The sequence below is a fragment of the Cryptomeria japonica genome, chromosome 1 (genome assembly GCF_030272615.1).
Source record: "Cryptomeria japonica chromosome 1, Sugi_1.0, whole genome shotgun sequence".
Taxonomy (NCBI): Eukaryota; Viridiplantae; Streptophyta; class Pinopsida; order Cupressales; family Cupressaceae; genus Cryptomeria; species Cryptomeria japonica.
Window position 1 is genome coordinate 247,949,490 of NC_081405.1, and position 72,089 is coordinate 248,021,578.

General features: G+C 35.3%; 1 protein-coding gene and 1 pseudogene across 1 annotated transcript; both read right to left on the reverse strand.

Moving 5' to 3' along the window:
* Window positions 1-19,088: 19,088 nt before the first annotated feature.
* Window positions 19,089-23,622, reverse strand: LOC131079743 (probable LRR receptor-like serine/threonine-protein kinase PAM74; annotated as a pseudogene).
* Window positions 23,623-27,962: 4,340 nt separating this feature from the next.
* Window positions 27,963-28,493, reverse strand: LOC131855827 (uncharacterized). The gene has a single exon (XM_059209500.1). It carries the CDS (start codon window positions 28,491-28,493, stop codon window positions 27,963-27,965), a length of 531 nt encoding a protein of 176 aa, XP_059065483.1.
* Between the last annotated feature and the right edge of the window lie 43,596 nt (window positions 28,494-72,089).

Below are 72,089 nucleotides of genomic sequence, written 5' to 3' on the forward strand. Positions count from 1 at the left end.
TAAATTCTTTATTATTTACTACTTTTTAAATATTTTAGTTCTTTTGGGAGCAAAATAATGAAAGATGGCTTTGTATGCAAAAGTTGTGAGTATTTAAAGTTTTAAAATTGAAGGATTAACTTCAAATGATTATAATCAATTTTTGGTTTATAATCCAATAAAATTACCTCATCCATTTTGTAGGTCTTTGAATCACCTTTCCAATGCCTATAAAAAAATAAAATTTTGATAAGAAACACATAAGTTATGCCCAATTTACTAAAGTATGATTTTTAGGCTAAACAAACAGATATTTGTTTTTGTTTCCAAAATGGATATATCCATTTTTTAAAACATGACATCACAACAATGACATTAGGAAATGGATATTGTTACTAACAGATACCTATTTTGGTTTGGTATTTACAAATCAGATTCAAATTTTGCTCGACCCATACAAAAAGTTTAAGTGGAATTTGGCATGTTTGACAAAGAAAAAAATGTGTTTTTTTTTTTTTTTTTTTTCTCATTGCCACTTTTTTTCCCCCAATGATCTTGCACTCACCAAACCTCTCTACACAATTGCATATTTGACAAAACAACTATCAACATCATCATCATGTAAGGACAACTATCAACACCAATTGTCTAATCCACACACACACATTTGACAGAGCAACCCTCAATCACTATTTTTGACATCTTATCATCAATCATGACATCATTACCAATTGAACATAGATATCAACACTAAGAGGGTGAGATTCAACCATGAATCATCTGCATTCTACATGCATGGCATCATACATATGATAGAACCACCAACCATTTGATCATATGCAATTCTTATCAATGACAACACATAATATTGAGTGTAGACATCAACACAAAGAAGGTGGACATCCACAAAATAGAAACACTTTCAACCATCAACCATCTACAAATTCATTTGAATCAATAATCACCTTCTTAGTATCTAAGATATCAATCTACACCATATCAACAACATGTATTTCCATCATTAGCATAACATCGATAACAACACCTAGTTATCAATAATAATAACCAACTATCTCCACCATAACTATGCACACAATTGAACCATGTGACAAGAGTGACAACAAATACCAACAATCAACAACTGCCAACACCAATAGACATAATAGAATACATCAACAATATATACTTCCATCACCAAAGGGTTGACACCAATAAATAATAGCATAATTGTACTGACAACAATCTCCAATATCCTCCTCAACACTTAGTCAACAACCTCTCCACAATCTGACAATCACAAAATACACAAGTTGAGGGTTGACATCAATGACAACACCAAGTCAACAATGACAACGACTGCCAACATGAAGGTCACTCCAATGCTTATTTAAACTAAGCTACAGAGTAGTGATGGCATCCAAATTTTATGGAATTATTCCCTCAAATAGATTAGACATCATTTTCATTTGTTATGAGAAATTTAAGGATGGAAACACCTCGATTACTACAATTAGATTGTGAATGAAAACCCTTGTCAAGCATTGAGCAATTGCACATAGGGATTATGCTTGAGGTTTGATTACCTACTATTTGACAAATTCTGCAACACATGTTTCTCTTAGTTTTAGGAGGCTCACTTTGTGCCTAGGGTTTGTAAGCACATGGTTTCTTATAATAATAATAACAAGCTTAGCCATTCCAACAAATATGTTAAAGCTAAATTCATTGCAAATTAAAATCACTATTGAAATTAATAAAGAGTAGTTGGGTTGTGGTTTTGTGTTAATTTTTAGCATTTAGATGACATTCTCATCCATTTCTGCATATTCTTTTGAGAATAATATTATTGTATTAGATTCGATCTTGTAATAAATCTGGACATTGTGTTGATTGACATTAAATCACGTAGAAATATCCTCTTAGGAATATTACAATAATATCCCAAATGAGAATACTAATATTGTAGGTGGTGTTACTTTTAATAATCTAGATCGAAGTGTTCTTAAAGTGAATGTTCCTTCAAGTGTTAGGATCATAAATAATTATGTGAAGATCAAATGACTCCTTGATGTATTTAAATGCGTAAGTAATTTCTTTAAATAATACTTTGCTAATGAATTGTTGCACAAACATGTAAAAAGTTATCACCTAATGGTTAATAGAAAAATGGAGAGGTTTTTGGTTAGATTGAATTCATACAAGATTTCTCAGACACATTACATAAATGACCTAGGACAAAGAAATCTAGATTTGGTGTATACGAGCTTGAGTATGGGGTGGGCATGATAATGGACGAGGATAATGGTATAGAGGATTTAAGGTGCATAGGGATACAAGAAGCATGAGATGTAGTAGTAGATGTGGAAGTATGTGCAGGGTTATAATGTAAATAAATGATTAACCTAGATTTATTATGAATGAGGCTACTAACAATTGATATTCCAACATTAAATGCTAAGACAAAAAATGTAAATAAAGAAAAAAGGGTACTTAGCTCTATAAACAAAAGATGATTGCCATTTTATGAAAATTATAAAATATGCTCTATCTCTACCTTTAAAATGTCTTAAATTATGTTATAAGCATATACTTTATCAAAGGTCAAGTCTAATCTTCTTTAAAATTAATAATTTTTCTTCAAATAAAAACATTTTATAATTTTGATCAATACTATTATTGGTACTTGACATATCATATACTATAGCATTTAAAATATAACTTGTTCAAAAAATTGATAAAGTATGAATTTATCATTTGTCTAATTTTTTAATCAATATAACATATAAATTTTAAAAGTATATGATGAATGTTGAATTTAGAATGTTATTCTAGTGCACATTATCAATCAACAATAAATAATAATATTTATTATGTATCAATTGAAAATGAACATAATATAGGATAAATCTGCAAAAATCTTCCAAGGTTAATGTTCCAGCCGTTTGAACTGCGCTCCTTCAACGGAAATGTTTTTTTCAAGGAAAAAAGCAGTACAAAACGGTTAAACAAATGATATGCCAATATAAGATATGATATTCAGTTGTTTTTAAAGCATTTATTGTTGTTCATTTTCTGACTGCTCGCAGAAGTATTTTGCATTTGTTGTTTTTCATATTTGCGGAAGAATTGTGCAAAGATTTGTATGAGAAGTGCTCGAAAAGTCTGAAATAAGGGATAAGGGATAGCAGAGGCCTCTTCATTCTGCCCGACAGATTTAAGCAAATGTGGGCGGCATAGTTTATACATTTGCCAGCACCTTTTTGGCATGGGTATGTAATTTAACGGGCATTGTATTGCATTTTTCTTGTCGAACTTTGCAATAAGCATTGCGTTTGGATTATTGACTGTGTCATTTACTTTTTTTATGTGAATTAAGACTCTGTTAGTAATTTTTTTGTGTGGATTTTTCATTTCTGCATTTCTTTGTTTGAATCCTTGAAGCTTTAATAGTAGTTGTCTGCTTTGTTAGTTTTTGATTGTTGCAGACGCCATAAAAAATAATAAAAGAGTGCTTTATTTTGCTAGTTGAACAAGATTGTTAAATGCTCTGTTTCTGTAGGGACAATGTTATCAAAACAATGTTATCGAATTAGTGTGCCCTAATTATCAAAACAATGTTATCTAATTAGCGTGCCCTGCTGTGAGGTCTACTTCTAGGGCTTTGTCACAGGCTTCCTCTAATTGTATCGTGTCCAGTTTTGTGGGGACTTATTTGTTCACACATACTTTTCTTCTTAATAAAGAAGAATTAGCAAGCCACAATGAGGTCGATCTCTGTCAAACAACCAGGAAAAGACAATAATATCTGTGAACTAACAGAAGGTCGTCCCTTGACACCCAAAAGAGCCATAATGTGTCACCGTCATATGGATGCTTACATATTATCTATAATGAGTTTAGAAAAGCAAGTAGAAGTGACTGCAATCTACTCTTGTCAACCACAGCCCATTTTCTAGTTCAGTTGTCATTACATGCATTGTTTTCCTTTCGAATTTATGGATTTATTTAAGTGATTAATTTTTATGACAAACTAGATTTAGAAAAACAAGTAGATGTGCCTTCCACAAGGCAGACTCTATAATCTAGTCTTGCCAATCACAGGGCCATTTGAAATGCCTCTTTAATTTATGGATTTAGTAAACTGATTAATTTTTATGACAAACCAGGCTTAGAAGAACAAGTAGATGTGCCTTCCACCAGGCAGGTTTTTATGACAAACCAGGCTTAGAAGAACAAGTAGATGTGCCTTCCACCAGGCAGGTTCTGCAATATAGTCTTGCCAACCACAGGGCCATTTTCCAGCTCAATAGTCCGTACAAAGCATTCTTTTTCTTTTTAATTTATGGATTTAATAAAGTAGTTAATTTTTATGATAAACTAGATTTTAAAAAATAAGTAGATGTGCCTTCCACCAAGCAAGCTATGCAATCTTCTCTTGTCAACCACGGGCCATTTGCAGCTCAATGTTAGTACAGGCATTCTTTCCTTTCTAATTTATGGATTTAATGAACTGGTTAATTTTTATGAAATTCTAGGCTTAAAAAACAAGTAGATGTACCTTCCACAATTAGGCTCTGCAATCTACTGCTGTTGTCAACCACAGGGCATTTTGTAGCTCGGTAGTCAGTACAAATATTCTTTTCCTTTCTAATTTATGGATTTAGTAAATTGGTTGATTTTTATGACAAATGGATTTAGTAAAGTAGTTAGTTTTTATGACAAAATAGCCTTAAAAAACAAGTAGATGTGCCTTCCACCAACTAGGCTCTGCAATCTACTCTTGTCAACCACGGGCCATTTTGCAGCTCAATAGTCAGTATAAGCATTCTTTTCCTTTCTAATTTATGGATTTAGTAAACTGGTTAATTTTTATGATGAACTAGGTTTGAAAAACAAGTAGATGTGCCTTCCACCAAGTAGGCTCTGCAATCTATTCTTGTCAACCACAGGCCATTTTGCAGCTCAGTACAAGCATTCTTTTCCTTTCTAATTTATGGATTTAGTAAACTAGTTAGTTTTTTATGAGAAACGAGGTTTAAAAAAAAGTAGATGTGCCTTCCATCAACTAGGCTCTGCAATCTACTCTTGTCAACCACAGGCCATTTTACAACTCAGTAGTCAGTACAAGCATTCTTTTTCTTTCTAATTTAAGGATTTAGTAAACTGGTTAATTTTAATGATTAACTAGGCTTAAAAAAACAATTAGATGTGTCTTCCACCAACTAGGCTCTGCAATCTACTCTTGTCAACTATAGGCCATTTTGCTGCTCAATAGTTAGTACAAGCATTCTTTTCCTTTCTAATTTATGGATTTATTAAACTAGTTTATTTTTATGACAAACTAGGCTTTGGAAAACAAGTAGATGTACCTTCCACCAACTAGGCTCTGCAATCTACTCTTGTCAACCACGGGCAATTTTCGAGCTCAATAGTCATTACAAGCAGTCTTTTCCTTTCTAATTTATGGTTTTAATAAACTGGTTAATTTTTATGACAAACTAGGCTTAAAAAAACAAGTAGATGTGCCTCCCCCAACTAGGCTCTGCAATCTGCTCTTGTCAGCCACAAGCCATTTTGCAGCTCAATAGTCAGTACAAGCATTCTTTTCCTTTCTAATTTATGGATTTAGGGAACTGATTGTTTTTTATGACAAACTAGACTTAGAACAACAAATAGATGTGCATTCCACCAAGCAACCTCTGCAATCTACTCTTGTCAACGATAGGCCATTTTCGAGCTCAATGGTCAGAACAGTCATTCTTTTCCTTTCTAATCTATAGATTTAGTAAACTGATTAATTTTTATGATGAACTAGGCTTAGAAAAACAAGTAGATGTGCCTTCCACCAAGTAGCCTCTGCAATCTACTCTTGTCAACTGCAGGCCATTTTCCAGGTCATAGTCAGTTCAGGCATTCTTTTTGTTTCTAATTTATGGATTTAGTGAACTGGTTGATTTTTATGACAAACTAGATGTAGAACAACAAATAGATGTGCCTTCCACCAACAACATCTTCAACCTGCAGATTAGGCATTTTCTCTTGCAGATCATGCAAACCCTTAGCCTATATTCACATATTTACAGAAAAAAGTGATAAGAAAAGCTACATCTAAATAGAAAAAACCAAAACACAATTACATTAAACCGCTATATAACGAAAGCAAGAACATTGAGGGAAAGGAGTATCCCCATTTACTAAAATAGATTGCATGAGGGAAATTCAGTCCATAGAATTGGAAGATGCAGATAAATAGATGTTTAGAAGTAAGTATCCCAAATGCTTGGGCCTCTTCCTTCTTCCCTTTCAGCTCCTTCATACTGATATGAATCCAGTGGGAAACCCACTTCTACTTAGTACTTTTTTTTCTTCTTGAGCCGATACAAGAACCACCCACCACATACACACCACTACAGAGGCTCTCCATGCCTTTGTGCTATTCATTATAGTAAACCATAGTAGAGTTTAAGATCCAATACAGAGAATGCAGTTATTGCATGAGGATCCCGTTAAGAATTTTTAGAGCACACACAAGTACATAGAGCAAAACATAAAATCAAGATTCAGAAACATTGTCGACAGATCAAAGCTGATTTTTGTATATATGACCATGATCACAAGAACCATCTCTTTTGTATAACCAATGCATTTAGAGAATACATAGATCTAAGCTGTATAAGAATCTTTAACTCAAAGGAGTTCTATAATGCATTCATTTTGACATGTTTATGGTTTACTGGATTTGGATTCATCCCTTTTGGTAGCTAGACTCTTTCATGCTTCTAATTTGATTTTGGGCCTTAGGCTTGTAGCCTCTTTTTGGAGCTTCATTTTTATACTGACTGCATATTCAAGTTGTATTTATCTATTTTAATCATTTGTTGGTACGAATATATATATTTTTTCCTTCTCTTTATCAATCCAAGGGAGGTCACTTGTCCTTTGCAAACATTTATTAGGAAAAAAAACATTTAGAATGGTTGGAATCACTTGCTCACCTGGAACAAAAACATTTCGTGTTTGTAATCCCCATAAGGCTCTACCAGACTTGACGGCTTCGTTTTTAGTGGAGAAGGCTCTCGCATGGTTGTCACACTAGCTCAAGGAGGAAACAATTCTAGCCAACTTGTTTTGCTTCTCTTCATTAAAAGTTTTTGGATCAGATATGGTGTTGGTATTGCTTTCAAATTCTGCCTTAAGCTCATCCACTGTGGCATCGCCAGAGTTATCCTTTCTCTTGATTTGACAGCTGATGTCAGTGAATTCTATTATAATTTGGCCTATCATCTTATTAGCATATTTTAATAACTTATTCTGCTCTCGGACATTCTGTTGAAGGAGGGTGCATTTCCATTTGAGACTTTCTATCTAAACAACGCATTGATTATCCCGAGCATAGTGAATTATCTTCTCTGCAACAACAACATTCATGCTTAGGACTACAACTTCTTGGAGTTTTTTTATCGTTTGAAAGTGTGTAGCCTCTTCTTGCTTAGTAGTTTCAAACTCTGAATTGACACCATCTCTTGCTAGAATTAGATCATTGCGTGCTTTACACATATTGCTGATTAATGGGCCTCCTTTAACTTCAATCTTCTTGATCCACTCTTGGGTAACCCAGCCAAAATGGCTATTAGTTTGTACCTTTGTCACCAATTCTTTATTGGCATCCAATTTTGATGAGTTGGACGACTGTGAAGATGGGCCTAACAATGATCTCAAACAATTAAAAAGTACATTCACTATTGCCTTCAATTCCTCTTTATCAAATTTATCTTTCTTAGTCCTCTCTATTAATTTAGTGGCAGTGACCTGAAAGTTATGCAAATCTGCATCTCGGCTAGGAGGGCCCTTATCAATTTTGGTCATATTGAAATTGGCTACTATGGCCTGATTTGGGTCCTATGTGGTGGGATGAGGTGGTCTAAGTTTTCATCCTCTACTATCCTTGCAATAGTCTTGAGTGTTACATTATCTCTCCATAGCTTCTTAGCCAACTCAATCTTTATTTTCTTAGACAAGGATGTTTCAAGCCAAGACAGAGAAGACAATTTTTGCCACTTTGCATGGAGTCAAGAGTAAACAACAGGGTTCTTTTTACAGGTGGAGTCCTTTCTATATTTTGCAAATTGAAAGGGAAGGGTGTGTTTGACTCACCACCTTTGGGATATCCATCTAAATTGGCGTCTACTTGCTTGTGATTCCCAACTACCCTTTTTCCTTTTCCCTTATCTCCTTCCTGCTCATTATCTTTATCTTTTCTTTGTTTATCCTCTTTCTCCATCTTCGTGTCTGGTATTGAAACCTCTCCACAAGGTTTCTTTGGAGGCTTGTTCTTTTCAAGTGACTCTTCATCACCCCCACTTTCACTTGGTGCAGTTGTTGGTTTTGTTTGAACAGATGGGGTAGAAGAAGTAGCACTCACTAGGCTTGAGTTCTCTTGATTTCTAGTTTTTTGTGACTTCTTGGGAATAGCTTTTTAGGTCTCTGTCTTTTTCTTTGCAAGCCGTATTTTGTGTCCTTTTCAGGACTACGACAGTTCTTGTTTTCAGATCTCTTTGCTCTGGCAAACTCCAATATATAGGAACCAATGGTTGCGTTTGGATGTTGGTTATGTTGATGGAATCAACCAAATCAGATTCATTGTTTTCAGCGCATTCCACATCTCAACCTAATTGGCAATCTATTATTTGCTTCAAACTCAATCTCATCCAATTTCTTTTTTGATCCTCATGGTTGTCTACACAATCTGCCTAGTAATCCTCCAGATGAGAAACATGATTAAATGTAGGGCCTAAGTGCAAGTTGTTTTTAACAAAAAATTTGCTGTCAAAGTGTAGCTTGAGGTGATCATAAGTTGCAGCAGTGTATTTGACAATATCCCTTTCACTATTTAATGCATCTGATTGAGTTTTACAAAGATAATAACCAAAGCCAATAGGGAATTGCAAGTTGTTTTTAACAAACTTTTTGATCACTTTCACTATTTAATGCATCCAATTGAGTTTTTCAAAGGTAATAACCCAAGCCAATAGGGAATTGAATACCAATATTTCTTCTCTCAGCACAACTTTTGTTAACTTCACAAACCTGCCTACATACTTCAATTAGGACAAAGTCGTCTTCTGCATATTTGGGGAGTTTTTGAGGAAAACCATCATATCTGTCTACTCTGATGTAGGTGAATCTTTGAAATTGTATGAAGTAGCTTCTACACTTGGTGACTAAATTGGCTGGTTTTGATGAAATCCTTTTTCCCAAGTCACCTCGCAATTCTCTCACAAGTCTCATGGTGAACACATCGTTCACTCTTCTAAAATTGGAGTAGCTCTTTTCTAACTGCAAATTTGGATAAAAATCATAAATTTGAATGTTGTCATCAAATAACTCCACATGATTTAGACTATGCCAATATCTTGTGCAGGATAGGGCATAGAATAGCTAGGATGACATGTAGAAGAACTTATTAAGAGGAAAGAAAGCGATCATATAATGCAATCTGTCACTAATTAACTTTGCCCAGTCTAGGTATGATTCACCAACATATATAACTTGTATGAAAAAGAACATCCACTCATCCAAATTGAATGTATCAACATCTCCTTGCAGCCTGTGTAACAAAATAATTATGTCAGCTATCTCTCCTTTCATTACGCATTGGAACTTTCTTGTTTTATTATTTTGTTTGATATATGGCATGCCATATACTTTATCATGAAGCATTGAAGCTTTCTTGTTTTATTTTACTTGATCAGGCACTGAATTTTGCAAGATTTATTTCTACTGGTAGACTTTCATTATTTTGAGGTTTTCTCATGACATCATTCCATGCCCTCTAGATTTTTCTATAATAAAACTTCTATGCCATTCCTTTTGTGTCATGAATATTTAATCTCTCCTCAGTGTCATTTAGTGCCCTAAAACTCAAACACCATTTGTTAAGTATAATAAACATTTTTAATCATTTTAATATATCCTAGTTGTATTATATTTATGCTTATAGACATTTGTTTTTGTCTTGTGTTTAAATGTTATGGACTAAAGAAGAGCTAGCCAAATATAACAACACAAATGCTACTCATTCTTTGGGAATTTCAGGTTATCATTTATGCCAATTCCATTTTGTGTTGTTAATTAATTCCAATGCTCCTCATTAGCTACTCCATCATATCTCCCCTCCACCCCTGTTATTTGCTGAGTCAGGCTCTCACCTCAACTTGTCTACATGTAAAGCTAGTCTGGCCCGCTCTAAATCCCAAGCATTCGGGCTAAGCATAAACCATATATACTTTTTCCCTATCTTGATTGTTGTTGTTTTTAATGATTTTGAATTGTTTTTAGTGTTAAGAAAATTCATTTTGAATCACAAATTGTTGCACACATATTGTTTCCATAGTTCAAGACACTTCATCTCCTCCAATTGAGAACATTTAATCTCCTCAAATTGAGGACACTGTTGCTACTTCCAAGTTTAGTGATGCTTCTTTGACAACTTCCAGTGGTTCAATGCTACAAGATTTTCATCATCTTCCTAAGATGGCTCATTGGGACACATCTCTACCAGAATTGCATCTTATTTTTGCAGACTTGGAGAACACTATTAAGGACATTCATCTCCTCTTTCATGATTCCTATGGAGTTGCATCATCTTTTGATGTTATGGGCACATCTTCAGACCCTCTTATTCTCCCTTAGCCTCTTTTTACTAATATCGTGGCAATACCAAATTCTCATTAGTCTAGCTATCACCATACATCCATGGTCATTGTACCTGAATCTTTATGGTACCATATTCATCCTATAAGCATTTGTCACACTTTGACATTTGCTTAGAGATTCTTGACTAGCATCTGAAGGGCTCATCATTATCTTTGAGCTATGATCTGCATTGGTCTTCATCCGATTCTAGATTGCCATCTTCATTATTGTTGCCCTGAACACTTGATTTGACTATGGTACCTTTCAACATCGACATGGAGAAACTTGTGAAAAGTTTAGAGGCTTTCTTCATCTCGAGTTTTCTTTCCTCATATTCCTTTCAGAAGTGAGAAGATAACTTGCATACTTCTGCAATACTATTTCTTCCCAAGCAGAGGAATGTTGTTGGTCACGCTTGGATCAGTTTCAACATTCATTGTCAAGCATCTACCATTATTGTAGGAGATTCTACATCAAGGGGGGGCTGCATTTCGTCGCTCCTCTCATATGGGAATGATTTTTGTTGTTGCATATTGTACTTTTATACCTTATTAAGCTTTGATGTATGGAGCCACTTTTCTCCTCACTTGAGTTGCTTATTGGTGTGTGTTAAAGGTGGCTACTTAGGTGGCATGGTAGGTAGGGCATCTCACTTATATATGTTCCTCTCTCCTACACATTCATTATCCTCACTAATACATCAATCTTCCTTTTTGCTTTGCACTTTGTCTCTCATTTGTTGTTTCTAGTTGCCTAGTGTTCCCGACAATTCTCACAATAATTAGTGTATACAAGGCATATTTTAGTATGAAAGTTGGCAAATAACATAATCAAATTGAGTTTATGTACATACATTCCTAGGAATTGACCATTGTCCTATTGTAATGTTGGGAAATAGGATTTAACGAATTAAACCTAGCTCCACTGATTACATTTGGAAGGAGAATGGATCCACTTGGCTTAATCTCACATCTGAGCACAAGGTGAATTCAGTACTCCTTGGGTTGGGAGTTGAAAATGAGCCACCGAAAGATATAAATTGAATGCAAGATCTATAGGGGGATAAGGATGTGAAATTGATAGTAATCAGCATGCACATATAGTCTCAGATCAGATATGGACATAAAGTATAGATTAGGAAAGAGGAAACAAAAAAGAACCCGTGTCTAAACTATGGACTCGAGAATGTGAGACGATTTTGCTCGAAGCACCCTTGTCCATGAGCTCAAATGCGGACAACATATATCTTTCCAGGATTAGGATGTTGTTTTGAGTGTTTCCTTGAAGTTTTGTTAGAAAATTGCTGGACAAATTTGCCTGAGTGACCTTGTCCTCCAATTTATGCCTCTGCAAAAGCTAAATTTGTCTCTGTTTGCTCTTCCCAAATCTATAACTAATATCTTCTAAATTTGTCAACTGCACACAATAGAAGGAAAATTGTGTTGTTTAATACGCTTAAGTATTTGGTAAAAATTTGATGTATTTACTAATGATCGAGAAGATCATTAAATAGAATTACAAAGATCGATGTTTCTATTTAGAAACAACCGATAACTGAAGCAAGAAAGGAAACTCCTAATATTTACAATATTGTACATAATTAACCATTAAATAATAGAAATAAGGATATTCTAATACCCTCCCTTAATGGATAATTTGTCTACTACACCGAGTAGCCCCCTGAACTTAGCAAACTTATTTGGAAGTAGGGACTTGGTGAGGATATCTGCAGTTTGGTCCTTTGTAGGAACATACTGCAAATCCATCTTCAACCAGCTTGTGGATGAAGTGACAATGAAGCTCAACATGCTTGGTCTGCTCATGGAAGACTAGATTTTTTGCGAGTTTCAACACCCCTTGATTGTCACAAAAGAGGGGTGTAGGACCTGCTTGAGATAGCTGAAAGTTAGAAAGTATCCTTCGAAGCCAAATTGCCTCACAAGTTGCTTTGACTGTTCCTCGATATTCAGCTTCTTACGGCCTGTTGCTAACACCTGTGCCCAAATTGAAGACATATCCGGATGTAGACTTTTTGTCATCAACAGAGCCTGCCCAGTCCAAATCTGTGTAACCAATGCGTTTGGGATCTTTGGTCTGTCCATAGAAGATACCAAAGTCGGAAGTGCCCTTGACATAGTGCAAGATCTGCCTCGTTGAAACCCAATGTTCTGATGTAGGAGCTATCATGAAGCGGGATATGTAACTCACTGCATAGCTCAGATCAAGTCTAGTGGAGGTGGGATATATTAAATTGTCCACTAGTTGCCTGAAATCGGATTCATTCTCAACTGAAGAACCGGATTTGGACAACTTCAAGCCTTTCTCCATAGGTGTAGAGGTAGGTTCGCAATCCTACATTTGGAACTTGTCTACTAGAGCCTTGGCATATTTGGACTGAGAGATGAAGATGCCATGAGGCTATTGCCAAATCTCAACACCTAGGCAGTAGTGCAGAAGCCCAAGGTCGGTCATGCCAAAGGACTGACATAAACTCTACTTGAATCCCTGAATCAAGGATGTCAAACTGCCTGTGATGATCAGATCATCAACATATATAACCAGAATAGTGATATCACTACCATTAGTCTTGACATACAAATTTGAGTTGGAAGGACTCCTCTGGAAACCCTAATCTGTCAGGTACTTATCAATTTTCATGTACCATGCCCAAGGAGCCTATTTTAGGCCATAGAGTGCTTTTACCAATTTGAGCACTTGGTGTTCTTTTCTGACAACCTTGAAACCAGGAGGTTGCGTCATGTAGACCTCTTCGTGTAACTCACCATTTAGGAAGGCACTCTTGACGTCCATCTGATGGACCTTCCAGCCACACTGAGTTGCCATGGCTAGGACTAATCTGATGGTGCTCATCTTTGCAATCAGAGCAAAGGTTTCCTCGTAATTAATGCCTTCACATTGAAAGAAGCCTTTGGCAAAAAGACGAGCCTTGTACTTATCTAAAGTACCATCAACATTGTATTTTACCTCATAGACCCATTTGCATCCAATGGGTTTCTTCCCTGGAGGAAGATCGAACAGAACCCAACTGTTTTTTTTCAGCAAGCTCTAGTGCTCAGTTGCCATAGCTTGTTCCCACTCAGGTATCCCTTTCACCTCTGTGTATGTTTGTGGTTCATACACATTGTGAATGTTGGCCATGAGAGCAAAATTGACATAATCAGGCTGCTTGCTTTTCTTTCGAGTAGTTCTACCCTCGATGAGCTCATCATCATGAAGATCAACAAGTGTCTTAGCCCACCATTTAGGCTGGAGAGTAGAAGTGCCAACATCAAATGCAGGAGGTGGAGTAGGATTGGATTCATCTAACAGAAGATCGGATGAATCCTGAGGAAAGTCAGGTGGTGCAATTGCATGTCTAGGTGATCCTGTAGGAGAAGGAACTGGTGTAGGTGCAGGAGTTGGAATAGCTGGTGCCCTCCCATCAGGTGGACCTAATGGAAGACGGACACCCAAGTTTTTAGCCTTCAAAGGCCGATCCTCGATATCCACAATTGGAGGAGAGCGCTGAAATGGTCCTCTACCCTTGTCAAAAACCACATCACGATTGAAGATGAGACGATCTGTCTCGATGTCAATCAGTTGGTAGGCCTTGTGATTATTACTATAGCCGGTGAGCATGAGTTTTTGGCTCTTGGAATTCAACTTGGTGCACTTAGCGTCAAGGATCCAAACAAAAGTAGTGGAGCCAAAAACCTTCAGGTGACTGATTCTGGGCTTGCGGCTGGCCTGACCAAGCCTCTTCAGGAGTCTTCTTCTTCACAGCCACAATAGGAGATCGATTTAGAAGATAGACTGCAGTGTTAACTGCTTAAGCCCAAAACTTCTTCGAAACACTTGTGTTCAAGCATAGACCGGGCCATTTCGAAAATCGTGCGGTTTCTCTGCTCGACGACACCATTTTGCTAAGGGGTGTAGGGTGTGGTGAGTTGGTGCTTGATGCCATGTTGTTAACAGAAATGGGAGAAAGCAGAAGAACAAAATTCTCCCCCATTATCAAATCGAAGAGTATTTATATGATTACTAGACTCTTTTTCTACTAAAGCTTTGAACTTTTGAAATGCAACAAACACTTCTGATTTTTGATGAAAATACACCCACATTTTTCTACTAAAATCATCAACAAAAAGTAGAAAATACCTGGACCCTGTAACAAGAGTAGCCATAGGTCCACAAATATCAGCATGGACTGGTTGAATTACCTTAGAAGCTCTCCAGGAGTTGCCATCCGAAAAGGGAGTCCAATGCTATTTCGCAGCCTAACATGCTTCGCAAACTCTGAGGTTTTGGGTCTGGATCTCTGACAATCCGATGACAAGATCTTCTCGAACAAGCTGAGAAAGATAATGCACATTTAAGTGCCCATACTGCTGATGCCAGAGTGTACTAATAGAGGAGCGCTTGGCTGCCAGGGCAAGCTCCTGAGAATCACCTGAGTCAACTAGTCTGAAAAGACCATGATCCTCAAGACCCACAACAACAGTTGTCTGAGTCTCCCGATCAATGATACTGCATTGATGTGAGCTGAAGGTCACGTCGAGCTGAGGAGAATGTCTCAGAATTTGACTGACTGAGAGGAGGTTGAGTTCCATTCCTGGAACGTAGTACACATCGAGGAAAATTAATTTCCTCCCTCCAGACTGAATCTGCACATTGCTGTTTCCGACAAGTGTGTACTCTTCCCCGCCTCCAAAAATGATTGAATCTGAGTAAGGCTGAAAATCACTGAACCAATCCCGACAATGAGTGAAGTGGCGAGAGGCACCTGAATCAATATACCAGGCAAAAGATTTGACATGGTCTGTAGATCTTGTAGCCATGAAGGCGTAAAAGGCAGACTCGCTTTGCTCAGTGTGCTCCGCTACATTTGCCTTCGATTGTGAACCACTTTGCCTAGCCAGTCTACCCAAGCGTTTACCACACTCAACTTTCATATGACCATACTTATGGCAGTAATTGCACTGAACATTCTTTTTCTTCGAGCCTTTTGATGACGGAGCAGAGGGTTCCTGCTGAGAAGACTGAAAAGACTAAGATTTGCCTTTATCCTTCTAAAAGGATTTGGCAGCAAATGCTTGTTCTATAGAGGATGAGATGGTACTGTTGCCGAACTATTGCTTCCACCGGTTCTACTGCAGAAGTTTCATGCAGAGGTTAGCAAACTTTAGATCAACACCGGTTGAGGTGATGTTGAGAGTTTCGGCAAAATGCTTGTAGGACTTTGGTAAGCTCTTTAGAGTGATCACGACCATGTCCTCCATAGTTTGACCAATGGCCTCTAACTGATCATGGATGTCTCTGATTTGATTGAGCTGCGCTCATCCATGACAATAGAGAAGAGCATATATTTTTCAAAAAGATGTCTCATGCAGTGTCTTGAGATGCTCCGGTATCTCGGCAATTGTTTTGCCGGAAGGAATCTGAGGAAGCTGATCATCGGTCTCTGAAAGCTTGATGAGCATGACAACTTCACGATTTTGCTCATCCAACTTGGTTTGATCAGGACCATCTACAGAGGGACGTGAGACTTTTCCAAGAACCAATTGATCAATAAGGCAATACCCAAAAATTGTGAGCATCCACTGTTTCTAGGTGTTATAATTTCTACCATTGAATTTTTGACTTCCCTCGGGTAGAATATTTGTCAAAGATGCCATTGAATGATGTCATGAATATCGAGGTAGAAAACTCGTGAAATCGTGTAAACATGACATGTGCAAGAAAACGAAGGTAGAAAATGTGCACAGATTTCAAAGCAGAGTCGGGCACGATGGTGGAAGACCCAAAAATTCTGGCAGTGACCTAGTTGAGGTTTTGAAAAACCCACCAAGAATCTGTAATTGAAATAAAAGTTCAACTTGATCGGAGGGTTCAAAACACTTGTCGAAACTGACAGAGACCCTAAGCGGCAAAAATATGTTGTAGAAATGCAGAAAATTGGAAAGAGATTGGGCGCCAAAATACATAGAGCCAAAAAAAAAAGAAAATCCCATCGAAAATAGTTGCAGAGAGCCAAAACAGATCGCGAAATAAGCCACGACGTGATTTGGTGTAGAGGCACGAAAATGAATCATGCAGAGTCACAGAAGCAGTCGTGGCCAATGAACATAAGACAAAATTGCGAGTAAAGGGTTTGCAAGAAACACGACGACGAAGAAGAAAAAAAATGGGGACAAAAAAGGTCACGCTACACGTACACAACAACATACGACTCTCGATGGCGAATGGAAACAGAATCGCGCAAAAAAATGTGTGCAACGTCGTCGGGAGTCACAAACAAGTCGCATGAATTCAAACGCGAACACCTAGAACACTGGAAAAAACCGATTTCCGAAAGAGAAATTTTTCAAAACTTAAGAAAAATTCACACAAACTTTTTTTTGATAAGTTTTTCCGAAAGAATTTCGGGCTCTGATACCATAATACGCATAAATATTTGGTAAAAATTTGATGTATTTACTAATGATTGAGAAGATCATTAAATAGAATTACAAGATTGATGTTTCAAATTAGAAACAACTAATAACTGAAGCAAGAAAGGAAACTCCTAATATCTACAATATCGTACATAATTAACCATTAAATAATAGAAATAAGGATATTCTAATATTGTTGATAAGGGTTTGCCTAGGTCAAACACGGGGTTTGGAATTAACCCTATAATTGAATTGAAATTGAAATGGAAAACATGCCTTCAAAAGGTCAGAGGCTAGGTCTGGAATTGAAATGTTGAAATTGGAATCTTATGCCTTTATAAAGATGTTTGTCATGTAGAAATGTAAAGATGTGTTCATAATATCTTGATCATGGATGACATCTTAAATGTTTGAAGTCTGAATACTTGACCTCTCCTTCATTGCCTTGATAGTACATTGATCACTTGCGCACTGGAACATGAATATTAACTTGAGAGATAATGCAGATAGATGTAAGATGGATGTCTTAAATGAGTGGGTAAGGCTTGCTTTTATACCTCACCTCATGAAACATCCTTGAATTTTCGAAGCAGGCCGACATGGAGAAGGAATTCCTGCCTACATTTTTTGACCATTGAAAGGTCCAAATTGGGCCCTTTTAGGGTGGATATGGGTGCCTAGGGTGCCCTTGTCCAGCCTATTAGGGCTGAACAAAGAAATAGACAATGGAGTGAAAATGATGTTTGCAATTTGAAATTTGTGTGAGCCTAAGTGAGTACAAAATTGTTTAGGGATACAATTTATGATGCTTCACCTATGTTATTTTCATTATTGTAAGTAACTCCTAGATTTTCAAATTCAAATGTAAAATTGGGTTCTTGCAAAATCCCTCTTACTCAATGTGATGACTTCAATACTGAAGGGGAAAAAATGTTAGCTTGTGTGCCAGCATGTTGTATCTAAGGAAAAACACGAACTCATTTGAAATCTAGAAAGAGGGATATAAAATATAGAGATTAAGAGACTATTATTTATTGCATCATCACACGTACTTGACATCAACATGGTATCAACACAAGGAAATATTGGATGACTTATTCTTGTCCTTAATATTTGCTCCGATAATTGATTTCTTTTGTGCTAGCATGTTGTATCTAAGGAAAAACATGAACTCATTTGAAATCTAGAAAGAGGGATATAAAATATAGAGATTAGGAGACTATTATTTATTGCATCATCACAAGTACTTGACATCAACATGGTATCAACACAAGGAAATATTGGACTTATTCTTGTCTTTAATATTTGTTTTGATAATTGATTTGGCCTATCTATAAGTTTGACCACAGGATACCATATTTGATTAGAAAATTCCCCTAAAGCAATTATTATTTAGTTTTTGTAGGCTATGGATAGGAAGGTGAGTAGATTCTATGCAACTAAATTAACAAAGTTCACAATTCTAGAGCAAGGTCAATTTTGTACTTGTGGAGATTAATTTTGTAGTCACAAAAGTGGTCTAGAATTAAATAATTTAAAGTAATTATTTTTTCAAGCACCTTATAGGTCCTCATTTTTTGAAATATTGGAAAATCATTTTATAGTATCTTGAGAAGAAAATCAATTTCAAACCTAGTGGTAAGTACACATTAATAGTAGTTAAAAGACTGTTGATGAAAAGCTAAGAAATATCACAAACTATTTTTTGAAATGGTGAAGAACTATGTAGCTACAATGCAAGTGTAAGAACAAATGAGATCAATAAATATGTGGTATGTGGTAATAATTAAAACTATAACTTCTTTAAAAATTAAAACTTTTACATTTTTAATAGTCACAACTTGTGAATCATATAAAATGTTTGCAATAAAAAGGAGGGTGAGAAAATATTGATCCCATACTTCTATCAAAAGGCAAGCCATGGATGTCAAAAGTGGTCATAAATTTTCAGTTGGACAATAGATATTTTTGCAAAAAGTTAATTTTCTTTACAAAAAGTTATGATAGGCTATTGATGTGAATATAAATAAATAAGCCACAATAGAGGTAGGATTTCATTACTGCTATTTTGATTTCTTGTGAGTGTTCCCTTGTCCATTTTGTAATATCTTCATCTACTTCATCTACCAACTGAATATAATGACACATCTGAGTCCACATTATGAGAGCTTTGTAAAGAAGGATGATCATGAGAGGATGCAATTTCATGGAACTCCACATTTGAGTAGTGATGTGTTTGGAATCGACTTGCTTCCTTTAATTCTAACACTACCTCATTCATTGTAGGCCTATTCTTAGAATAAGGTGAAGTACAAATCATTGCCAAATTTGCCACTTTCAACATTGCATCTTTATCATAATTTTCAAGTAAATTAGGATCTGCAATGTTCTCTATGTCATCCTTTAATAGGGACGCCCTTACCTGACATAAATGACAACTTATAATTTAGTAGTAACAATCAAATTTTAAGATTAGATATTTTGAGTTTTCAAAGTCCATAACTATTTCAAAATATTAATGAAAACAAAATTCTTATTATTCTAAGTTTAATTTGAGATTTAAAAAATTGTCTTTATAATTACCCAATTAGTGATTTGTATGTGTTCACTGTTAGATATTGAATCCTCTACAAAGTGATGATGTTTTCCACTAATAATCTCCATCAAAACAACTCCAAAGCTATAAACATCACTCTTTTCTGTCAATCGATTTGTAGTATAATATCTGTAGAAAACCAACTAGTAAGTCTATTTTACCATTATATCGAAAAAAACAAAAAGATATCAACCATTCTAAAAGAAATTCTCAATCTTCTATTTCGATTGTTTAGATAATAGTTGATAACCTTGTAAGAAATCATCAAAATCCTCTCATAACGATTCAAAGCATAAATGGCATTGAAAAGAGCCTTTAACCTCTTCTTTGAAATGTCCAAGGCATAAGTGACTTGATCAAATTACTTTGGTATAAGATTTAGGGCATCTAGCAGCTCAACACCTCCTTATTTATGCACATCCTAAATGGAGAAGAAATACATATGTTATAAATAGACTCATATACTGTGATTATGCATTGCTCATGCAGCTATGTGAGACCTTTTCCTACACGAGTTTGTTCGTGGTTAATTCCGTTTTTCAAGGGCAACTGGGTGTGAGATAAACAGGGTAGGGGCAAGGTTCTCTACATCATACTTGAATTGATGGACTGTAAGAGTTGAAGGTTTAAAAACCCTTAAATAATCCACATATATAATTGAATTGAGTATCAATAAAGAAAAGAAAAGCATATTTACTCTGGATCTAGATATCCAGTGGTACCCTTTACAAGGGTAGATACGTGTGTAGCTCCATCCAGTGGTCCCATCCTTGACAACCCAAAATCTGCTAGTTTTACTTCCATTTGGTCATTCAACAAAATATTGGAGCTCTTTACATCTCTGTGAATAATGCTTGGCTTGCACCCTACATGTAGATATTCCAATCCTGGAAAAAGATAAGCACGAATTAGACCCCATGATCTCTTTCAAGATTAGCGCTAAGCTTTTTAATTTTCTTCCCATTCTAGAGTATTTCTTTTTAACCTTGGGCAGCATCTAATGCAATGCTGAGTCTTCTTTCCCAGTCTAGATAATTTCTTGAAGAAGTTTGACCTGAACCCAAGCAATGTATGACTTTGATTAAGTAACCAGAAAACATTCCTATAAATCATAAAATTGAGCAACATTGCAAAACATACCATCAAGAAAATGTCGCAAGTCTCCATTGGACATCTATTCATATCCAAGATCCAAATTTTGTTCCTCTTTGCAGTATCCCATAAGTTTTACGAGATTCTTATGGTGTAATTTGGAGAGAATTTCTACCTGCAGCAATTGTTCAAAGTTTCGATCATACTGATCAAAGATATTAAAGATTTTACTGTTGCTGTTTCTGGATTTGATTGTGTGAATTTTTTTACATCAATGTTTCAGATCACAGTCTGTGATCCATCATCGGTAAGTCAGAGATATCTAATATCCTGTAATGGATCACGGAGTGTGATAGGAAACGTTGACGCAAAAATTAATTCACGTAATCAAATTCGATAACAATAAAATCTCGTGAATTGTAGAAATCTACTAACATTAAAGATTCTAAATTTTAATAGTTCTAGTTTTTATTGGAGAGACTAAAGTTCTCAAGTTTTAAATAGAAAATGGGTATGAATGAGCCCTTGGTTATACCTCTGTGGAAAACTGTATGGCACCCTGATGTGATTTATCAGACAAGATTTTGACGGCCACATCCTTGTCTTGAAGACAACCAAGATAAACAGTTCCATATCCTCCTTTTCCAATCTCCGTCTGAAAGTTGCTAGTCAGAACTCTTACCTCTTCGAAACTGAACGATCGACATCCATCAAATTTGTCAAGATTCAAATGTCCTGTTTCAGTTTTCCCTGCATTTTGTCCCTTTCAGTACAAGACTATGTTCCATTTTATCAAAATGATAACCCATAAGTAAAGAGCAAATGTCAAAGAGGAATATGATTTAAGGTGACTTACCTTTTCGAATTTTTCTGCTTGATTTAATTTTGATAAAGATTAATATTGCAGTAAAGATTATAAGTATTGCAACCCCTGCTACTATTAACCAAACAACTAGTGTTTTGCTAGTCTTTCCTTTTCGGGCATCCTTGCAAATGCCTACTTGACAAAGCTTTTCATTGACATAAACACTGCAAAATTTAACAGAATTATTACATATGAATCCTATCATACGGACAACATAATTACTGATTGATTTACATTTTAAGAAAAGAAAAACTTGCCTTAGAATGAGTTTTCCACGTTGCTTTTGTCTAGAGAGACCAATTGGCACTGACCCGTTTAAGTCATTGTCTGCCAAATTCCTATATCTCAAAAATAAAAATTCTCACAATACTGTACATAATCTGAATAATATAGCATAAGTTAGAACTACCCAGATGCATATGTTTCAACTTTGAACTCACAGTTGTTTGAACCACTCAAATTATTTCTTGCCAAGTCCCTCCAATCACAATTGAACTTTGGTCTTCCATAATTGGCTTGTAATATGGAAGTTGTTCCTAAATAAAAGTGTCTTCTATGTAGTGACTCTCGATCTGAATGAAGTAAGGTCACAAGACCTGCCATCATAATAGAACATCAGAAGTGCCTGGTTCTCCTTATATTTAAGTGTTGATCCTATGCTTGGTATATTTATTTTCCAAGAAAAATAGTAAAAACCATAGAGAAAGAAACTACCTTACAGGGGCTTCTGACAATTTTCCATAATCCATGTGTACTGTGCTGATTAAAGAGAGATATTGTCCTACAACCTCATACATAGCTGGCATGAGCAGGCGAAATTCCAAGGTTGAAATGGAAGGAACATTATCCGTACTGCGAGCAAAACACACATTAATGGAGGGACCTCTTGCCATTGCATTTATTCCGTTGCAAAAGGTCTTGTTACTATTGTTTATTACAACAGTGGCCCAAAAATTAGCGACAACCAGCAATTCAATTTGTGGTTGTGACTCACGGCCATCATAGTTACCATATAAGAAACACGCGCGGATTAAGTATTTTCTTGTAGCAATTTCGCTTGCCTTGAGGAAAACAGCGAAGATGTTTCAATGGCTGGTCCACCTCTGACTGATCAGTCAAAATGCTTCTTTTTTCACCTGAATTAATGTATTGTTCATCTGAGGTCCAGCTAATGCCACGTGGATCATTATATCCACCATCTGCGCCACAGTCCAGGCTGATGAATCCTGCACATACAAAATCCTCACATCTAAATTCAGAAAGCTCATAGGAGATTTGAATATTTGAATATTTCACTTTGCTTGCCTAGTTGCAAACTAAATAAAAACCAGCAGTTTCAATATTTTTAAAACAAAATTTATAATATTTGAAAAAAAACCAGCAGTTTCAATATTTTTAAAACAAAGTTTATAATATTTGAAAACAAAGTTTTCAAATTAAGTGTGTAAAATAAAATTGTAAACAAAGTTTTCAAATTAAGTGTATGTAAGATAAAATATTATTTTAAATTTATCATATTGATGATATCAGAAAGTTCATAATGGATGAGGTTAGGATTATATTGTGGAAGATTTTATGGATATCTCAGTCCATAATTTATTGAGAGAATGTAAGTTATATAAGAGATCGCGGTTAAAAAAATTGCAAGAAAAAAATGATCAACAACAGAAGAAACTAAAAATTTGCTTTTAATCAAAGAAAACTTAATCGTAACTCAAATGCTGAATGATTCAAGATTTGATATAAAATCTCTAAAAAAAAAATTCGATATATATAAAATTCTAATAATACTTTCACAAACATATATGATAATCAAACAAAACAATAATAATTACAGTAAAAGGGGTTAGTTGTACAGAGATATAAATTCTTCTAATGTGAAGGGAAAACAATTGTAGTGAATATCTAACCTGGTTGTGCATACAGAACAAGGTAACTGTCTTTAAAATTGCTCTGTCCATTCCAATTACAATGGGATTGCTTTCCAACCCACCAATCTGTGATTGATCTTCAATGTTTGGTATTTGAGAAAAAAAATATGAGTGCAGATTATTGAATGTTAACATTTAACATCTGAGTTGGCTGTTTTTTTGCTCTTTTAATTTCTTTTCTAGGTTTGTTGTTTTGTTGATGTTTTAGGTTCTGTTTTTTGCTGTCTCGTTGTTCTTGGTATTTCACTGCACTTAATGCTATATCTTTCTCTTTCTCTTTGGAAAAGGTTCTGGGCCTTTCAAAACCCTACTTACCTTAATAAAAAATATTTAACATCAAAACACAAGTTAAAACAACTTTATCTATTTGAGAAGAAAAAGATCTACCTAAGAAATTATTTGTGGCTGGAAGTCTCCATAATATTTTAAATTATTAAACAAGGAACACAGACTTATCTTTGCAAGTGGGTCCACAATGGGTGTGAAATTTACATGGTGTATATCTAGAAGGGTGTAGATATATTAAAGGTCTCATTATTTGATAGAGATATGTTAAGAATATCATCCCATATGTTTTTTTCCGAGTGAAATATCATTAAATTCAATGACTTTCGAGACTCGATTATTTGATTTGTGTTGACTATTATTATATGTCCCTCTCAAGATAATTGACATAATTTTGATTATTAATTAATCAACCAATAGAATAAAAGTTATTTTTTATTTAAATTTTGAAAAATATGTTCTATTATCAATCCTTTGAAAGATAGTTATATGAACGATTTGTTTCATGTTTTGATTGGCCTAAATTACATAATGTCCTCTCCATAACTTTTTATTAATTTTTTATCATTTTCTTGTGATGACAATGAAATGCAAGAAATATTTTATTGCTTTTGTTTCACTATAAAATATTGTGTCTTCAAATGGAACATTTTTCATATCTTGATGTTATTGAAATGACATTTAGGTGGTAAGAGGGAGGATTCAACAATTGTAGAGAGATGTTTATTGATAGGTTAACATTAAATATATTAAAAAATAAAATAAAATCATTATCAATAATTTCTTATGTAAGAAAATTAGAACTATAGAAAGCAAGTACTCCACTACCATCCACAATTTCATGTAAACAAAACTTTATAACTACAATAGTTAGTACTTCACTATCAATCTCACTATCTTTTCTATTATTTTTTTGGTAATTGTAATTTTGAATGAATTAATATGTAATTATAATCCTACCATTGAATCTCTTGTATATTTTTCAAAACCTTTGACAATATTCATGGCTAGGATATTATAAATCCCATAAAACCTTCTAAGAGAGTTGTGTCAGATTTTGCTACGTAGATAAGACCATGTTATCGCTTCAAATTTGATGGAATTTGAATCTATAAGCTCTTTATGGATTTTTACTATAAAAGCATGCATAAAAAAATTCTCCTTTAAAAAGCCCAACAAACAATCACTTCAAAAAACAGAAAAAGCTTTTTTCCTTAATTTTTTGTGTACTCCATCACTTGTATATTGTAGACTAATTTCCTTATTTGAATAGAACTAGTGTTGCTATGTATTTATTTCGCATGGTTGTTATAGGTGTAAATTTATTTTTAATAAAAAAGGAAATGACATTTAGAAGCACTGGATACTATGAGATTGCTACTGTACAATTGAAGCTTGAAATTCTTCATGCGATGCGAGATTGTTACTGTACAATTGAAGCTTGAAATTCTTCATGCAATGCGAGATTGTTACTGTACAATTGAAGCTTGAAATTCTTCATGCAATGCAAGATTGCAATTGAAGCTTGAAATTCTTCATGTAAACGAGTATTCTAGAACTTTTAAATGCCAAAAGAAAAGACATTTAAAATAAAAGTGGGTTTACAATAGATCTAAAATTTACATGGTACTCATCTAGGAGGAAATATATAATAAAGTTTAAGTAATACAAAGGAACTATTATTTAATGCTTGATGGAGACCCTCATTCCATTCATTTTCTTCCTTGAAACATCACAAAATTTTATGAATTTAAAATATCAACTAATTAATAACTAATCAATAGAATTTTGAAATTAAGTTAATTGATCAATAGAATGAAAGTACTATATTTATTTTTTATTTTTTTATATATATTTTATTATTATTTTTTAAATATATTACTATTGTTTATTGCAATAGTGATCCAAGGAATGCCATCTCACAAGGGATGAGGTTAGATTAAAGGATTTATTTGTTATCAAATAGAAATTCAAAAAACATAAATAATAAAATTCAGACATAACAAAATGTACAAGACAAACTTACATAATTAATAAAAAATAAACAAGAAAGTTGAAAGATTTGTGACAATTGAACTTCATAGCTAAATATAAATGAAATAGATAATAAATTTGAACAAAAGAAAATGTTGGATCTACAATGATATTGAAATTTATAAGGTACACATTTAAAGAAAAAAGATAATAAAGTTTAATTAAAGAAAAGGTTGGATCTATAACAATATCAAAATTTACATGATACACATTAACATCACTATTTTTTTTTTGTTTGAAATGTTTTAAGTCATTTTATTTGAAAATCTGATATTTAACTAGTGTTGACTATTATTATTTGACTCTCTCAAATTAATCCATATAATTTTGAAATTAAGTTAATTGATTAATAAATTAAAAGTTTGTTTTTATTTAAAGTTTGAGAAATATATTTTATTATTAATTTTTTTTTTTAATAAGTAAATAGTTGCATAGGGGCAACACCCTTGTATTAAACAAAAAGGAGGATACAAGGCCTCATTCAAAATGAGTAGTAGGGGTAAAGAATCAGGAGGAAAACCCCCTACCATAGCTCAAGTCTAAGACAAGAAAGAACAACCCTGAGGGCTGGAAGATTGCAGACATAAACCAACCTCTTACAGAAACAGAGGTTTTCAGACAAAAACATACAAGCTCAAAAAAGCAAAGAGACCGGAGTGCCTAGTGACAACTGGAGTCAAAGAGAGTCTTCAAAAGCATCATCCGCTAGCGCATTAGCTGCATCCAGAACAATGGGACATTCTGTGCCACAATTCACATGGGCAGCTGATTTTGCCTTCTCCTGTGGGAGTCGGTAGTCATTTTGGATCCACTCTTCGCCCAACCCAAAACCCCAGTCATTTCCATCCACTAGATCTCTGTTCTCCAAAATCCCGAAGTCATCGATACCTGCAATATCTTCATCACAAAGAAAATTTGCCCGCCAATCTAAAGTGAAACCGCTATGAATGTCAGCCTCTTTAAACAAGAAATCAATGTTCCTGGAGATGCCAAGCCAGGTTGCTTGGAGAGACTCGAAATCTAGAGAAGTAACAATCACAAGCTTCTTAACCTCCACTCTATTGCCTAGCGACAAATAATAGTTTTGGGGTAGCGGAATTCTAAGATTGGCATCAATATTGTCCAATACAGTATCTATTTCCTCCAATAGGCGATGCTTAAACATCATTTGCATTAACAATTTTGCTTTCTGCTTACTAGTACCCATGTAAGTTATCATTGCAAGAAAAAAGGTTGGGATATCGATGTTGGCTCTAACCTATGATACGCCATGAGGAATTCCTTTCCTAGAATCCTCTTAACGTTGTGGAGAATGGGAGGATGTCAGGAGAAGAGGCCTTCTTGCAGACGTATGTCCATGATTTTGTCCATGATTTTGCCCAGGAAAGCCATCTGGCGACAAGTAGCTTCAAGGAGGATTGGGGTCTCCATAGCGAATCGCCAAAAAGAAAAGCAATTGTTTGATGGAAAGAAGGGTATACCATTGTTAAATAGTGCAGCATCAAACCAGAGAATATGACACCCTGCAAGCCATTCATACCCAATAAATATCCACACACGTGAGCTGCTAGTATCCACAAACCATCTACACCAAAGCTCCTCAACTTGGTGTCGATCAACTTTAGCATCAAGTGATTGAAAACAAATCATGAGAGAATCTAGTCGTGACTAGATTTTAAAGTACACTTATATTTAATTGCCCCAAGGCCAAAATCGGCACTAATCGATGATGCTGACAAGCATCACATCACGTTGGTGAGAAGAGACCATAACAGGTAACTAGGGCAAACAGTCGATCCCTCCACTGGAAACCATGACTGGGGGTAAAGCGACTACCTCCACCGGAAACCATGACCGGGGGTAAAGCGGCTACCGGGGAGCAAAGCAACAAATTGCTCCACAACTGGTAGTTGCAGAATGAACCGAAGAGCGCACAACCATCAATAGACCCAGGAGAGCAACCCCCTAAATGAAGAGCGAGGGTAGCATGTCAACCGGTGGAACCATTGCCACATCACCAACTGGCCCCAAAAAACCTCATCGATGAAAAATCAGGTGGGGTCACCTATGGCTATAGCCAATTTAGAAAGTCTATCAGCTTCACCATTACCTTCTCTGTAAATGTGGCTAACCCGAAATTCCTCAAAGGTAGCTAGCAGTGCCAAGATCGGTTGAAGCCATTGGTTAAGATGCCAACTAGGGATGCTATCACAGCAGATCGCATTAATAACATTTAATGAGTCTCCCTTCAAATGAATTCTCTGCACCCCTAGCTCCTTCCCTAACTGAAGACCTCTGAAAGCCGCTTTGAATTCCACTTCATTATTAGTGGCCACACCAATCTTTTCAGAGATTTCTTTTAAACAGAGACCATCAGAGTCCCTCAGAATACAATCAACTCCACTTTGACCCGGATTTCCTATAGACGCACCATCAAAGTTTACCTTGCACCACCCAACCTTTGGCGCATCCCATTTCACCCCCACTCTTGGATTGATCTGATCCACCGGGGTACCCAGTCCGAAGATTGGAGGGATGAAGAGGTTTGGAAGAGCCAGCTTAATCTTACAATCCCAGTCCATGAATAAATTTTTCTTTAATGATTTGGATTGGGCAGCCTCATTCAGGAGTTCAGTTAGGTGGTTCTCTATTTTCCCACAAAGAGACAATAGGCTCATTTCTTTACCCTGGAAGATTCTGCGATTCCTTTCTTTCCAGATTTCCCATATCAAAAGAGATGGGAGGATAAAAAGAAAATCAGCAAAAACAACCTTACCTATCGGTTTAGGCCATTGCAAAAACCAATTGACTAGCCCTATTGGGAAGGGGCCAAAGATTCACAGTTTACCCATGAAATGCCACCATCAGTGGCTGCAGAATTTGTAGTGGAGAAGAAGATGATCCACAGTCTCTTCCTTTTCCAAACATAAAGGACATCTGTTGGGTCCATTGATACCCATTGATTGGAGCCTTTCTTGAGTCAAGATTTTTCTCTGACAGGCCAACGAGGCAAAGGAGCCCGCTTTGGGAAGGAGACGTTGATGCCAAAAAAGATTAAAGGGCCAGTCTTGTTTGTCAATAGTCGCTTCTTTCAGTTTATAACCAAAACATACTTTGTATTTGCCATTAGAGGAGCCGCACCACCTAATAATGTCCCTATCAGGGGAAGGGAAAATAAACCTTTTGTTGAGAATGTCAGTAAATAGGTCCTTCTGATGCTGATCCAAAGAGTTCCATTTCCATTTGGCAATACCATTTTCTTGGATCGGATAACCATAATCACAGATATTGTGCCCCAAAGGTGACAGGTTTCTGCCATAATAGGTTGCAGAGACGGGTTATGGCATAGGGCAGCTTCACTAGACCAAGAATCAAACCAAAAGGAGGTATCCCTGCCATTACTGACATCCTAGGTAACCTGATCACTGATGATTTCCCTGCTGTCCATAATGAAATTCCAGATAATCGAGCCTTTGGGAGGATTGTTGATAGTCAATATCCTTTTAGGCTCCAGGGAGTCCAGATATTTGTGTTTTAAGAGCCTTACCCATTTTTGCTTCCCGTCACTACAGATCTTCCAAACCAACTTAGCACCCATTGCTAAATTCATGATCGAGATTTGGCGAATGCCAGCACCTCCTACCTTTTTTGGTTGGCAAATCTTTTTCCAAGCTATCAAAGGGAATTTACCTTTGTCATCCGAACCATTCCAAGGGAAGTTTCTCATTAGAGAAATCAATTCATCTTCAATTGCCACCGGTAATCTTAGGCAAGCCATGGAAAAAACCGGTAGTGCTGAAAGAACCAATTTTATCATAGTAAGCTTCCCAACAGAGGATAACCACTTGCCTTTCCAAGATGCAAGTTTGGATTTGCACTTATCAATAAGATGCTTCCAGTAGTGAGATTTGTTGCTACCAATGAAGAGAGGAGTACCAAGAAACTTCCCAGGGAAGTTAGTGACTCTGAGATTAAGAATCCTTGATAATACAACTTGTAGGTTAAGCGAGGTGTTGACAAAAAACACTTTAGATTTATGCCAGTTGATTTTCTGCCCGGAAGCCAAATAGTAATCATCAAGGCATGATTTAATAGTTCTAGCTTCCTACCTACAGGCCGAACCAAACAGAATGGTGTCATCAACAAACTGGAGATGAGTCATTTTTTCAACCCCTATTGCGACATTAACTCCAACCCAACGGTCATCTTGTCGAAGAGCTCTAATAGATCGACCTAGAGCTTCAACCATTATGATAAACAAAAAAGGTGATAATGGATCACCTTGTCTGATTCCTCTTGTCGAAGAGAAAAAACCATGGGATGAGCCATTAACCAGACCAGAGAATTTAGGGGAAGAAAGACAACTCGTGACCCAAGTGAGCCATTCCTTATAGAAGCCAAATTTATTAAGAACATCAAATAAGAAAACCCTGTCCACCATGTCATAAGCTTTCAAGATGACCAGTTTTAAAACCATATAGGAGTCCTTGGTCTTCCGGGTTGTGTGAAGCGTTTCATGAGCAATGATAATGCCTTCCACAATGGATCTTCTGGGGGCAAAACCGCTTTGTTCATTTGATATAATGTGATTAAGGAGGGGTTGCATTCTATTAGCAATGATCTTTGTAACAATCTTATATATAGTGTTGCATAGAGCAATTGGCCTAAAGTCACTCATCTGTTGTGGATTTTGCTTCTTCGGAACTAGAGTAAAAAAGGTATGATTGAAAGCCCCTAACATAGTCATCTTCTTTCTTGATTCTTCTACTGCATAGATCTCAAGCAATGATATCCCATAAATGATGGAAGAAAGCAACAGGGAAGCCATCCGGGCCAGGAGTCTTATCCGGTCTCAGCTGGAAGGCGGTAGTCCTTACCTCATCAATTGAAATAGGAGTACAGAGAGCTATATTTTCATCATCGGATATAACAAATGGGATTGAGTTCAGAATTCTGGTTCTTTCTTCATGATCGATCTGATGGACCCTGTTCAACAAAGAGTCAAAGAATCTTACAACTTATTACACAATGTCTTCATAATTCCTAACAGTGACTCCGTTTGGTCTCATAATCTCTGATATTCTATTTCTATTTCGATAGGCAATGGCCAACTGGTGGAAGAATTTGGTGTTTTTATCACCTTCCTTAAGCCATAACTCCCTTGATTTTTTACGCCAATGAATTTCCTCAAGGATTTCATTTAGGTTAGACTTGAGAGAATTTTCTTTGATAAATAGATCCTCAATCATTCCAGAAGTGATAACAGAGCTGGTTAAGTCTACCGGTTCAGCCTTAATTCTTAATTTCTCCATATGAATATTCTCGAAATGGCTCTTATTCCATTCTTTGATCTTGACCTTAATATACTTGAGCTTTTTATAGAGAATGAGAAGTCTTGAATAATTCCCAAAAACTGGTTCATTCCACCAAGTGGCTATAAGGTCATACAGTTCAGGCACTCTGAACCACATTTTCTCAAACCGGAACAGGGTGCCCCCCTCTGCTTGACCCAAGGCGACCTCTAGGAAGATCGGGTAGTGATCTGATCCGATAGGCAGGAGAATCGACAATTCAAAGGCTAAATTTTGTCCTAACCACTCACTAGAGACAAGAAACCGGTCAAGCCGTTCAACAATATTAGTAAAACTTGCCCTCCGGTTCATCCATGTGAAAATACCATTTTTCGAAACAATGTCTAAAAGGTGATTCTGCTCAATAAAATCCAAAAAGTCCTTCTGGGATGTACCAGTTTTCTAAATACCCCCACTTTTCTCAATGCTAGAGAGGATCGCATTGAAGTCCCTGGCTACCACACAACTACCATCGGTAATACTGTTTAGTTTGCTAGATAAGAGAGCCCAGATAACATGTTTATCGCCAACAGTAGATGGTCCATACACATTGAAAATATTGTAATTCTCATTCCATCCAAGAATGGTAACCGAGCAGTGTTGCCAATACTTATCTTCCCTTACAAGTGAGCTATTAACATTCATGGGGTTCCAAATGATACCCAAGCCACCAGAGGCTCCATTCGATTGCCTAAAAAGCCCATTCCACTATTTCCAAACTCTCATTTTAGTAGTAGTCTCAGCCTTGCTCCATTTAGTTTCCTAAAGTAGCCAAATATCTCCTTTAGTGTCATCAATCTGGCGCTTAATCAAGCGCCATTTGTCAGGGGCATTGATGCCCTTGACATTCCAAGATAGGAGTTTCATTGCTTCTAGGGAAGGGTATTTTCCTTCCCTAAATTAAGTTTGGTTTGACCACAGGCAACACCAGCCACTGCTAGCATAACCTTTTTGGACTTGCGCCCCCCGCACACCTTTTGGCTTAAAATAAGGTTTGTCAATAGTTGAATCAGATTTACCAAAACCTTTTGAAGTACCCTCTAGTATAATATTTGAGTCCAGTTCAAAGTCTTCCTCCCCCTCTGAGGCGGAGCTTTCAATTTCACCATCTTCCAGCTCAATGCCTATCGAGGAGTAGATATGCCCTCCCATCTCCCTCATAGTGCTAGTCTCCATATCCTGAGAGTGAAGATTGCCATCTTCAACTACCAGTTGATTCCTGGGCACACAAGGGGAGGGTGGAAGTGAATCTGCTAACTTAGATTCAATATCTGCCTGTAGGGTTTTGGTTTTCTCCAAAAGTGTGAGAAGATCTTGTTGACTCTTGCATTGACCAGAGGAGGGAGGAATTATGATCAAAGGGATTGCTTCCGTTAGTGGGACATTCTCATTGTCAAGAGTGTTGTTGCAAATAGCTTCCCCGGTGTCAAAGGCAATAGAAGGTTCCGGTTGCAAATTTACCTCAATAGGAGATTGCATATAGGAATAACTTCGCTGAATCGTAGCTGAAACATCACAACTAATACCGGTATGATCTAAGGAAAAGCATTTAGGACAAATATGCAGTTGATCTTCTCTATCAATCTTTTGGATCCAAATCTTCCCTGCCCCAATAATTTTGACTTCGTTGGGAATTTTGGTGATTTGATCCGTGCTAATACAAATTCTGAGGAAGCTTCCCCATAATTTATCCTCCAAGATATCCTCTGTCGATACAAAGGTGCCAAGGTATTTGCATATATCCTTGATGACATCAATGTGCCAATAATCCGAGGGACAATTATACAGTCTTATCCATACCTTGTTGTTCGGCAGTACATACGTTCGGGGGTTGAAATTGGGCTGCCAATCAATGGTGTGAACTTCAATGCCATCTAAGATGTATGGACCTTTGTTTTGCGCCTGCCATTTATCCTTATTGCTCATAAATTCAATCATATAGAAATCATTCAGGAGGATATTAATGTTAACATCCTTACCCCACTGTGCTCTACACCAGGATTCAAAGTTATCCTTAACCCGCTTTCCACCACCCCACTTGATGAAAAGGCAAGACTCGAGCAAATTTGACCTAGCAGAATTAATTTTGTTCTCATCCAAAAAGATGGTGGGTCTTGAGGTTTTTCTTACCGGTTTATGAAAGTGGGGTCACTGAGGGAGGGAGACTGATCTTCAAAAATCAGGGCATCTTTCGTGGCTCGACCAAGGGTTCTGATTGGTAGGGTGAAAATTGGATCTCTAACGTGGCTTGGTCTGCCCTTGAGTTGTACTGCTTGAAGCGCTCATTCTGCTTTTGGGGATTACCGTAATCGATCGGGGGAACAAAAAAAGAGTCAGAGTGAGGATTGCCTCTCTCGGGTGCCGCACCAAAAATGCTAGGTTCAGGTGGTGGATACCAGTTTCGGGGAGCCTCAGATGCAGGATGCTTAGCCTTACGAAACCATCCTTTGTTATTCCAAATGAATCCATTCTCCTTCCACTTATGCGGGTCAATGGGGCACTGGTTACCATTTGAGTAAGGGTTTCCAAAGTTTAACCGCGGTCTGGAATATCTGTTGCCCTAGACCATATCTGCTTTCCCAGCATAAATCAGTTTCTGAACAGCCTGCAATCTACTTGTCTCAATGGGGAAAGAAATGTCTACTTCATCGCTCCAAGATCCAACCTTCGAAGACTGCGCGTCGGAATAGCGCACATCAGTAACCCTACTCCTATCACAAGTGCCAATCCCGCTGCCATCTAGTGTCGCCATTTCGCTCTGCCAGTTTATGATAAAAATTTAATTTTCGATTTCAAATAATCTCTTGTTGTAAATTAATTCTCTTTTTTTTGTCTATTTTATTATTAATCTTTAAAAAACACATATGAATGATTTGTCTCATGTTTTGATTGGTTTTGACTAAATTAAATGATAGGTTTTTATCTTTTCTCCATCAAATTTTTATTCAATTCTATTATTTTCTTGTAATGCTCATTAAAACGCAAGAATGATTTCAATGGTTTTATTTTACTAAAGTTTGTATTTATGTAATGAATGTTGTGTTTTCAAACATTGACATTTTCTATAATCTTGTAGTTACTAAAATGAGATTTTTTGGGTAAGAGGTAGATTCAACAATTTTTAAGTTGTGACATAAAAATATATAAAAAAAAAACTATAATATTCGCAATTTTTATGTTAAAAAATCTAAATCTTAAAAAAAGTGAGTACTCGACTACCACCCACAATTTCTTATAAGCAAAAGAAAAAATACAAAAAGGTTAGTACTCCACTACTCACCTCACTATTTTTTCTATCAAATTGTTTGTAATTCTGATTTTGAATGTATTAATATGTAGTTATAAGCATGCCTATGAATCACTTGTACAATTCACAAAGCCTTTGACAACATCATGGAGCTAGAATATTGTTTTTGGGGATTTCACTTAGTCATAAAGCCTTTTATGAATTTTATGTTAGGTTTTACTACATAGTTAACACCATGTTGTTATCGCTTCAAAGAGTTCATGATATATGAATATACAAAAACATGATGGATTTTACTATGAAAGTATACATGGGACATGACTTTCAAGAAAGCTAAACAAACAATCACTTGAAATAGAAATTATTTTTTTCCTCAAGTTTTGCACGTCCTTCATCATTTTAGACTTTTGATTGCACAAGTAAGTTTCCTTATTTGAACATCCAAATACTTCTCATGGGTGCCTAAGCTCTAAATATTATTGTCATAACAAATTAAAGTGCATTTAGTAGCATTGTACAATGAAAGATTGCTTTTACATTTCCATAAGCCTTTGACAACATCATGGCTATAACATTGTATTTTAATATTTTATTCCATAAAGCCTTCTACAAGTGTTGCATTAGTTTTTTCCATACAATTAAGGTCATGTTGCTATCACTTTAAGTTTGTTGAATTTTATTATGTAAGCATGTGTAGAATATGACCATTTGAAAAAATCACACCTATATTTAGAGAATGCAAAAAAACTTCAAGAGATGTATTTTAATTATTTTATTTAACCCAAATAGAAGTCTAAGTGAATCTTTATTACACCCTATATATAATTTTAATTTTAATTTTACCATAACCATAATTAAGCCCTAAACATAATCTTAATTGATTTATAACATTAATTAAACTACAACCCTAATCCTAGGAATAATTGATCTCTAATTAAACCCTAACTTAAATTCAAATGTATTTATAACCAAATGGTTAGTTATACCTAACCAAAACATAATCTTAATTGAACCCAATCCAAATTGAATGATAACTCCAACCCTAATCCTCATTGAATTCCAAGCCTAAATCACTTTGTCAACAATTATGAAATGCAATCAATATGATAGAAACAATTTCATAATTTTTTTCTTTTCCACTTGGATTAAACCTTAGGACTAGTCTAAGTATATAAGAATGAATACATCATGTTCTACATGAGAGGAATTTATTGAAGCGAGTCTTTAACATTGTAAGAGCAATTGAATCCTACTGAACATACAACATTATATAAAGCACATAAAACTTAAATTTTAATTTTCCTTAGATTTGATCCATAACAATTATCTAAAGGATAATAATAATGGAAAACGTTGTGATGCTTGTCGTTGTTCACGTGTTTCATACTTATGGGAATTCAAATGTTGTTGCACTCTTCCTTTCTATTGTTTCTAGGGGTTGTCCTTTTGCACCTCACCTTTCTGCATAGGGATGGTTTGGGGTTGCGTTCACTTTGCTTAGTGTAATTGACACTACCTCTGGCCTTCTTCAGGGTTTGCTACCTCCCCGGCTGCTGGTGGGCGTGATGTTGCCTTAGATGTTGGTGGTCCCGTTAGGCTTAATGCAAGTGCTAGTGCCCCTCTTGGACCTTTTGGTGAGCGGAGCATCGCTTATGTTGCTAGATATGTTGGTACTCTTCCTTCCAAGGGGAAATCTCACCTTCTTCCTTGTGCCAAGACTTCCCCTATGGTGGTTTGTGGTCAAGATGTGGTGGAGAATGTTGCCTTTTACCAATGTTGTGGGCTGGTGTGTAGATTTGTGGGGCTTTGGCCTTCCCTTCTTGATTTTCATTGTTAAGTGAGTGATTCTTGGAAACCTTTGGTTACTGGCTATGAAGGCCTCCCCTTTTGTTGTCGCTGGATTATGAAGGCCTCCCCTTTTGTTGTCGTAGATGTTTCTCAATTGGTCACTTAGCTTCAGATTGTTCTCTCTCTTATCGTAAAGGTGTTGCTACTTAGTGGAAAGATGTGTGTTTCTCACTTGACTATAAAGACTTTTGATTCTGATGACTCTTCAAATGTTGATGTGAACTCCTCCCAGGATGAGGTTGTGCCTCTTATTGCTATTGTGGCCTTTGTTGTCCCCCTAGATGCTACTGGTGTGACCCCCTCTGGCGTTGCAGTTTCTTCTCCTATTGCTCCTATTATGGAGCAATTGTATGCTCCTAGAGAATCTACTCCAAGTGTTGTTTTGCAACAATAATTTGCTACAGGTGTGTATGACTTTTCTAAGGGGGTTTCCCCGATTGATCTTATTGGCAATGATGTCCCTAGTAATAGTATTGCCTAGACCGTTGTTTGTCGTAGGCATAAAGGTAAGTACTCCCCTCCCTAAACTCTGTGTTGGGTTGGGGGTGATTCTCCCCACACTCGAGTTGGGTTCATATCTGTTTTCTATTGTCATGTTGTTGGTTTGATAGGCTGTCACAACCCTCCTTTATCACTTTTTGATTTGATACAATTCTATTATATTTTTGGTTGAGCTATTGAAAATGATTGAATAAATATTATAAAAGAATAAAAAAATGGACACACACACACACTTGAGAATATAATTATTTTTATTTTTATTTTCCCACTCCCAATTATGGCACATGTTGTAGGAGGAATTAGAAGCTTATAGAGGAATCTTCAATGCCTTGCATGTAACTCCCCCACTAGGTTTTAATCAATTTGCATGAGTCCAATATTGGAAAAGAATCTCATTTTTAATTAATTTCTCTAGATAGTAGAATTTAGGGATTTTTCCTATATATTGTATGCAAGTTTTCAAAAAAGGGAGTTGATTATGTGTTGAAGTAAATTTTCCAAGCTTCCTTGTTGTTAGTAGTAGGATCTTCTTTGGTAGACTCATTTTCGTTGTAGGATTGTTAAGTTGTTCTTGAAGATTTCTCTCAAGTTGCAAGGAAGGATCAAAAAAAGGATAGCTAGAGGATTCAACATCATGCTTCGATAAGCCAGGTTCTCTTCTTTGTCATCTCTCAGTTACATATGAGAAATTTGTATTTCAAAAAAAAAAATATAGCTTCTAGATCTTCCTTTATATTAAAAAAATATATATTTATTAGATTGTAATCCTTTCTTCTTATTTAGGGATAAATATTGATAAAAGTATTTTCATATATTGCATGCAAAAAGATAGCTTTATTATTTATTTAATTCTCTTTAGAAAATAGATATCAGATCTTGCTTTTGCTTTTCCAAAAGATTTCTTTCTTTTATCTGTGCAAAAAAAAATCATATTCTCCTTATTTAAATTTCTTTTTCTGAGATTAAAAATCTTCCTTGTGTGATTAAATGATAGCCATTGTGTATGAATCATGTCCTTGTTTTTCTTCTCTTAAATTCATTACTGGATTGAGAATTTAAATGTAAATCTTTTCTTACATTAGAATCTTACTTCCCTGTGAACAGAAAATGCCTGATAATAAAATATAAACCTCATTGTATTCATTACTCTCTGTGAAAAATGAGGTATAAATCCCTCTGTGAATATTAGTTGAAAAATAAAATATAAATCTGTCTCTGTGAATATTAGTTCTTGAAAATCTTTCTCTGAAAGCTTTGTTTATCTCAGCATAATCATCTATTTTTCAGTTATCTGTACATTGCTGAAAACTATTAATCTATCTGTGTTATTTCGTCTTTGTGATTAAATTCATATTCTCATAATAATATTCCTTTTGTACATATATCCTTTATTTATATTTATATCTCTTTATGTTTTTAAATAAACTAGAAATAAGAAGAAAAAAAAAACCCACATATAAACATACATATATATATTTTATTAGATTTATACCAAAATGAAAATAAATATCGCAAAGTGTTTATTTAAAAAAAAAGGGGAGGTCTTCGAAATTTATTTCGAATAAGATAATTGTTGGGCAGCATGCAGGGGAGGCGGTAACCGTCGGGAGTGGTACCCCCCACTACCCTACGGTCACTACTACAACAGTGGCCGCAGGGTAGTGAAGGGGACCACGACGGTCCCCTCATCACTGCGGGCCTGCACCCGCAAGTCCGCAGTGATGATGGGACCCATGGGCCCCCCTCCACTCCCCATTAATTTTAAACAAGTCTCATACCCTTACCTTTTTTTAGTTATTTAGATTTTTTTTATTAAATTGCAAATTAAGAATTATTAATAATTGCTTAGTTAAATTTTAAGTTTATTTGTTATAAATTTAAGTTAGTAAATTAAACTTAGGAAGATTTATAAGTAATTAGGGTCATTGTGTAGTAAATTTGTAATTTTTAAATTAATGTGTATAATTAAAATCTCTCAATCCATTGGGGATTTATTGGGTTACTTAGTCGATAATTTTCAGATCCATTTAAAACAGTTAAGTCATAATATTATGATCTGATCCAAAATTGCCAAAAGTCTAAACTAATTGTTCATTTTGAACTAGTAATGCTATAATTAATTATTCTCATAATAGAAGTAAACATTGCTTAATTTTGCATGTAAATGACACTATTTTTACATCATACGAATTACTTATATATTATTTTGCATTCATTGATGATCAAGTTACATTTCCATCATTTTCATGCAAATTACACATTTTAATACATGAGTTCATAATTGTCTTTATTGTGCAATCATATATTAAATAGTTTAGTTGTAGAAGAATGGTAATTCTATCAAGTGGTAATTGAATGCCATCGAAGTAGTTATTTCAATTAATTAAACCATGCAATTACGTACATTCAATTCATAATTGTTTTCAAGCATGATGTTTTTCATAGCTTCTTAGTTAGAAAACTAAATAAAGGAAGATGAAAACCAAAACCTAGTAGCGTTCGGTATATACAGTGCCTCTGGGTCACACTTACGGGTAATGTCGTCGTGTTGAACTACTGCACTTAACGCCTAATAAAGCTGCATCAATGATGTCTGTGGCATCGTCCCTATAAATTGTCGGGGAGTAATAAGGGACACTTGTAAGTTAAAATGCAAGGGGCGGGTAATCCCCCTTGGATCGATAATCAAATTAGATAATCCTTAAATGATTTTACATCCGCTGAGTTAAAACATAGTAAACCCCTATTAGGGTTGATTGAGTGAAATGCTTTTACGAAATTGATTAATCTTGAAGAGTTGATGTCGAATTGACAATTTGGTCAAGGGTGACACTTATGATAGGTATTAAGATCTAGTTGTTTTAGGCCACAAGCAATAGGCCATCTTGAGCCTTTGCTTAAGTGCTACCACCGTGGGTAGCAACCGCAGAGAAACTGTCTGGGATATTGACCCTAGAAAGGGTTGCGTACCCACAAATTAGTTTACATCAAACCATAGAGTAGAAAATAGAACTACATACTTTACGCCTTGATCTCGTGCCAAAATGGTTATGTAGGCAATCTAGGGATGGAGTTGTCCCTAGTACTCAGGCATTCGTGGGTGGGGTCTAGGCTTGGTAATAAGAAGGATTGAGTAGAATCCTAATTTGAAGGATAAGTATAATAAAAAAAAAGGAAAAAGTAAATCAATGCATACTCGGAAGGAATCCCGTATGGATTCACTTGATTTCCTGAGGCTTTAAGCCAAATTCCGAGGTAGAATTCAAGCTTGTATTATGTTATTTTGATTACTCCTAAGGACGGTGACCTCGGTGCACTCATATTAGAGGAGTGTAGTACTTAGTGAGTGGATCAGGATCTGAATGGTCCCGATGAGTCTAAGTCTCTGGCCAGAGCATCCCCTATCCTAATTGGATAGATGCCTACCCCGTATGGGTAGATGCTTATCCCATATTGGATAGATGAAACCTCCTGCCTCGTATGGACAGATGCCTAACCCGTATGGTTAGATGCTCATCCCAGATGGATGAATGCCTAATCCCAATGGATGGATGCCCAGAGTATGTGATTGAATCAAACACAAATGATTAAATTAAAAAAAAAAAAGAATGGTCAAATTTTGTTGGGTTAAACAAGGTGGGTTATTACATAGGCCTTTTAGTGATGGTCCTCTGACCTATTGTTATTGGCCTATTTGACCTAAAATTGTACAGTGTCAACACTCTTGTTTTGTTGCCTTCTTTTTGTGGTGGTAGCTAATCTAGCTCGAAAAACACCACAATTTTTGCATAACATGAGGGTAAGTTTAAAAATTACAAATCTCGGTTATGCTCGACAAAACTAGTTGTGTCTTTCATTTTTTCAGCTATGTGTATAACACTAAGGTTAGTCAACCATTTTGGAGCCAGATTAGTGGTGTCTTCTTTTTGCCACCTATGGGTTGTTTGTATACAAGACCAATGCCCTTGTTTTATTGCTTATTTTAATAAAAACAATTATCTAAAGGATAGAAAACTTAAATTTAAAATTTCTTTAGATTGAATCTGTAACAATTATTTGATTAAAAGAAGTCCTAACAAAATATTAAATACATTCAATAATTGAAGAAGTTTTGAGGCACGTGAATTGTTTGATAGAAATCCTTCGTGACATTCATAATTGTCTAAGACATGGGATAAATTGGCTCTTTTCCACTAATGCACCAAGATATCTGTCCAGTTAAACTGGCATGACTATACTTAGCTAAGTTTGACATAGAACCTACTTTTTTTTGTGACAGAGAACATTCCTACCTCGTTTGGTTTTGAAATTGTGGTTCTTTGGCTTTAAACTGTGTTGATTAATAATGTTCATTCAAGAATTGAAGCATTATGTAGTACCCCTACCCTAATCAAATTCTAATCTTGGTTTGACCTTGGTTAGTTTATCATAATATAATGATTATAGTCAGATGTTTTGATTTTAGTGCATATCTGTTAATGTGGTCTTCGCACCAGTTTGTATGCAAGTTAATTAATTCTCATATTTCGTGTTATTATCTCGGGCTAACGCTTTCATTAAGTTTATATATGTATGCATGTATGACTCTTGGTTGCAGGAGATTTTAGGTACAGTACCACATGAGTGCGAGGTTCGTCTTCACCTGGATTTGCAGGTTTGAGTGTACCTCTTTAATCCTTAGAGTTGGATTAGGTGGTCGTAAGACTCTTGTTTGACCATAGTCGTGCTCAAGTAAGCATCGTCAGTCATCGTTGGTATTCGCTTGGGTTGGGTTTGCGGGTCGTCTGTTTGTGTGGCTTTCTTGGGTTGTGTGTTTTGTGTGTATGGTTAAATTGAGCAATTAGTCCTTAGTATTTAATTTGATTAAATATGTGTTTGTGCATTAAAGACTAATGGACTAAATTAAACAGGATTTCTTTATGTGGTTAATCGTTGATTGAAGTGCTCGATTAAATTGGTAGCAAGTGCAACTAAATGGTTAAATTTAAATATTAAATGTATTCTGTTTATGCTTATGAAAAGAAAGATTTAAATTTAATTGAAATAGAATTATTTTAATCTCGTTGGCATTTTGGAAATAGAAAGGTTAAATTCAGTTATTTTGAAAAATCAATTCTAAATTGAAAAGCAAATTTAATTTATTGATATAGTTAAAAGAATGATTTTTGTGAATTATTTTTAAATAAAAATTTTAATTCCAAAAATAAATTTTGATCAAATCTTTCCCATATAACCTAGACTTTTGGAAAAATATGGAGATGGATTTTTTTGGGAAAAATATTATTTTTGGATGGAAAATTTGGGGGTTTTGGGAGGAAGAAGTTTTCTGGAGCTTGCAGGTTGGGCTCTCATTCAAATCTCTTCCAGGATTGCGTATGGAGGTAGGAATTATCTTAATTATCTTCCTTGTTGCCAAAGAAATGGTCTCTTGGTTGGAAGAAGAATGCTTGTTAGAAAAAAACCAATCTTTCAAATTGATTTTAGATTTAATTTGGATTTGTGATTTTAGAACTATGCTTATCAGCTTGTGTTCTTGCCAAAATGGTTGAATCATTGTGTTAAAAATGGTTCTTTTTGCCCAAATATGGGTTTTTTGTTGAAAAATTTATTTGGGGTTTTTGATATTCCTCAATTTGTCTTGGGTATTTGAAACCCTTTGTGTTTGAAAAGAAGTATTCCCATAAAAAATATGAAACAAAACATATTTCATAACAAACCGATTTTATTGTAAATCAAAATTCTATAATTTCAAATTGATTTTTGTGTTTAAAAATTGAGATTTTAATTGTGCAAAAAAATCAAAACCACAGAAAAAAATATATAATGTTTGGGGGTTTGGAGGAGCGGGACGCGGAGCTCTACCCGCCACCTCCTCCCCCTGTGCAAGCCGCAACAAGCTGCGACCCCTGCGGTGGCCACAGGGAACTGTGACCCTCGCGGTGGCCGCAGGGTGTTGCATCCCCCGCGGTGGCCGCGTAGGCGCCGCGGGACCTGTGTGCCCGTGGTGGCCCCACCTGCGGTTAGGGAACGACAGTGGTCACCCAACCCCCGCGTAAGGGAGGTGGGCCCGACCCTCACCGCCCCCTTTGAATCTTTTTTTTAATTATTTTTTTTTAGTTAAAAAAAAAAAAATAAGTTTATTAATTTAAAAGTATTTTTTTAATAAAGTTTTAATTAATTATTAATTAATATTAATATATATTTATTAATGGAAATAAATATATACATGTTAATTAATATTTAATGTGAAAGTTGTACATTATTAAATTATTAATAATATATATTTTATTAATGAAAATTTATATATATATATATATATATATATATATATATATTAATATTTAATTGGATTATTATGTATTATTAATTATTAATTGTGCATATTTTATTAACCGTGGGTTAATAAATATATATGAACTAATATTTAATCCTTTTGGACCTGTAATATTAGGGAAGCATCTTTTTGGAAAAAGATAGAATATTATTTAAATTGGAAAAAATTTCGAGATAAAATATACATTATTCAGGAGTATATATTATTTGAAGATTTGAATGTTATAGGCCATCTGGAAATATTAGAAATGAATATTTTATCGTTGGACATTATGAATTTAAACGATATGTTTTTGGAAATTTAATTAAGTATCATTTGGGAAAATTGTTAAGTTACTGATATTCTCAATTAGTAAACTAAATGGTTTAATTATATTTTTCCTCTATTTGAGAAATAGACAATGGTACTATTGCAAATTGTGGTATTGTATTCACCTTGCAATGATGTTTTCCTATTAGTGTATTTTGGAAAACTTAGATCATGTAAAAAACTTAATCGACCTTAATTGATTAAATCAATGGGAAAGAAAATTGTCCTTCCTGGTTATTGCCTATGCGAGTTTAATTTCTGTATTCGCTTTTGCTTAAATAATGGCAAGCGTTGCTTTGTTTGATTGGACCCTATCGTATGGTTGATTTGGGTACTTGTTTCTGTCCTTGGACTCGAGTTGACTGTTATTTTGTTGTGGTGTTGTATTGATCATATCCTTTATGTGGGTGTCGAATGATGGTTTGTGGTTGACCATAATTGGTCAGGTCTCTAGTTAGAGTACCGTCAGTAAGTGTACCTCTTTGAGTCATGTTTGACCAAATGGATGTTCTCTCCTTTTTGAACTCCATTTGCTTGACCATGTGTATTCCTTGGTTTCTGAGGTCGCTTGAGTACAGTCTAGTGTCGTATGGGAAAGTGGCTTTCGATTGGGGGTCGCGCCCAAAGTGGCTGCTGGGTAACCCATCAGAACTGAGTTTAATAAGTGATAACCTAATAGTAGATTAGAATGTTAATCTCTAAGTAAGATAATTGTGCCTCACACATGGGACGAGTGCTAACACAGACTCGACATGCTGTGAGAAGGCCTGAAATGGCAAACCATCATCCTTGTCTTCACGAAAGGATGTGTGGGTCCAGTTGAGGCTGGATGGGCCAGAGGTTCGGATTAGGTTGCCAGGGTAACCCAGTGTATGGGGCCGGAGCCTACGAAGACGTGCCATGGTAACCATACCAGGTTGTGTGATGACACTTGTCCCTACGTTCACTAGTGTGTGGTTGTATGGTCTTGATTGGAGCACCTTTTGTGGAGTCGTCCTATTGTTTATGCCCTTGTGAGTACCGATTTTATGTTAGACCTTGGGTTGCAATGACTTAGTTTTGTGGATTCTCTAATGGACCTTTGTATTAGCTTCGAGTATGTTCAGCTATATCCTTTCCTTTTCAGGGATCGTTTATGTATTTATTGACCGATGTGGTTGTTTGTATATTAGTTATGTTTCGCCTTGATGGCAAGATTGTAAATTATGAGAACCTTATGTATTCTTAACTTTATTAATTATCAGAGGGGTCTTGTAGTTGAGCAGACCCAGAGATGTAGCCCTTTAGGGGTGAACTCCGAAATCATCTTGGTGTTATGTGATGCTTTTATTCTTATGTTTCATGTTTAGTGTTAGCATGTATGAATTGACATTTTGATAGAATGTATAAGTGGATAAGATGAAATTAATTTTAATGCATGTATGCAATCCTCTCTTAGATGCCGTAAATTGGATCATGAATGAATGTAGCTTAGTGTAATGGAAAACATTCAGTTATTGTTAAAGAAATTAAGTATGCATGGAAAGAACTCAATAGCTTATGATGAAATTCAAGTGTGTTGTTAAATTAGATGCATGGCTTAAATTCTAAATGAAAAGTATGAATGAAGGATATAGATAAATCCTAATGGATGAACCTTATGTTGTGAACTATATTTTCATCTATCTGAAAGAAATTATCCTTGTTTAAGAATTATCTCGTTATAAGATAATCAACTTATTGGATTTATTAGTATGAGTTAAGTTAAATGTGTAATTAGTAATCATGTTGGGAAACTCTTTAGGTGTTAGTTGATGTCTTCCGCTATGTAATCTGAATCTTTGATATCTTGTTGTATCTTAATGTTGTGTTTATCTTTAAAAAAAAAATTATTGCACTCTATTCTTGTGTTTTAGCTTATCCCTTCAGGGTTTCCTGCCAGGGCATTACATTTGGTATCAGAGCCCAAGTTGCAAACATTGGAATCTCTGGTTTCATTGTGCCCTTGGTTGGTGTGAGGTGTATCGACCTTACATGCATGCTTGTCCTCCCTTGTGTATGTGAGTGATTGAGCAGATCTTAACTTGTGTGTAATGTGTGTGTTCCCACCTTGTTCTCACCTTCTTGATGTTGGTGTTTTGAGTGATTGATCATGCTTTATGTGCTTATTGATGTCTTGGTCTACGATAACTCATATTATGAAAGAGAGCCGTATGAACCTTCCTTATTGAGTGTTGTACTCTTTGGACTAATCCATTTGGGTTGGTCAGTGCTTGTTTGGAATCTGAAAGTGCGAATTGTGCTTGTTTAAGATTATGATCTAGCTTAGTGTTGTCCACTTGAAGGACTAGTATGACAAATATTGAATGCTTATTTTGTAGCAAATTGAATGATTATGACCAGATTGATTGAGGATTTATTTTAGCAATGCTCCATTGAACTTGCTTTTGGGTATATTTAATTACCTTATTATGTTTAGAAAGTGCGAATGAAAAGCTTGTTTGATGTGCAGGCATTAAGATGTATTATTTTGTTGATAACTCCTCTCTTACCTTTTTATCGTAATTTGATTTTCAGCGATAGGTTGCAAATTGTGATATGTGTCTGTATTGTATTAAGAATAAGTGAGTGTTCTCAAGAGGTCTGGTGTTATCAAAAAGATTGCCCTTTTTGATCTCTGTTTTTTTTGGAAAACTAGAACCTCCTTTGCAACCATAATAATTGGAAATGTCATGTTAGGCTGTTTGGCATCCTTCTAAAACGGTAGCGAAATGAAAACCATGAAATTAATGATAGGCTTATAGTGAGAAATTTTAGTATATAGTGTGATCTTGATTGATCTTGTGTCTATGTAAGAAACAATTTGATTATCAAACTCTCTTTCCCTTCTCCTTGCCTAGATTATAAGATTTTTAGAAATGCTACGAAGAATGCATTGATTTAAATAGAATGGTTATAAAACATGTGATATTGTACTGTTGCATTTTGGCTTCATATTGAAAGATGAAAGTCCTTTTTGGAAAAGAATTTGCATAGTTAGTAATGTGAATTCGAATGCTTAGTGAAATTCGAGAAATATATAGGAATGATGTTATTTCCTTTTGTAATTGTGAATCGTTAATAATTTCAGTACATAATTCTAGAATAAGCTTTATTCAGTTAATCATGTGGGAATCATAATTAAAATATTTCATGAGTAGATGATAGCGTACTGGAAAGTACTTCCCGTAAATGTGACTAAAGCAGTACTAGTGTATTCGTGTGTATTGTAAGAAACCGATGCTTATTATATGTGCCATGGGTTGGTGAAGTAATCAACCATGGAGGATATGTTGCTTATGAGTATGGGAAACCATACTGTTTATGTGATGTTGCTTAATTGTTCCCTACTGAGTACCAAACCTCAGGTTGTGGGTAATTCAGTGTTAGGGGGTAGTATTCGAAGTCACCATTCCTTAAATAGTATGGATCGACGTACGAGTAATATCGGCACGAAGCGACTTTAGCTTCTCTATTTTGAGGAATGATATGGTTATACTATAAAACTGTATCAAGGGTGTACTCAATACTTTCCCTTTTGATGAATCTATTTATAGGTTTATGTGTGGCAGCCTATTCCTTTCCTTTATTTGAGCATTTTGATGGCATTTCTTGAGCATAGTGATGATGTATTTTGGAGGATCCTTTGCCTTGTCTTCATGAAAGGTAGGTTTATCCACGTGAGCTTCCAATTTGTATGTATTGGTGGGCATGTGGGTGGACCTTAGCCATGTATGCCTCTGGCTTACGACGAGTATCCTTCTAGATACGTCACTATGCGGGACGTGACTTGCGCATGCTTGTTTTCGCGAGGTACACTACCATGCGGGATACGTCCATTGCGTGTCTTCTCCACTTGGGGTATGGCCATGCCGCGTGATGACGTGGTGCGGGGTGATGTCGAGGTGCACACCGCCATGCCATGTGGATAGTGTGACTATGTCACACCACTTGATGAACTACTACAATAGCTAGACGGTTGTTCCTTCCTTCCTTGTGGGTGACTAGATGCTAATCACATAGTGATGTTATGTGCAGTTGTGATATTCTTTATATTTCTTTGGGGACCAACAATTTATTTTACTTTGACTTTGAAGGTTTAGCCATGATCTTGTGATCTTTTGCACTTTTGATTTGGTGTTGCAATTTCGGATTATTTTCTTGCCTTACTGTTGGAATTGATGATTTATTATCTTTATTCATCTGTACTTTGGTGGCTAAACCAATTTATCCTTATTGTTTTCATATGTTGGTCTTGTGTTGAAATGTGAAATTCCTCTCCAAGGATGTATGAGATGGTCTTGGTAGAGTGTGTACGAGGAAGTAGATGTAAGGAACCTTGAGGATGGGGGTATGTGAGGCTGTGATGCAACTAGGATCCACTACCTACCTATGTGTGGTGACTATCTCTTGGAGGCTAACCACCTTACTCAACAAGGGATGTTCACGAAGGTCTTGTATTGAAGGTAGCACCGCTATGGTGTGCCTAGCACCATCGAGCCTTGAGTGAGATATTGGATATTTATGATCATATTGTTGTTATGAGATCAGGTATAGAGATGCTGGTCATGCATGTTATCTTTGACCGAGCATTAGACATGCTCACATGTGGCCTTTTGAGTTATGCATTCCAGTTTGTGGATGGTTGTTATGTGTATCATGGAGTAAATTGTGTTAACTTGTCATTATGTTATGGGACATAGTCATTGGAAAGGTTATCATATGTCTGGCAAGTGTAAACAATTGAGTTATCTACGTTGCTCTTATGTCATGAAAGTTAACTTGGTTGTAGAATTTGAATTTTGAAGCTAGTTCTATGTGATAAAGTTTTATGTAAAAGATGGATTGGTAAAATAAATTGATCATGATGGCATGTTTTCTTGTCATGTTTGGTAGATGAGTATGGTAATTGTTGTTTACCTCTTTGTAATGCATTAACTTGGTGTAATGAAAGGGAGAAAATTCTTGTATCTCTACTATGATTATTGATTATTCCTAGAATATTTTAACAAGTTTATGGTTTTAGATGTATCTTGCCAATGGATGATGGCATTTGTAAAAGATTTAGCAATAATGTTTCATTTATTTATGGAAAGATTCCTATGTGCAATTTAACATTTGTTGAATAATTTTCAGGGCTAATGCATGCGACATGTTCTCCATCTAGCCTTACGACTTCCAGGAGTAAGTCAGAACCTAGGGGGGAAGAATGTAGTACCCCTACCCTAATCAAATTCTAATCTCGGTTTGACCTTGGTTAGTTTATCATAATATAATGATTATAATCGGATGTTTTGATTTTAGTGCATATCTGTTAATGTGGTCTTCACACCAGTTTGTATGCAAGTTAATTAATTCTCCTATTTCATGTTATTATCTCGGGCTAACGCTTTCATTAAGTTTATATATGTATGCATGTATGACTCTTGGTTGTAGGAGATTTTAGGTACAGTACTGCATGAGTGCGAGGTTCGTCTTCACCTGGATTTGCAGGTTTGAGTGTACCTCTTTAATCCTTAGAGTTGGATTAGGTGGTCATAAAACTCTCATTTTGACCATAGTCGTGCTCAAGTGAGCATTGTCAGTCATCGTCAGTATTCCCTTAGGTTGGGTTTGCGGGTCGTCTGTCTATGTGGCTTTCTTGGGTTGTGTGTTTTGTGTGTATGGTTAAATTGAGCAATTAGTCCTTAGTATTTAATTTGATTAAATATGTGTTTGTGCATTAAAGACTAATGGACTAAATTAAACAAGATTTCTTTATGTGATTAATCGTTGATTGAAGTGCTCGATTCAGTTGGTAGCAAGTGCAACTAAATGGTTAAATTTAAATATTTAATGTATTATGTTTATGCCTATGAAAAGAAAGATTTAAATTTAATTGAAATAGAATTAATTTAATCTTGTTGGCATTTTGAAAATAGAAAGGTTAAATTCAGTTATTTGGAAAAATCAATTCTAAATTGAAAAGCGAATTTAATTTATTGATATAGTTAAAAGAATGATTTTTGTGAATTATTTTCAAATAAAAATTTTAATTCCAAAAATAAATTTTGGTCAAATCTTTCCCATATAACCTAGACTTTTGGTATGGAGATGGATTTTTTTGGGAAAAATATTATTTTTGGATGGAAAATTTGGGGGTTTTGGGAGGAAGAAGTTTTCTGGAGCTTGCAGTTTGGGCTCTCCTTCAAATCTCTTCCAAGATTGCGTATGGAGGTAGGAATTATCTTAATTATCTTCCTTGTTGCCAAAGAAATGGTCTCTTGGTTGGAAGAAGAATGCTTGTTGTTAAAAAAAAAACCAATCTTTCAAATTGATTTTAGATTTAATTTGGATTTGTGATTTTAGAACTATGGTTATCAACTTGTGTTCTTGCCAAAATGGTTGAATCATTGTGTTAAAAATGGTTCTTTTTGCCCAAATATGGGTTTTTGTTGAAAAATTTATTTGGGGTTTTTGATATTCCTCAATTTGTTTTGGGTATTTGAAACCCTTTGTGTTTGAAAAGAAGTATTCCCATAAAAAATATGAAACAAAACATATTTCATAACAAACTGATTTTATTGTAAATCGAAATTCTATAATTTCAAATTGGTTTTTGTCTTTAAAAATTGAGATTTTAATTGTGCAAAAAAATCAAAACCGTAGAAAAAAATATATAATGTTTGGGGGTTTGGAGGAGCGGGGAGTGGAGCTCTACCCGCTGCCTCCTCCCCCTGTGCAGGCCGCAGCAAGCTGCGACCCCCGCAGTGGCCGCAGGGAATTGCAACCCCCGCGGTGGCCGCAGGGTGTTGCATCCCCCGCGGTGGTTGCAGGGCCACGGTGGCCACGTAGGCGCCGCCAGCGGTTAGGGCACGACAGTGGTCGCCCAACCCCCGCGTAAGGGAGGTGGGCCCGACCCTCACCGCCCCCTTTGAATCTTTTTTTTTTATTATTATTTTTTAGTTAAAAAAAATAAATAAGTTTATTAATTTAAAAGTATTTTTTTTTATAAAGTTTTAATTAATTATTAATTAATATTAATATATATTTATTAATGGAAATAAATATATTCATGTTAATTAATATTTAATGTGAAAGTTGTACATTATTAAATTATTAATAATATATATTTTATTAATGAAAATTAATATATATATAAATTAATATTTAATTGGATTATTATGTATTATTAATTATTAATTGTGTATATTTTATTAACCATGGGTTAATAAATATATATATGAATTAATATTTAATCCTTTTGGACCTGTAATATTAGGGAAGCATCTTTTTGGAAAAAGATAGAATATTATTTAAATTGGAAAAATTTTTGAGATAAAATATACATTATTCAGGAGTATATATTATTTGAAGATTTGAATGTTATAGGCCATCTGGAAATGTTAGAAATGAATATTTTATATTTGGACATTATGAATTTAAACGATATGTTTTTGGAAATTTAATTATCATTTGGAAAAATTGTTAAGTTACTGATATTCTCAATTAGTAAAATAAATGGTTTAATTATATTTTTCCTCTGTTTGAGAAATAGACAATGGTACTATTGCAAATTGTGGTATTGTATTCACCTTGCAATGATGTTTTCCTATTAGTGTATTTTGGAAAACTTAGATCATGTAGAAAACTTGATCGACCTTTATTGATTAAATCAATGGGAAAGAAAATTGTCCTTCCTAATTATTGCCTATGCGAGTTTAATTTTTATATTCGCTTTTGCTTAAATAATGGCAAGCGTTGCTTTGTTTGATTGGACCCTATCGTATGGTTGATTTGGGTACCTATTTTTGTCCTCAGACTCGAGTTGACTGTTATTTTGTTGTGGTGTTGTATTGATCATATCCTTTATGTGGGTGTCGAATGATGGTTTGTGGTTGACCATAATTGGTTAGGTCTCTGGTTAGAGTACCATCAGTAAGTGTACCTCTTTGAGTCGTGTTTGACCAGATGGATGTTCTCTCCTATTTGAACTCCGTTTGCTTGACCATGTGTATTCCTTGGTTTCTGAGGTCGCTTGAGTATAGTCTAGTGTCGTATGGGAAAGTGACTTTCGATTGGGGGTCGCGCCAAAGTGGCTACTGGGTAACCCATCGAAAGTGAGTTTAATAAGTGATAACCTAATAGTAGATTAGAATGTTAATCTCTAAGTAATATAATTGTGTCTCACACATGGGACAAGTGCTAACACAGACTCAACATGTTGTGAGAAGGCTTGAAATGGCAAACCTTCATCCTTGTCTTCACGAAAGGATGTGTGGGTCCACATGAGGCTGGATGGGCCGGAGGTTCGGATTAGGTTGCCAGGGTAACCCAGTGTATGGGGCCGGAACCTACGAAGACCTACCATGGTAACCATACCAGGTTGTGTGATGACACTTGTCCCTACGTTCGCTAGTGTGTGGTTGTATGGTCTTGATAGGAGCACCTTTTGTGGAGTCATCCTATTGTTTATGCCCTTGTGAGTACCGGTTTCATGTTAGACCTTGGGTTACGATGTCTCAGTTTTGTGGATGCTCTAATGGAGCTTTGTATTAGCTTTGATTATGTTCAGCTGGATCCTTTCTTTTTCAGGGATTGTTTATTTATTTATTGATCGATGTGGTCATTTGTATATTGGTTATGTTTCGCCTTGATGGCAAGATTGCAAATTATGAAAACCTCATGTATTCTTAACTTTATTAATTATCAGAGGGGTCTTGCAGTTGAGCAGACCCAGAGATGTAGCCCTTTATGGGTGAACTCCGAGATCATCTTGGTGTTATGTGATGCTTTTATTCTTATGTTTCATGTTTAGTGTTAGCATGTATGAATTGACATTTTGATAGAAGGTATAAGTGGATAAGATGAAATTAATTTTAATGCATGTATGCAGTCCTCTCTTAGATGTCGTAAATTGGATCATGAATGAATGTAGCTTAGTGTAATGGAAAACATTCAGTTATTGTTAAAAAAATTAAGTATGCATGGAAAGAACTCAATAGTTTATGATGAAATTCAAGTGTGTTGTTAAATTAGATGCATCGCTTAAATTCTAAATGAAAAGTATGAATGAAGGATATAGATAAATCTTAATGGATGAATCTTATGTTGTGAACTATATTTTCATCTATCTGAAAGAAATTATCCTTGTTTAAGAATTATCTTGTTATAAGATAATCAACTTATTGGATTTATTAGTATGAGTTAAGTTAAATGTGTAATTAGTAATCATGTTGGGAAACTCTTTAGGTGTTAGTTGATGTCTTCCGCTATGTAATCTGAATCTTTGATATCTTGTTGTATCTTAATGTTGTGTTTATCTTTAAAAAAAAAATTATTGCACTCTATTCTTGTGTTTTAGCTTATCCCTTCAGTGTTTCCTGGCGGGGCATTACACATTATATATATTTTGAAATATATATTCTTCTTTGTTCACTTATTATTATTAAAAATTGTGTAGAGAGCTATTTAGTTAGTATCTCATATTTGACTCGATGCTTTCAAGAAAGTTATAGTAGGAGAGTTATTTTAAGACATTATATTGAAACGATGAGTTATAGCTTTAATTTATTTTAGTATTATGAGTATTGCTTCAAGTTTTAAATGAAATTGTGATAGGTATAGGAGGTACAGAGTCTTGATTATTATTATATTGTAGAACATAATAGGTTATATTTATGATTCTCTTATTCTAAGGCAAGTATATCTTAACTTTTATTGCTTCTAAATGGTAAGCAATTATTTAAATGAATCACATAGTTGATGGTTCTTAAATAGTAAGAAGATATGTCACTATATTTCCATTGATACCAATTGAGTAAGTTTATAACCAACAGTAGTAATATTATAATATTCATTTACAAGATATGTCAAATAAGACATCGTTGTCTGAATGAAAACACAAATTTTGATATTGGTTAATAATATGACCAGCTCAAGTAAAAAGGATATGCTATAGTATATTAATTATTAGATTCAATAGTCAATATCTCACCAAAATTAACATCATTAATTTCTTTTTGTAAATATAAATAATTAATATTATTTGTATCACCTATGAACTTAATAAAGATTAAAAGTATGTTTCACTGAAGTCTTTAGAACCCTTATTAAGGGTGAAGTTTATTTAGCGCTAAGAAATAATATAAAACCTTAACCGTGAACCATTATAGAGAAGATTAGTGATTAGTTTCTTGTTTTTTCGTAATCATTTAGGTATATATTCATTTTTATATAATAGCATGTTCAAGTTCTTAAGATGTCGACTAATCTATTTTATCACTTGCTAGTATATATTATTAACTCATAATATTTTTTATTATATAAGTAGGGGAAGGGATTTGATTCCATAAACAAGAAAATAGTTTAGAACATCAACCCAAAATAGCAACTAGCCCAAAAACTACCAGAAACATCAAACAAAACCCCCCCAAACAAGCTAAACAAATATAACAAAAAACCATAGAAGTATCAACCATCTAGTTAGAGTTCAGGACTGTAGACATTATACTATAACTAACACTGAACTTATGAGTCATAAGCATAAGGAGGCACACAAGCCAACATAAGTTCTTAAGAAGACAAAAAACCTAATTATTGGGGTTAGAGATAAATCCCTAATTTTTGACCTACTTCTGTAGGTTCTCCTTACAATCGCCAAGTGAGGGATTGTTGTCTTGGGTGTCTTCCAGCATGTCCCCTTGGTGTCCTTCATTCTTCTTGATCCTATTGTTTATCTTGCTCTATTAGCTTGTCCCCTTGGTGTCCTTCATTCATCTTGATCCTATTGTTTATCTTTCTCTATTTTGAAATCACACCCATCACTGTCCTACACATGATCCCATTAGTATTCAAAATAAGGGAATTGATTGCCTTCTCCATTTGTATCTTAGTTTCTATGTAATCCTCAAGTTTGGATTTAACATCTTTTAACCTAACCTACATGTCAACCACCTAAACTTTAAGGTTGGCCTCCAAATCATTCTTATTGTCATTACATTGATGCTCATCAAGAGTCTCATTCGTAGAGTCATATTTGTCAACAATAAAATCAGTATCCTAATTGACATGGGCCTCCTGAGTATCATCAACGTCTTCAAAGATAGGATTGTCCTCACTCACTTCCTTTATTTCCTCTTTAGGAGCACTGCTGTCCTTGAACTCTGACTCCTCACTATTGTTATCTATTTCAGGCAAAAATTCTTCTTATGAGGGGATATCCATGTTGGCCCAGCTTGCCGTTGCATCAAAATACCGATCTATCAACACCTGATACAAATTGTCGAGATATGGATTGCACGGGAGGCAGTTAGTCCCTTGTCATGAATCCCGAGGGGGGCATTGACCATTTTGCCAACAATCTTCCCCTCAGTGTTACCCGAGGGGATTCAAACCCGTGACCCAATGCTCTGATACCATTTGTTGGCCTAGCTTGTCATTGCGTCAAAAGACCAATCTATCAATGCCCGATACAAACTGTAGAGATATGGATTGCATGGGAAGCGATTAGTCCCTTGTCATGAATCTTGAGGGGAGCACTGACCATTTTTCCAAGAATCCACATTTTTCTCTTCCTTTAAAGTTCCTTTTTCTTTATTATTCTTTTCCTAAAGTCTCACCAAACGACGACCACTATGATGAATCTCCTATTTTGGTATCCCCTTCTTGTTGTTTTCTTCCTCAACCTTTTCTAGGTCAAGGTCCTCTAAGTCAATAGTAATGTTTTTAGCTTTAGAGGTCTTAGAGTCTAGTTCCCTAACTTTAGATTGACCAAGTTTAGAGCTCAGAGTCTTTCATTTCTTAGGGGTGGCTTTTAACAATGCAATTTTAAGAACATCATTTGAAGAGATTTTGGTATTTTTACCTATTTTCTTGCTAGAAGCCTTAGGTTTCTCTGGGGTATGGGGTTTGCTTTCTATAAGCTCAATCTTGATAGAGATACTAGGGTTGTCAAGGTTTTCATTATAGGCAAGCATCTTACTATTATGGGGAGACAAAGAAAAAACATGTTTGTACAAAGCAAATATCAACCCTTGATGTAGAGGAGGAGACACATCCTTCTCACTATTAATGTAGGGAGAAGAAAATAGGTAATAGGGTATGTTGATAAACTCCTTATGCCTAATATGACTTAATATGGGGAAAGAATAACCATGCATGGTGGTATAGCTTTCTTCAAGGGTAAAATAATGCATGATATGGTGGCTAACCAGAGCATGATCCGTTTCTCTCCTTTTTTCCGAAAAAATTCTTGATAAACTCTTTATAGTCCCTTGAACCTTTCTTTACAACCCTTAAGCCTTCACATTGCAATCCCGTTGCTTCCACAATTAGTTGAGGAATGACTTTAAAGCTAATGCTTCCAATTGAGACCTCATCCTTCTACCAAGTTTTGTAGAATTTTGTGGTAAGGGTGTGGTTATACCCTTCCATAAAAATAGAAGAAGGGTACAATTGATTTCAGGGGTTATCTTGGGAATCCAAACTTGGTTCCAGTTAAAAAGGTCTTGGGAAGGGTTATCAAGCACTGAATAAGCATGTCTAACATAGAAAGTTGCAGAAGAAAGGAACTTCCATATTTACTCATCAAATTTGTCTTTTGAGAAAAAAATATAATCCCCAAGATGTTGCTTGAACTTAAGTAGATCAGTTTCCCATCTCCTGTGATTACTAACACTTTGATCCCAATTACCAGTAAGCCACATTCTTAAGTTTTTCCAAGAAGGTTGTTTTCCCTCCCAATTGATATAATCATAGAGGAGTTTACCATTACTTCTTATGAGGGTTTTTTTAATTATTTGAAATGTTCACAGATGAAAGAGCCACATCTTTATGCCACACATCCTCCCAAAACATATTATTTTTTTAATTTCCCACAAGCTTACTAACCCTAGTTCTAATAACATTTATGTTTTTTAACAGATTATTCCAAACAACAAAGCCATTTGGCAAGGTCAGGTCATAGATGAATTGGTTAGCATGACCATTTCTTAAATATTTAGCTTTTAGAATTTGAATACAGTCCTTAACCCCTTCAACAATTTACCATCCAATTTTGGGCAATAAATCTTTATTAAAGAGTTTAATTTTCCTAATTTTTAGACCTTGTTTCTTTGGTTTGCAAACATTTCCTAGTTAACAAAGGCAATTGTTGACTTATCTTGAGTACCTACCTAGAGAATTTTTCTTTGAATTTTCTCAATCTTATCAATAATATTAGCAACAATTTTAAAAACAGAGAAATAGTGCATTGAGATATTCTGTTACGAAGCTTTAAGAAGTTGTGCCTTTCCTACTTGACTTAAAGTTTGTCTTTCCAGTTTGCTAGCTTTTTCTAGAAACCTTTCAATAATATCATTCAAAATTTTAGTTAGTTTCTTCATAATTAGACGAAGACCCAGATAAGGGGCAAGAAGAATAATAGATTGGCAATAAAAAATATTGGTGATCCTGATCTGGAGAGGAGGAATCACATTAAAAATTTGGAACTTACTCTTGGTGTAGTTAATGTGTTGACCCAATGCCTTAGCATAATCATTCAAAATATCCTTCCAACGTTTAGCTTCCAATAGAGGCTTTTCCAAAGATAATAGTGTCATCCATGAACTTCTGATGGGTGGAAGGAGCTAGAGAGGAAGGAACTTTGACACGTTTCAATAGCTTCAGGTCAAGATACTTTTGGATGTTTCTTCCCAAAATCTCGACCATAATAATGAAAAAATATGGGGAGAGAGGGTCCCCTTGTCTCAAACCTCTACACATGAGAAGTATCCCTTAGGAGACCCATTGACAAGAACCAAACAAGGAGTGATAACACATTCAATTGATATTTTAAAATCTTCTTTTGAAACCATATTTTTTTAACACATATATAAGAAATAGTCAAGAGACCCTATCATAACCTTTAGACATCAAATTTTAGTGTCATCCTCGCCTTTTTATTAAAATCCATAAAATAGATAAGCTCATGTGTGGTAAGAGAAAAATCCAAAATATGTCTTCCTTTGACAAATCCTTCCTGATTTTGAGAGGTTATTTTACCAAGAACATCTTTGAGCCTATTCATAGAAGCAACACTTTCTAATTTTGGGATAAGGGCAATGAAAGTAGAGTTCACCTATTTTAGCAGTTTACCAGACCTGTAGAAGTCTCTAACCACATTATAGAGATCACCAACAACCACATTTGAAAAGTCCTAAAAAAAGGCAAGCATAAACCCATTTGGCCTAGGGGTTTTAACGGTGCCAAAGAAAAACACAACATCCTTAACTTCTTGGATAGAAACAAATTTCACCAATTTTTTAAGGTCCCCTTCATCAATAACATTGGGGATCACGTCTAAAAGATCTTTATAATTTTTATTAGAGTTGGGGACATTATTTTGAAAATTAACAAAGGAAGAAACAACAATAGCTACAATCTCTTCTCACTCTGAAACAATCGTACCATCATCCTTCTAAAGACTACAAATTCTATTTTTGCTCCTATTTTTCAAGGTAGATTGATAGAAGAATTTCGTGTTCCTATCCCCTTATGTTAACCATTGGATCTTGGAATTCTACTTCTAAAAGGCTTCCTCTTCCTTAGATAATTTTATCCATTGGGTTCTCAAGTTTCTTTATTTATTATAGAGATCCATGTCATTTTGACCTCCTTCCATTTTAAGTTGGACCTCCTTGATTTTGCGAGCTAGTGAATTTTTTCTATGAAAGATATTTCCAAAAGATAACTTATTCCATCTTTTCACCTTGTCCTTTATAAGTTTAAGTTTTTGAACAATTTTAAACAAAGGGGTATCGACAATAGAAGTATTCCACCAATTCCCAATTAAATTTTTGAAATCAGGATGATAGGTCCACATAATTTCATACCTGAAAGGGTAGGGGCCCTTGTAAGTATTATCTTCCTAATTCAACAAAAGAGCATTGTTGTCTGAACCCATCCTTAACAAAGCATCGAGGGTAAGATTAGCTAGAATATACCAATTTTTTGAAAGGAAGAAGTGATCCAGTTTAACTTGAATAAGTGGTTGCCCTATCTCATGTTCGACTAGATAAAAAGAGTTCCTTGAAGATCAATATCAATCAATCTAACAACAAAAATGAAATCGACAAGATCCACCATGTTGTTCATGAATTCTTTAACGACCCTTTGTTTTACAGAGGTGAACAACAAGGTATTAAAATCACCCACTAACATCCAAAAATCAGCAAGATAATTAAGAATAATAGAGGCTAAGGAGTTCCAAAGAGCATCACTTGAAGACCTAGCATTTGGAGCATATATATTTAATAGATTCTACTCTTGTCCAATAACTAAATCACTCATCTTTACAATGAGGCTATTTTTAGTAACATGCCCTTGAACCCCAAAGAATCTAGAAGGGTTCCAAAGGATAGCCAAACCTTCAAAAGAACCTTCAACATCACTAACACATGAATGAGCCATAGGCTAGATTTTTTTAATACTACTCTCAAAAATTCCTTCTTTCACCCGAGTCTCTTGCATGAGTAAAATATCAACTTTTTATTCCATAAGGTTACATTTTAAATTGTGTTGTTTAATAGGGCTATTCAATCCTCTAATGTTCCAAGAGAGGATCTTCATCGACCAAGGATTAAAACAAAACTTCAGCTCTACCTAGAGCTGATAGTGGAAACACTCGAGGAGGAGGGCCACCAAATAAATCTACTTCTTTTTCTTCTTTGATTTTGAGAGGCTATCCAAAAAAAATTGCCTCCCACTAGCCACTTCTTTTATTGCATCTCTCTTTCTTGTTTCTCTTTGACATGATCGCCTCAGTTTACCTTCTCCTCCAACATTTGCCTTCTTTTTATTCTTACCTCCTTCTTGAGTCCATTCAACTTTTAAATCATCTTCCTCCAACCAATTTTATGTTTTGATTGGGAAGGGGTAGAAGCAAACCCCAAGAGCACTAGTTTATCCTTAAGATCTTTAAGCCCCACCACCATCCTTGGAAAATATCCCAAAAGAGTTTCATCATTTGAATTTTTAGAGGAAAGATGAGAACTTCGACGAATGATCCCAAACAAATTTGGAGTCTCATTTTACTTATTTCATTATGTAATTGTTGGATTATCAACTGTCCTTTGACCTAAATCGTCCACTTTATAAGCCATCTTTGACACTTCCTCTTTATTACCTTCCAGAAGTCGATCCTTATTAGTACTTACAAAACTTGAAGCCTCAATTATTTCCTTCTCATTTTCACTTTCCAGAATTTGTTTTCCTTTATTTTGATCAGTCTATCCCTCACCAACCTTCAAACTTTCTATTAAATTTGAGACTACCAATTGCTTGATGACCTCTTTATCTTTCTGATCTTGAACCTTCTTAGGAACAAATAAAGGTAAAGACTCGTTAACCTTTTGATTGTTCCCAATATGCTCAATTTTATTTGAATCTGTCATAACCCTCTTTCTAGACCTTGATTAAACTTTTATTATTATTATTATTTAATATTTTATGAGCAATGTTAGTTAGAAATTATAAATTGAATATGGTTGGATTTTTTTTAAATAAAAAGAATTAAATAGTAGTGACACGCTCATGATGTCATAAATTTATCTAGAAATTTCTTATTTACTCAATATGTTAATTTAGCACATGTTGTAGGAGAAAATGAGAAGGTTCTAGAAGAGAATCTCAAATTCAAAATTTTTTCATGTAACCCCCACTATGACAACAATCATTTTTGCATGGAATTCATTTCGGAAAAGAGTCTCAAAATCAATTAATTTTCTTGGTAGTGGGAAAATGACTCTCTTTTCTATATATTGAGTTCTATATTTCCAAAATGGGGAGTTCATTTGTTTTGTGAAAAGTAGTTTTGAATTCTTGCAAATCATGTTAGTTGTAGGGGGAATTTGGTAGATGTATTATTTTTTGTAGGAGATATGAATTTCCAGGGGTTTTAGAGAAGATCTATGTTATCTTTTTGGTATGCTTGATTAACCATGGGCAATAACTCTTATTTCCCTCCCAACCATGGATGATATATTCATCTCCTTCGAGCACTCGAATTTATATTGATCTACATATTTATCTTGTTTTGTCCACCTTTGAATGAGATCACACATCTCATTATGTATATGTGAGAGATGTCTATACACCAAGGGTCGCCACTCTTCCAAGTGGCACCAATTATTACATTATTAATATAATATAATAATTATTATATTATCATATAATATAATAATTATACATTAAATAATTATAATATAATTATATTATCACATAATAATATAATTATATTATCTCATAATAATAATATAAATATAATCACAACCTTTGTGATATCAATGTCGGCATGTGGATTCCGACCACAACTACAATAAAATCAACACTCCCTCTCAGCTAGGGAGGAATCCTACTCGATATTTATATTAATGAATCACTTCTTCATTAGGTCAGTCCAAACAAGGATCCGACTTTAGCTATAAACATGAACACTCCCTCTTAGCTAGGGAGGAATCCTTCTTAATCTTTAATAAGTTACATCACTTCTTGTGATGATTGTCCACAATGGCTACATCCATAAGTGGAAAGGAAAGATATCACCTCACTATGATATCAAGCATTGTGGCTTATCCATGGATATCACCTCAAGCGATATCCACCATAGATATCTCCTCATGTAATATCCACCATTATGGCTTATCCATAGATATCACCTCATATGATACCAACCATTATGGCATATCCATATATATAACCTCATGAGATATCAACCATTATGTCATATCCATAGATATCACTTCATGTGATATCCACCATACTAATATATACAACCATTATTGTGAGATCATCACCTTACAATAATGGTGAGATGTACAAGTGTTCATCATTGTGAGATTGTCACCTCACAATGATATTCACCATGGCTCATCCAGAGGGTAAACACACAAGTGCAAGAAAATCACCATAGACTCTCTCACGTGGTATTGTCATGGCGTCACACACATGACACCCACCATGAACCATATCAGAGGGTGGAGATAAGGGCTTTCACCTCAAGTCTCCCTCAAAGAGAAATGCATTAATCAAGAATTTACACTTTAAACATCTTTTTAAAAAAAAAAGAATACATTAGTATAACATATAAATAAATCAATGATGTTGAGACTCAATCTCAGCTAGGGCTTCATAAAGGCAACATAAAGGCTATGAGACTCCATCCCATGAATCATAGTCCTTTAACTAATCACTAGAGAAACCATCTTGACATGGTCCACTCTGTCTGAACCAATCTAACCAAGATCCTCGAATGTTAATTGAAGCACATCCTCTTAGTTGCTCCCTCTGAAGCTGAAATGTCAAGCTCCCTCTGATTGTTGATTCTTCCTCTTCGAAGAGAGGTCTCCAGCCACCAACTCAATTTCATGGCAGCAACTTGTGATGCTTCCTCATAGGATGTATCAAGCTCATCCACCCTTGAATGCAATCTCTATCCTCATCATTAATCAAACTCTTTGTATTTTGTTTATAATTAATATAAACAACTACTTGTTGAGTATCTTATTAATCAAAGTGTTGCTTTCAATTGTGATTGTTGCCTATGATCACTATCATCTTATTTGTTTCCTTTAAGCAATATCTGAGACTATAATCGTTGCATGTCTCAGGCATATTTTCGTCATTTCCTTTCATGAACTTTAACTGCTGCCGTAATCTCTGGCTTACTGAATATTCATCCCTTATTGACTTGTTAATATTGCAATTTAATGTCTTCAAAGATCATTATCTGCCAATATTCTAGTTAATGCTTATCTTCTTTTTATCTTCCCTTGCTCTATTTTATGAATGAAACTCGTTGTCTTTAGAAATATAATAAAAAATATTAATGACACTACCTTGATAATGATGCACTTACTTATTCCTCATCGTGGCTACTTGTAAACTTTTACTCTCTTGTTGTTGTTCATAAGCATTGTTTGAGAACAGATAATACTGATCATTGCCACTTCTTCTTTTGCACATCATAGCTTTATGTAGTTACTGACTTTAATTATGAATAAATCTCTTTCATCATTATAGTATCATTATTCCCTTTGTTGTATAACATCTTTTTTATTTTATTTTTAATAAGATAGAATCATTGGCACTAATGTTATTCATCACTCCTTTTCTGGGTTTCGTACCCACTCTGATACCATGTTATCTTTCTGGTATGCTCGATTAACCATGGGCAATAACTCTTATTGCCCTCCCAACCATAGACGATATATTTGTCTCCCCCGAGCACTCTAATTTATATTGATCTACATATTTATCTTCTTGTGTCCACCTTTGAATGAGATCACACATCTCATTATGTATATGTGAGAGATGTCTATACACCAAGAGTCACCACTCTTCCAAGTGGCACTAATTATTACATTATTAATATAATATAATAATTATTGTATTATCATATAATATAATAATTATAAATTATAATTATATTATCACATAATAATCTAATTTTATTATCTCATAATAATAATATAAATATAATCACAACCTTTGTGATATCAATGTCGGCTTGTGGATTTTGACCACAGCTACAATAAAATCAACAATCTACACCTGGTTGCAAGACAAGGATCGAAGGAAGATAGCTGGGCAACAAAGGGTTGATTCAACAACAACGAATTCACTCATCAAGCAGATATAGGTTCCGTCCTTTCTTACTGCATGATTTCTTTTCAAAATAAGGGCAGGGATTTGTAGTACCCCTACCCTAGTCTATTTCTAACCTTGGTTTAATCTTGATTAGTTATCTTAATATAATGATTATAGTCAGATGTTTGATTTACGCATAGCTAATGATGTGGTTTTCACACTAGTTGTATGCAAGTTGTTAGTGTACCTATTTCGTGGTATCAATATTGAGCTAACGTTTTCATTAAGTTATTATATATGTATGCATGTATGATCTTTGGTTGCAGGAAATTTCAGGTACAACGCCGCATGAGTGCGAGGTTCGTCTTCACCTGGATGTACAGGTTTGAGTGTACCTCTTGTAATCCTTAGAGTTGGATTAGGTGGTCGTAGGACCCTAGTTGACCTTAGTCGTGCTCCAGTGAGCATCGCCAGTCGTCGTCGGTAATCCCCTTCCTGTTTGGATTTGCGAGTCGTCTGTTTGGTTGGCTTTCTCGATTTGCATGCCTGGTGTGTTTGGTTAAATGATTAATTAGTCTTTAGTAATTTTCTTTATTAAATATATGCGTTTGTGCATTGAAGATTATGGGCTAGATTTATCGGGATTCCGTTATGTGATTTTCATTGATATTGGATTTCTCATTTTAATTTGGAAGTAAATCTGATTAAATGTTTGTTTTCGAATATTTAATGCATTTATATATGCTGTTGAAAAAGAAAGTTTTATATTTTATCGCAATAGAGTTAATTGCAGTCTGTTGGATTATTAAATTAGAAAGATTAAATTTCAGTTGATTGAGAAATCGATTTTCGATTTGAATAGCAAGTTAGTTTGTTGCTATTTTAGAAAAGGATTAAATTTTGTGTATTATTGGTAAATAAGAATTTTTATTCCAAAAATGGAATTTTTGGGGTCAACTCTTCCATATAACCCAATTTGGGGAAAAATTGGAGGAGGGACAAAATTGGAGAGGATTTTGGTTGGGAAGAAATTTTGGAGGTTTTGGAAAGGAATGTTGCTGGATCTGACAGGTGGGCTCTCCCTCAGCCATACCAGGATTGCGAATTAAGGTAGGATTCTGAATTTGTTATTGAAAATCAATTTGATAGTCCATTATGAATTTGGCTGGAAATTTTAAAGGAGATGGATATTTTCCTCATTGCTGTTTGGGTGTTTGAAACCCTTTTGTGTTTGGAATGGATGAATTCCATCAAGAATCTTGATGCCAAAACTGATTTCGTGGAAAACGGATTTTATATTAAACCGAAATTTTTAAACAAATTGTGTTGATGTTTCAAAAAAAAAAAGGAAGAATTTCGAACTGTGTTTTCAAAGGAAGAAGAAAATATTTATTTTTATGCCGAGTTGGGCGTCTGTGTTATTTTCGGACTGTGTGTGTGTTTAAAAAAAAAAAATATATAAAATGTATTGTGAGGCGGACTGGGCGTTGTTGTTTTTTGTTTAAAAAAAACGTTGGGTTGGGGTTGGAGGGCGGGGAGTGGAGCTCCACCCGCTCCTCCTCCCCTCCCCTCTCCCCCGCTCCTCCCCTTTCTCCTCCCCCGTCCCCGTGCCTTATGCTCGTAGATTGTGTGTAGTCCGCAGCGCCTGCGGCTCACGGCGGTGGCCGCAGGGCGCCGCGGCACCTGCGGGCACCACCGTGGGCGCCGCCTGCGCAAGCTCACCCTGCGGCGAGGGTTAGGGCACGGCCCGCCCTCGCCCTAATATTTAAAATGCGTTTTTGTTTAAAGCAAAATTTATAAAATGTTTTTTTTATGTGTATTTTTTTTCATTCAAAAAAAAAGGGGCATATAACATTTGTAATATTATTTTAATGATAAGATTTAAATTAGTTTCTTATTTAGGATTAGGGAGGCAATATCATCATATTTGTTGTTTGGGTATTGATTAATTTCGTAACGGAGTTATTGGTTTAATCATTATTCAACCTCATTTCATGACTTATGCTCCCTACCTGATTAAGTTCTAAACTGTGAATCTTCGCAATTGAATATTATTGATTACTTTCCGATTGATCTTGGATTAATTAGTTATTATCTTACCTTCTAGCTAATTTGAACATTTGGCTAATGGAGGCAGTTTTGTTTAAAAAACAAGATAGAGAGTAATATGTTTTGGAAAATCGTTGAAATACGATGTAATTACTATTTGATGATGTTAAATGTTATCGTAGAACATATCAATTGAGTAATTGTAAAGTAGTGAAATATTATCGTTGGGCTTTAGAAATTTAACGATATGCATTGGAAATTATGAATCTGTAGAGATTGATTTTTGAACCAGTATGTCTATGATGTTTTGTCGGAGATTAAATATCTTATTTAATAGATTAATGGTTGTCTGAGTTGTATTATTATAAATATGGTTTAAAAAACTCATTATGGCTTAATTTGCCTGTTCGATGCTTTGAACCTTAGGAGTTAGAAAACCAAGAACAACTTATCCCTAGTTGAGGTAGATAACTGTAATCTAATTTAGATCTTGTAGAAAACTTGATCGATTTTAATGTTTAAATCAATTTGAGGAATATTGTCTTTTCTGATTATTGCCTTGCGAGTTTAATTTCTGTATTCGCCTTTAATTATGAAATGGCATGTTTTGCTTTGTTTAGTAGGACCCTGTCGTATGGAATGATTTGGTGTACCTGTTTCAGTCCTCTGTTCCGAGTAGACTGTTGTATTGTGGTAGTGTCGTTTGGATCATATCCTCTTTGTGTGAGTCGAATGATGATTTGTGGTTGACCGTTGTTGGTCGGGTCTCTAGATTAGAGTACCGTCAGTAAGTGATTATCTTTGAGTCGTGTTGACCAGATGATTGTTTCTCTCTTCTTGAACTCCGTTCGTCTGACCATGTGTATTCCTTGGTTTTGAGTGGGTCTGAGTTAGTCTAGTGTCGTATGGGAAAGTGGCTTTCGATTGGGGGCCGCGCCCAAAGTGGCTACTGGATAACCCGTCGAAAGTGAGTCTAATAAGTGATAACCTTTAAGTAGATTAGAATGTAATCTCTAAATAAGATAATGTGCCTCACACATGAGACGAGTGCTATCATAGATTCGACATGTTGTGAGAAGGCCTGAAATGGCAAACCACCATTCTTGTCTTCACGAGAGGATGTGTGGGTCCACATGAGGCTTGGATGGGCCGGAAGCTCGGATTAGGTTGCCAGGGTAACCCAGGGTATGGGACTGGGACCTATGAAGACTTGCCATGGTAACCATTCCAGGTTGTGTGATGACACTTGTCCCTACGTTCGCTAGTGTGTTGTTGTTTTGTCCGGTTTTGAGTACCTTTGTGAGTCGTCCTTTTGTCTCTACCCTTGTGAGTGTCGGTTTCATGTTAGACCTCGGGTGGTGGTGGCTCAGTTTTATGGATGCTCTCATGGACCTCTTGTTTTAGCTTTGATTATGTTCAGCTGGATCCTGTTCACTTCAGGGATCGTTTATGTATTGATTGACCGATGTGGTCGCTTGTATATTGTTTATATATCGCCTTGATGGATGGATTGAAATGGTGTAACCTCTTGTACTCTTAACCTTTATTATTTATCAGAGGGGTCTTGCAGTTGCGCAGACCCGGAGATGTAGCCCTTTAGGGGTGAACTCCGAGATCATTATGGTGTTATGTGATGTATTCTCTTATGTTTCCTTTATTCAGCTTTATCATGTATGATTAGCTTATGTTAGATTGGTTAAGTGGATAAATGGAATTAACTATAAATGCTTATATTCAGTCACTTCGTAAATGCCATGTTGATCGAATGTTTAAGTGGTTTAGATGAGATTTATCGTTAATGCTTGTATGTAATCGTCTTTTTAAATGCAATAAGTTGGAGTATGAAAGAACGTAACTTAGAGTAATGAATTGTACTCAGTTGTTGTTAAGGAATTTAAATATGCTTGAAAAGATCTCTTATGTTATGATGAAATCCTAGTGTATTAGATTGTTAGATGTATGGTTTGAAATTTTAAATGAAAAGCTTGAATGGAAATTATGAATGGACCTTAATGGATGAATCCTTGCTTGTGATTTATATTTCCATCTTCTGAAAGAAATTGTCCTGATTAAGATTTATCTCATTATTAAGATAATCAGTTATTGGATTAATTGTGTGAGTTAAGGAAATTGTGAAATTTAAGTAATCTCGTTGGGAAACTCTTTAGGTGTTAGTTTAAGTCTTCCGCTATGTAATCTGAATCTTTGATATCTTGTTGCATCTTATGTGTTGTAGCTTAAAAAAAAATAAAAAAAATTTGCACTCTATTCTTGTAATTTTGGCTTATCCCTTCGGGGTTTCCTGGTGGGGCATTACATTTGGTATCAGAGCCCATGTTGCAAACATTGGGATGTCTGGTGTCGCGTGTGCCTTCTATTTTGTGTGAGGTGTATCGACCTTATGTGTATGCTTGTCCTCCTTTTGCATGTGAGTGATTGAGCAGACCTTGTCGGGTGTGTAACGTGTGTGTTCACACCTTGTTTTCGCCTTCTTGATGTTGGTGTTTGAGTGTTGTACTCTTTAGACTCATCCATTTGGATTGGTCCGTGCTTGTCTTGAATCTGAAAGTGCGAGTTGTGTTTGCTAAAAGTTTATGATCTAGCTTAATGTTGTCCACTTGAAGGACTAGTATGGCAATTATTGAATGCTTATTTTGTAGAAAATTAAATGATTATCGCCATTCCTCTCTTTCTCTCTCTCTTTCTGGAAATTAAAATGATTAGGATATGTGTAATCATCTTTGATTTGAGTTTCTGGTTTGCAAGAGAAAAGGGTGTGACTTCTTGAACCCTTGAGTGAGCCTTATGTCGCTTATGTTTTTAGACTATTAAAGGCTATGGGTTTAAAAATTTATTTCGGTTATTGGGAGAAAACTGTATGTGTACGTTTAAAGAATTCTCCATTCGTATCTTGTAGGAGTAGCATGATTAAATTCTACCTTAGTAAGGTGCATTTATATGCGAATAGATGAATTATGTGAAACTGCTTGGTTTGTAGAAGAAGTATTAAAAAGAAGCATGTTATTGTAGCTTCGAGAGAGTATTAATGTGTTTTCCGAAAGATTGTCTTATGTGTTTCATTAAACCAATTTGATTGAAGATTTATTTTAGCAAATGCTCCATTGAACTCGCTTTTGGGTATAGGTAATTACCTTAATGTGTTTAGAAAGTGCGAATGAAAAGCTTGTTTGATGTGCATGCATTAATATGTTTTATTTGGGTGATAGCTTCTTGCTTATCTTTGATCGTAATGTGATCTTCTCTAATAGGTTGCAAATTATGACATGTGTCTATATTGTATTATTATAAGTGAGTGTTCTTAAGAGGTCTTGCATTATCAAAAGGATTGCATGTCTTGATCTCTGTTTGTTTGGAAAACTAGAACCTCCTGTTGCAATCATAATTATTGGAAATGTTTTTGTTAGGCTGTTTGTCATCCTTCTAACGGTAGCGAAATGAAAATCGTGTAATTAAATGATAGGCTTATAGTGAGAAAATGTATAATGTAGCGTGATCTTGATTGATCTTGTGTCTTTGTAGGAAACAGTTTGATTATCAAACTCTCTTTCCCTTCTCTTTGCCTAATCATAAGAATTTTAGAAATGGTATTAAGGGTGCATTGATTTAAATAGAATGTTTATAAAACATGTGAAATTGTATGTTTGCTTTTGGCTTCATAGTGATAGATGAAAGTCTTAAGCTTTAGAAATGAATTTGCTTAGCTAGTAATTTAGTTATGAATGCTTAGTGAGATTCGAGAAAGATATAGGAATGATGTTAATTCCTTATATAATTGTGAATTGTTAATGAATTCAATACTTGTATCTAGAGTAAACTTGATTCAGTTATTTATGTAGAAAGCATAATTGGAATCTTCCTTGTATAGATGTTAGCGTACTGAAAAGTACTCCCCGTAAATGTGACTAAACCAGTACTGGTGTAATTGCATGTATTGTAAGAAACCAGTGCTTATCTTATGTGCCCGTGGATTGGTGAAGTAATCAACCATGGAGGATATGTTGCTTATGAGTATGGGAAACCATACTGTTTATGTAATGTTGCTTATTTGTTTCCCTGCTGAGTACCAAACCTCGGGTTGTGGGTAACTCAGTATGTTAAGGGGTAGTATTCGAAGCGACCGTTCCTTGAATAGTATGGATTGGCGTACGAGTAATGTCGGCGCGAAGCGACTTTAGCTTCTCTACTTCGAGGAATGATATAGTTGTACTACTAAACTGTATCAAGGTGTACTCAATACTTTCCCTTTGATGAACCTATTTATAGGTTTATGTGTTTCAGCCTATTCCTCTTCCTTATTTGAGCAGTTTGGATGGTGATTCTTGTGTATAGTGATGGTATGATTTGGAGGATCCTTTGCCTTGTCTTCATGAAAGGTAGGTTTATTCACATGTGCTTCCAGTTAGTATGTGTTGGTGGGCATGTGGGTGGACCATAGTCATGTATACCTCTGGCTTACGGCGAGTATCCTTCTAGATACGTCGCTATGCGGGATGTGGCTTACGCGTGCTTTTTCCGCGAGGTGCACTACCATGCGGGATACGTCCATTGTGTGTTTTCTCCACTTGGGGTATTGCCATGCCACGTGATGACGTGATGCGGGGTGATGTCGAGGTGCATACCACCATGCCATGTGGATAGTGTGACTATGTCGCACCACATGATGAGCTACTGCAATAGCTAGTCAGTTGTTCCTTCCTTCCTCGTTGGTGGCTAGATGCTAGTCACACAGTGCTGTTATGTGCAGTTGTGATATTCTTTATATTTCTTTGGGGATCAGCAATTTATTTTACTTTGACTTTGAAGGTTTAGCCATGATCTTGTGATCTTTTGCACTTTGATTTGGTGTTGCAATTCCGGATTATTTTCTTACCTTATTGTTGGAATTGATGATTTATTATCTTTATTCATCTGTACCTTGGTGGCTAAACTGGTTTATCATTATTGTTTTTGGATGCTGGTCTTGTGTTGAGATGTGAAATTCCTCTCCAAGGACGTATGATACGGAATTGGTAGAGTGTGTGCGAGGAAGTTGATATAGAGAACCTTGAGGATGGGGGTATGTGAGGCTGTGACGCAGCTAGTACCCACTACCTACCTATGTGTGGTGACTATCTCTTGGAGGCTAACCACCTTGCACAACAAGGGATATTCACAGAGGTCTTGTATGGAAGGTAGCATCGCTATGGTGTGCCTAGCACCATCGAGCCTTTGAGTGAGATATTGGATTTTTATGATCATATTGTTGTTCTGAGATCAGGCACAGAGATGCTGATCGTGCATGTTATCTTTGACCGAGCATTAAACATGCTCACATGTGACCTTTTCTGTTATGCATTCCAGTTATGTGGATGGTTATTAATTGTATCATGGAGTAAATTGTGTTAGCTTGTCACTATGTTATGGGACATAGTCTTTGGAAAGGTTTTCTTATGCCTGGCAAGTGTAATCAATTGAGTTATTTTGTTGCTCTTATTTATTGAAAGTTAATTTGGTTGTAGAAATTGATTTGTTGAGCTGGTTCTATGTTATAAAATTTTATGATAAAGATGGATTGGTAAAGGAAATTGATCTTGATGGCATGTTTTCCTGTCATTTTTGATCGATGATTATGGTAATTGTTGTTTACCTCCTTGTAATGCTTTAATTTGGTGTAATGAAAGGAAGAAATTTCTTGTTTCTCTGCTATGATTGTGGATAATTCCTAGAATATTGTAAGGAACGTATGGTTTTAGATGTATCTTGCCAATTGATAATGGCGTTTGTAAAGGATTTGCAATAATATTTCATTTATTTATGAAAAGATTTCTATGTGCAATTTGATCTTTGTTGAATGAGTTTCAGGGCTGATGCGTACGACATGTTCTCCATCTAGCCTTACGACTTCCAGGAGTAAGTCGGAACCTAGGGGGGGAGAATGTAGTACCCCTACCCTAGTCTATTTCTAACCTTGGTTTAATCTTGATTAGTTATCTTAATATAATGATTATAGTCAGATGTTTGATTTACGCATAGCTAATGATGTGGTTTTCACACTAGTTGTATGCAAGTTGTTAGTGTACCTATTTCGTGGTATCAATATTGAGCTAACATTTTCATTAAGTTATTATATATGTATGCATGTATGATCTTTGGTTGCAGGAAATTTCAGGTACAACACCGCATGAGTGCGAGGTTCGTCTTCACCTGGATGTACAGGTTTGAGTGTACCTCTTGTAATCCTTAGAGTTGGATTAGGTGGTCATAGGACCCTAGTTGACCTTAGTCGTGCTCCAGTGAGCATCGCCAGTCGTCGTCGGTAATCCCCTTCCTGTTTGGATTTGCAAGTCGTCTGTTTGGTTGGCTTTCTTGATTTGCGTGCCTGGTGTGTTTGGTTAAATGATTAATTAGTCTTTAGTAATTTTCTTTATTAAATATATGCGTTTGTGCATTGAATATTATGGGCTAGATTTATCGGGATTCCGTTATGTGATTTTCATTGATATTGGATTTCTCATTTTAATTTGGAAGTAAATCTGATTAAATGTTTGTTTTCGAATATTTAATGCATTTATATATGCTGTTGAAAAAGAAAGTTTTATATTTTATCGCAATAGAGTTAATTGCAGTCTGTTGGATTATTAAATTAGAAAGATTAAATTTCAGTTGATTGAGAAATCGATTTTCGATTTGAATAGCAAGTTAATTTGTTGTTATTTTAGAAAAGGATTAAATTTTGTGTATTATTGGTAAATAAGAATTTTTATTCCAAAAATGGAATTTTTGGGGTCAACTCTTCCATATAACCCAATTTGGGGAAAAATTGGAGGAGGGACAAAATTGGAGAGGATTTTGGTTGGGAAGAAATTTTGGAGGTTTTGGAAAGGAATGTTGCTGGATCTGACAGGTGGGCTCTCCC

Coding starts and splice junctions, on each gene's coding strand:
- LOC131855827 (XM_059209500.1), bottom strand. CDS start 28,493: ATGGACTGGGATTGTAAGATTAAGCTGGCTCTTCCAAACCTCTTCATC.